Below are 62708 nucleotides of genomic sequence, written 5' to 3'. Positions count from 1 at the left end.
CTAACCATAGTACTTCCCATATTTACTGTTTCCATAAGGGTTCCTCTTTCCAACTTCCTTCTCCTTGATAACACATAGTCAGTTTACAGAGTAAATGGTTCAGCAGTGCTTATCTTAGAACAATTGCTGTTTTTTTTTTTTTTTCTAATTAATGAAGTTCCTGCCATTTTCATGAGCAGAGAAAAATGTGACCTTCTGGCTTGTCTGCACTGAAATAAATGGTAAACTAAATAAATTGTAACATCTAAAAAAAATAGTTTTATACAAGTCAAAAATATTATCTAGACATGAGATAAATACATTTACTCATACCAACAAAACTAATTTTATGCATTCAATCTATACTGTAGAGTAAATATTACTTTAATGATATTATGAACAAATTAAAATAAGTTGGAATATCTAATCACATTTTTAATTAAGTGAATAAATAATTGTGCAAAAAGTTATATATATATATTATATTTCACAGTTAGCTGCCAATAGAAGTTTAGTAATTTAAATAAAATAGAACACATTTTTTGAGAAGGGAACATAACATTTAGACATAAAATGGATTTACTAAAAGCAATCAGCTTACTTAATGACAGTTTTAATAATACACAATGTAATCTTTTATATTAGCATTTTTCAAGACAAGTTTCTAATGCCATAGTGTATTTGTATATTTTAATTTTGCCTGAACCACATAACCAGTCTTAAGTAGCACAGGTATATTTGTAGCAATAGCTAAAATTACATTGTATGGTCAAAATTAACAATTTTTATTTTATGCCAAAAAATCATTAGGATATGAAGTAAAGATAATATATAGATATTATGTAAATTTCCTACTAGAACTTAATTTGGACAGCTTTAAAGGTGATTTACTTAATATTTAGATTTTTTTTTGCAGATTACAGATTTTCAGATAGTTGTATCTCTACCAAATATTGTCCTATCCTAACAAACTGTACATCAACATAATGCCTTTTCAGTTTTCAGATGATGTATCAATATCAATTAAAAAAAAAAATTGACCCTTATGTCTCGTTTTGTGGTCTATTTTTAATTACTGATGCTGACAAACTTTTTTGTATCTCTAAATGTCACCATTAACTGTCTGATTTACTCCTTGTGTGTTTGAAGAATTGATTATATATCTTCAAATTATGTTTTCTACAAATAAATAACAATTCAACTTTTGCAAGGAAACCTAAAAATGTGCTTCATGTGGTAACATCTAAATTCGATCCAATTTTAACATCACCAAATCAACCTGACTACAGTAAATTACACCAACAAAAGTCATTTTAAGTATCAGATCGGGTACAAATAGTTCTTAAAGAAACAACCACACTACATACACTTTTTACAGCACTTCTATAAATAATAGAAACTAAAATAAAAACTAAAAAAAAAAAAATTACACAGACATCAATATCAGTGAAGTGAGTTTAAAGAGATTCAGATGAATCGATGCAAAGTACAACCAGTTAAAATGACTGCACTTACCAGGTGATGAACCATGTAATGAGAAGTCTTCGTTCTTAAATTCAAACCAATTTTAAAGGGCAAACCCGTCCTGTGAAGCCCATCCTGCCCACAAGTCCAAACTTCTCCTCCACTCTCGGGCCTCACGTGACAGTTCACTATCCACGCATCATAAAGTTGTAGAAAAAGAGGGAGGAAGAGAGAAACAGAGGTAGGGAGGGGGCTGCATCCTCCTGCAGACACTCTTATAGGTGGTCCCGGGACGATAAAGGTCTGAAGAACTGCAGCATTGTACTTTAATGCAGAGTGAGAGAGTGAGAGAGACTGAAGAGGGAGATTCTAAGGTCACTGTTAAGCACTTGAAATGCAGAGACTCTCTCGCTCTGTACCTCTCCCGCTCGCTTTCTCCCTCCTCCTGCTGTCCTCCACACCTCTCCTCCTCCTCCTCCACCCCTCCCCTCCATTCCTCTCTGCCTTTCCCTTCTGGCTAAGTTTTGCAACATCATGCTCCCCTCGCTGGCGCAGTCCAAGGGAAGTCCAGCATCTTCACAATCACCGCTTGTTTCTTCATTGACAACCTTTTGCGCGTTCCAGTACTTGACGTGTGACGTCCCGTATGTGACTTCCAGATGAAATCTGTCCATACTAAGCTCACGTTAATGAAATATATTCCTCTCTTTTTCTTTACTATTACGTGGTCAACCTCAATCCAGAAACCTTTATATTTGTGTTTCTTGCTCCAACGTGTCCCAACTCAGTCTTGTTAATGCCTTCCTCCATTCTTCAACTCTGAGTGGGTCTTCCTCTCTCTCTCTCTCGTTCTTACTGGTTCTATACAGTAGATTGCATTATGGGAATTGCTCTCGCTCTCTCTCTTTCTCACTCTGATACTCCACCCTGTACAAGCACACACGCATATGCTGTGATATGGACTCCCAAGGTCACATTGTTCTGAATGTGTGTGTGTGACCACAGGGGGTTGATATCGAGTGCTATCCTATAAATCACAACGGCCCACACAGGACGACATTCTGTCAGTCAGATATCCGTGTGTGTGCGTGTGAGTAAATGTCTCTGTTTGAATCAGATGTCTGTGAAACAGCTGCTGTCTCTTTTTGCTATCACATCTGCATCAAGCGACGGCGCTGTTCATCAGCAAATGTTCCCCACGATCAGGCCTAAAGATCTGATCACAGTCATCAGAAACAAATATTATACTTATCATTTCAAGACAATAATATAAACCAATTGCATATGTGCACTTGACTACTATATAGTGTGTGAAAATTTGTATCAAATATGCAGAAATTCCTGGATAAACTACCATTTCCATTGATTTTTAAAGGGATAGTTCACCCAAAAATGAAAATTCAGTCATAAATTACTCACCCTCTTGTCGTTCCAAACCTGTAAGACCTTCATTCATCTTTGGAACACAAATTAAGATTTTTTTGAAGGAATCTTAGAGCTTTTTTTGACTCTGCATAGACAGCAATGCAACTACCACATTCAAAGCCCAGAAAGGTCGTAAGGACATTGGTAAAATAGTCCAAAGCTGTTATTTTTGTTTTCTTTGCGCACAAAAATGATTCTCGCAGCTTTATAAAATTACAGTTATACCACTAATGTCACATCGGCTTTTTTAAACAATGTGCTTTTTAGGGCCCCATACACAACGAACGCATTTTTTAGGTTTGAAAACACGAGGCACACCACACTGCCTTTTTCTGGTGACTTTTGAAAAAAGAGCAGTGCGTTGCGGTTTATGTTGCTAGGTAACCATCAAATTAGTAGTCCTGTCAGTCTAATCAAAGGATTATAACGCGAGTGCTCTAAATCTTTGGTTTTTGCTGTTAAGTAAACTGTCATATTAGCAAAAACTACAGCTTCGGGTAACCCGCAATAGACACCAAAGTTTCTCCTCTATCACTGCGGACTCCAGACTTTCTAAGCAATGGTAAACTTTCGTCACCACAATGGAAGGCCCACCTCTCCATTAATTTGATTGGACAATGGGAGAAAAACGCGATGACGTCGGGTGCTTCAGGCACTCAGAGCACTCGGGCAAAAACGCGAGGAGCCCGGGGCAATAGAAAACAACTAAAAAAAGACGTCTCTCACTGCAAAAACACGTTCTGTCTGATCGGGGCATAGGGCTGCCCCCTAGTCGACTAACTGTTAGTTGATGAGAAGAGGATTGGTCCACCAACATTTTATTAGTTGCTGATTCACAGGAAAAAAAAAATAAAAAATCTGAAAGTCAAGATCGTCAAGACAGATTGTTAACGGCTGGGCGATGTGGTAAAATAGTACATCAGGCAGGACATCCAAATGCTCACCTATCATTTATCGACCTCAAATGTATCTTTTTTATTTGAAAGATGTATGTAGTAACAACTTTACATGGCAGCTCAATCAAATGTTAACCTGGAAAAATGTGGGCTATTTAAGTGTCTGTGCGGAGTGTGGAAGCTGAAGACTACCGTGCTCACTGCATGACAGATGGAGGCACTGTTGTCACTTGCACTTAAAATACTCCGTCATTTTTGGTCATACAGATAACAGTAATACATCTTAAATCTGTTAAGGCTCTAGATTTATTTGTGTGCACTCAGAATAACAGCGGAACGTTGTGCTTTTGTAAAATAAAGCAAACAGGATGCGCTCTTTGTCGTCTTGGTCTCTGTGAACTTGAGCGCAAAACTTCGAAACTCTGTGTATACTTGCCTCACAGACATGAAAAATATATCTATAGAGAGTGAAATGTCTACTTTTAAATAAACCAATTCAGATATAAAACAAATATTCCCAGATTATGTAATTCGTATGACACATGCATACAGGCACATCCACTACTGCGGAGATGATGAGACAGTGTTGGTGACTTCATCTCTTAAGATGAAAACAAAGAAAGCGCTAGTTTATCAAAAAAATATTTAACCATTAATGAGGTCTCCTTGCTGTTATCATTACTTCTGCCGGTGTGCTGTTTCAAGCTTTTTTTGTGCACTTGAGCGCTTATTAGTCTATGCAGGCAATGGTCAACTAATGCTTATAATGAACAACTACTTGTCGACCAGAAAAATCTTTAGTCGAGGGCAGCCCTAGTCGTTACTACCTTTCTGGGCCTTGAACGTGTCAGTTGAGTAATCAGGGTCAGAAAGCTCTCGGATTGTATCAAAAATATCTCAATTTGTCTTCAGAAGATGAACATAGGTCTTACAGGTTTGGAACAACATGAGGGTGAGTAATTAATGACAGAATTTTCATTTTTGAGTATATTATTCTATTAGAAAACACATTTCAGACTGCTTAAAAGTATGCAACCGATAGACATGAAACTTCAATAGCAATAAATGCATTGCTAAATGAAGTCAAAAACTATTTAAACACCTAGCTTTGGCAGACCATGGATACAGTAATCATTTTTTGCTGTCGTATGCCTTCATTCATTTGATAGATGAGTCATAACTGTTATGTTGTTGTCTAGATAAGCCACATATGCCATAAATGGGCAAAGTGACTGACTAGCCAAGTGTCATAGTCTGTAAAACTCCGACCGCAAGGGTCCTAGACCACTTCCCCATGTAGTAAGCTTTCCCTTTTAACAGCTGCACTGCTGGCTCATTTACCGTTCAATCCAACTGTTACAATTCTGGGGAGACGAGACAAGTAATCAAATAATCCATGGAATAGCACGTTTCAGATTGCTTGGACTCACAGAGCCAGACTTTTTACCACAATAAAGTCTGTTCCACTTTGCAGATGACGTTCTGGACAAGAACCACCAACTTCAATAGGAACATGCAGTGGGATGACAAGTACAGCAATCAATCACAGGTCATTATTGTATAAAAATTCTGTAATGAAATAAGTGCATAATATTTCAGATATAGCTCAAAACAATGCATAATATGCATTTTACTGATACATATCTAGATTCAACCAGCTTTTGCCATGTTTGTGCACATTATAGATGAGAAAGTCAATGAAAGTCACAGTCTGCAGTCTGTAAGTGTATCATCTGAAGCTGAGGCTACAGAATGCTTAACTCAACATTTTCTGGGGTTAGTAATATATCTATAGTATGGTGCTTGTAATATACATCAATTACATTTTGTGTTGAATCTAATTTAATATTATAGGGGCCAGGATATAAACAGTGTCATAGATAGAGTGGAGGTTTTAGCAAACAGCCAGCCATTTGTTTACAAGCCTAAAATGGCCACTACGGAAAACAAAACTGTTTGGATGCATTACTTCTGAGATTAAAACGGCATCACAAATTATGCACATAAAACATTTGATATCCTGAATGAGCTCAGCTGGGATGCTACAGGACTCACAAGTGTCCATTACTTCATTTATCATGCATATTTAGTATTTCAGTCAAGCCAAAGAATGTTTGATCTAGCTTCTCTTCCTGGAACTTTAATCATTGATCCGGTTCTACATTGTAGGGTGGTTTGTGGTTGGTTTTACTCAAGGCCTGGCAAAGCGCCAAATAGAGAAACAGACAAAAAGAGGTAGATATTGATAGGAGGGGGGTGGGTGGGTTTTTAAAATAATTATTTTTCCTAGACAGCAATAAGATTAAATTCAGACTTTTGCTTGTGCACTGCATCTCAGATGTCTTCTCAAATGTTTCTCCATGAGGAAGAAAAAAGATTCAATGGAGGTTTCAACAATGTCTCAAATTATGTCGATTTGCCAAGATACCAAGGATTTGAAAAAGAACTCAAACTTGTCTCAAGACCAAAATTATCTGTGCTATGGCAATCCCTGGCAATTTGCTAGCTCCTTATTATTACTCTATAATGACCATTTGAGTCTATTTGAATTTCTCTGATGGAATTCTAGGAGAAACATTGGAGGCAAACACTCCTGAGAGTTGTCAGAATTAACCTTTTTATTAAAGGGACACCATTTTCCCCCTGGACCCCCCAGTGACACCATTGCTGGCCCAAATTGCTCACTTGTTTAATCAATCACTAATCCCTGTATAATAAATGCTACCTGATGAAAAACGGTGGGAACTTTTTTCACAAGACGCAAGATTGTATTTCGGTACGTTTTCGTCATGAGATCAGGTTGAATAAATGCCACAAAGTGCAATCTCAGAAATAGATATTGTCTACATGCTCGTTTTTCAAAGTCACATAATTGTTTAACATGTAACAGAGACGTTACGTCGAACGTGACTTACTGAAAGCGAACTGAAATATATCACATGATATATAACAGATAACTAAAAAGGAATTCATTACAGGGACATTTTGAACCCCACATTTTAAAAATCGGGGACGATTTTGTCACATTTAGTGCAGATTTTACCCCGAGTTGTGGTTAATGTCTGACCTTGCTCCTGAGGATGTGAAAGAGCAACCTCTGAGCAATAAAATATTTTTGTGGACAGCACACTTAGAACGAAAAAGTAAGCAAGGTAAAATGTCAAATGTAGAATAACAAGAATAGAACTGACTGAACTGAAAAAATCATACAATCATACACCAATACTAAAACAGATAGGGGCAGAGAAGAAAGAATCCCATGCTCACAGACACAGGCTATAACGGGACACACTGAAGGTTTTATGATCTCCACAAATGTGATTAGTCTAAAAGACAACCCCCCCCACAACACACACCCATCCCCACCTCATACACTCTCCCGCCCTCCCTTATTTCTCTCCGTCTTTCTCTCTCTCCCTCTCACTCGTCCCGTGCCTCTGCAGTGGCTCATTCTTTCCTGCGCCGGCTACAGACACACGCCGCCCCCCTCCACCCCTCCTCTGGCCACTCATCCCAGCATGCGGCACCTATTCAGGGGTAAGACCGACAGTCTCTTCCCCAGACTGAAAGTGGAGCTCTGCGCTGCAGCTGCTGCTGAATGAATGCAGCATTTCCTGCGTCTACAACCACGCGGAGTGAGACAGAGTATCAGCGAGACACTGCCGGCAACTGAGAGCCACTAATCTGAAGACCAAGCAACGGATCAGGTGCTGCCTCCGTATTTCTTGTTCTCTCTCTCCCTCCCTTACTGGGACATACTGCAAAGGAGGATCGAGGAAGGGGACGTACTCTGCAAGACTTCCCTAGCTGAAAGTCTTGTCTTTCTGTTCTGATTCTGTGTCGGGTCCCGTGTGGCCCCTCAGACCTACGGTATCCCACCCAAGACATACAGCGGAGGACTCGACCAGGGGACAGACGGTCTGACATGGAGTTGCAAGACAGAAGATCATTCTTGCACAGGTGTGCAAGGTCCGGCGATGTAGTCCACGCCGGTCTGGTCGTCACACTTCTGATTGGTAAGTCTCTTGCAGTCATTCCTGTACTATCCCTACCTTGTCCCCCTCTCTAGCTGTTTACTCCGAAGTCCACCATCCTACGCTTTCCTAGTGGGGCGGCTGCCAAAATGCTGCAGTTTTTGCATGGCTTGCACAACTCGAGAGCACCAAACAAGCCGGGTTAAACTTGTTGCTGTTGGTGGAGGTTGATTTGTTGAAAGATCTCAGATCTCGAGAGGGTATAGCCTAGGAGGACTAGATTCCTTCTCTTACCTCTGGTAAAACGAGAGGGATAGAGGGTAAAAAAAAAAGTAGATTGTCAGTACATTGTACACATCAAGAGGGCATGACCATGTTGGCATCAGACATTTTAAACTGGTCGATATTGATGATGATCATTAGTCCCACTTTTGCAATTCTGGTCTATCAAAGTTCGTATTTAACGTCCATCTTATTAAGTGTCTAAAATACTCTGGTGACTTTGCCTTTTCTTCTCAATTGTCCTTCCAGCCATGTACGTTGTACTCGTAAAATCCGGGCCATAACCAAGTAAAATTTAGGGGGGAACACGGCCAATCAATAACTATTTTTAAATGACCGATTCTTGAACTTCTACACATGGTACCCCATATCTTGAACATTTAGGTTACTTCCATGAAAGAACTTCTCTATATTTACTCTTTTCTACACTGTAAAAGGCATTTGCTTTACCTCAGCTGCAGGATGTTTGTGGGACGTGTGGCTTTCTGCTTTAGAGCGTCTTTATGATGTATTGAGCCGTGCGAGTCTTGAATCACACCGCACAACAGTGTGCTGAGCTCACTGAATTTCGCCACTGAATTACATTAATTCTTTTTGAGCAGGTGGGCCCGATTCTTCCAAGCAAGCCCCCCTCCTCTTTCCCTGTACTGCTTGTGAAGGTGAATTAGAGGCCGTTAAACTAGGTCATTTTCACTCTCTCCTTCGTAGCATGAACTCACACGGTTAATATGCATCCTCTTCAGAGTTCCCAGTGGACTCGGGGAGGTATGATGTATTGTTATATGTTCGTGGCACATCCATCAGGTTACGAAAAGGTGCACCACTTAGGGGCGAATCAACATTATAACGAACGACACAGTTTTGCTAGTGGTTTGATTACAATTTTGCCTGTCGGTGTGCCTGCAAATGATAGCGAGTCAGGTTAATTGCAATGTAAACAACCCTCATTCATATATTATCAGAGTTCATCAGATTGTTCTGCATCCAAAATACTTATGAAACCAAAGAATTGATACTCCGTCAGTCCTGTGAAAGAAGAGGATTTACTCACTTTTCAGGGGGAAACAAATCAGCTTTGAGAATGATTTCGCACTGAGACTTTGGTTGACGAGGGAATACGCAGAGGCCTGGAAGATCTTGAAAGACAGAAAGGTTAAATGCTGTAAATGGCTCTGCAAATGGTCTGGTCCCAAACAATACAGATAATAGTAACAAATGGATACTGATTGTATTCACTAATATTTCTAATTAAATTAAATGTCAACACACTTTGTCCTGTGCAATTTGTAGGAAAACAAACAAGAGGATAAGAATAGGGCTCTATAAATAGTCCAAAAGCACACGTGTAATATCACGGCATGCAAAGCGTGTGAAGAGCAGTTGTGGTATCTCTTCCACCGCCACTAGTCCCTCACACCTCAAAGTGGTTAGGACAAACATGATTAGGAGCTCACGTCTGGAACCTGAAAATGAGCAACATTACTAAATGACAGTATAGGACTCATAGCTGATTATGAGGAAAGTATCTTATAAATTGGTAGGTGCTGTCTGTGTTGCCAACTTTGCAAAAGCTGCTAGATTTAGTGACCTTTCATGCCCCTTTTAGCAACTTTTTCATAAAGCACACAATAAATCTAGCAACTTTCTTGGCAAACCTTAGCTTCTTTTCTTGGAAGAGAATATGATACGAAGGCTGTGCTGTGCATTTAATAAATGTATGAGATAAAAACAAGTCAGGCAATGTTGTGGTTATAAATCAGGATTTTTGCAGTGCATAAACGCAGCTTGGAAATGGCTTGGAAGTAACAGTCATAATGGGTTGCGTTTCAGTCACTATTTGATGCTCATTCCAGAAAGAGAAAAATATGTAAATGAGAACAGCTTTATGGGGAATTTGGATGTATTAAATATACAGTATGTGAGCACAGATGTAAATAGCTGACTCTAGGCAGAATGCAATTATTGTATGAAGATGTCATGAACACGCTTATTAGCACATGACATTATCTAATGTCATTTAGTCACTTTTTTCACACAGACTTTGACTACTTTCCTTTGAAAGTAGTTGGCAACATTGGTTATAGTCAATTCTTGAACTTCATATGCCCACAGTTTTCGTCTAAACATTATCTAAACTTTATTGATTTACTGATTGCAATTCATGAATTAAAATTACAGTTTAAAAATTTAGGTTTAAAAATGTAAAGGTTTAAAACATTTAAAATTTCCTGATAATTTACTCACCCCCATGTCACCCAAGACGTTTATGTCTTTCTTTCTGCAGTTGCAAAGTAATTAAGTTTTTTTTTAGATTAAAACATTCCAGAATTGTTCACCATATGGTGAATTTCAGTGGAGATCAATGTGCTGAAGGTCCAAATTGGTTTCAATGCAGTGGAATAAGGGAATAAGGGTCTTATCTGGCAAAACAATCAGTAACCTTTTAAAAAACAAAACATATATATACTTTTTAACCACAAATGCTCGTCTTGCACTAGCTAGACCTCACGTATTACGTAGTCACGTTGGAAAGATCACGTGTGATGTAGGTGGAAGTACCGACCCAGTGTTTACAAAGCAAACATGCAAAAAAAGTCAAACACACTTTACAAAAAAGGTAAAACAACAATGTCGGACAATGTTGAAGTTGGAGAAGAAAATCAGATGGAGTTTTCCCCCTACAGTACATTTTTAAACCGAAGTACACAGATGAAAAACTAACTGCGTGTGACCGTTCCAACGCGATTACATAACGCGTGAAGTCACCAACGCAAAAATGACCAATCGTTTTGCAAGATAAGACCCTTATTCCACAGCTGGGACTGTGTAGAGCCCTCTGACACTGCACTGAAACTGCAATTTGGACCTTCAACCCATTGATCCCCACTGAAGTCAACCATATGGAGAAAAATCTTGGAATATTTTCATCAAAAAACGTAATTTCTTTGCGACTGAAAAAAGAAAGACATGAACATCTTGGATGACATGGGGGTGAGTAAATTATCAGGGAGTGAACTTATCCTTTAAGAGTCAAGAAATAAAAGGGACAAACTGTAGTTTACTTTTAAATGGCTGTCTATTTTTTTATTATTATTATAAAAAAATGAGAATGATATTACAGCAAGTTTCTGCATCGAGACTGACTCAGCTGCACTTGCGTGACTACAAAAAAGTAGCCCTATGGCCACAAAGTGGACTGACTGACCTTAAAGAGTCTTTGGTTTAATCCAACACTAAGTGCTGAGGCTCGGAAGTATGTTCAAGATGTGCTGATGTCACAGGCTGTTTTGAGCCAGACATGGAGTCCTGTTACATTGAGTAGATATAGTTATACATTGCTCTCTCTTTCTCTCACTCAACTTCTCTTTCTTTCTCCCTCCCTCCCCATTTGTCCTGTTAAGCAGCAATATGAACCTCATACCACTGCACATTAGCGTTTGCGGTATGTATTATGGGTATTGATTATCTCCCAGGGGGTGGAAGGTGAGGAAATTTCTAAGTGCACACTGTTTTTAAATGATTACGTTATATCCAACAAAACTTATATTAATATTAAAATAATATTTCAGGAAAAAAAAAAAAAATAGTAATAAATTAATTAATATTTTCCATTAAGTATCCAGTGATATTTTCAGAAAGGATGTTGGTGCACCTTGTCTTTCATTTTTACTCTATTTCATTTGTTCCTACTGAGAAAACTTAGTTTCATTCATATGTGAGTTTAATTTGTATTATTATTTCAACTTAAATGATTTCATATATTACATTGACTTGATGTTTGTCATCTTATGACTAATTTTAAAATGATTGAATATCTGTCAAGTACCTCACTGCTTCAATAAATTAATAGCACACACATTAAATCAATCTGGCTTTAATTTAAATTATCAATATCAAATGTAAGCAAACATTCATTTTAATTGAACTTTGCATATATATAATTATTATTATTATTATTATTTTTTAAGATATAACACATTTTGACCTTTTAGCACCCCCATAGTAGCACAGCTCACTAAACAAAATGAAAAAAATGAAACAAAATCTGCTCACAACTCACGTTACATTACTTGCTGTCATTCCCTGACACTCCAATGAGGAACTTTAACTTATAGTCAAGGGAATGGTTTGTCAGGGATAAAGATAATGAGATATGATAGCTGGCTGAGAATTGATGGCCTGAATAAGGGAAAGAGAAAGATGCTTATGAGGGGCAGAGTGATGGGAGAAAGGGGGGTTGTTTGCTTTAATTAGTTTTGTTCTCTGGAGTCATACTCAGTGGAAAGCGGGTGTAGATTTAAGGGGAAGATCCAATTATTACCTGAATCAGATCTATGACACAATTGTCATTGTCTTTTAAACTTTCTGTAAAATTTCTAATTTTATAATGCATTATTGTTGTTATTATTATTATTATTATTATTATTATTATTATATTAGAGACAACCAGTCAGAGACTGGAATTAACATTTTTTTTTTTTTTTTTTTTTTTTTTTTTTACAAGATCAGCCCAGACCAGTGACCGGCTTGTCAGTCTGCATATTTTGAGCAAGTCCGTTTTGACGTCACACTTACGTTCACATCCACGCAGTTAAAGTGCTGGCCCTGCCCCCAGACCTGTACATCATCTTGAATTTCATGTAGCTGACTGTTGAAAAAATATGGTGCAGGGCAACAACTCCATACATGCAGTTATGCCCTAAAATTCAAGATATTGGTGCAAAAAAAAAATGCCCCTGTATGTGTTTTTGTCTCATATTTATATCATATGATAAACACACCAGCGCCAAGAGCAATATCACACGAGTGCTCATTTTGTACCGGTATGTTATGAGTTTAAATGTGATTTATACAACAGTTCAGTAAATAAGAAGTTGACATTGTGTTATATTTTAAGCACAATATTATGTTTTTGCTCAGTTTTGCAGAGAACATTTTACCTTTAAAGTCATGGAATTGTTGAGCATCTCTGAGCAGCACAGAGGTGTTTAGTTTCTGAATTAATCAACGTTTTGAACGAATCGTGTGAATCAATGATTCAAAGATCCATTCATAAAGAGAGCCATTTGCTTCTTTCCTGAATAAATCAGATGTTTAAACGAATCATAAAGGAATTTATCGCTATTTGCTTTATGATTTAGTTTCTTATTTAGAGTATCATTTCATTAAAAAAAAAAATAAATAAATAAAATTAAAACAGTAAAGGGATAGTTGACCCAAAAAATTACAATTCTGTCATCATTTACTCACCCTCATGTTGTTTCAAAACTTTCTTTTGTGAAACGTAAAAGAATTTTGAAGACTGTTGGTAACAAAGCTGTTTTGGTTACCAATGACTTTCATTGTATGAACAAATACTGAGGTTTCCCAAATTATCTTCTTTTATGTTCCATAGTTTACGTTAGACCATTATAGCCTAAAAGTTTGTGTAATTAATTTTATGTTAAATCAAATAAAATATTTATTTCTAAAGCTACAATTTGTAATTTCTACTTGATACTTTCTCATTTAACACAAAAACACCTTTAAATAATCTTTTGTGGGTATTTTCAGTCAAATTTATTTTGTGATTAATTTGATTAATTAATCGAAACATCATGTAATTAATTTGATTAAAAATTGTAATCTACTGACAGCCTTAATTTAAATATATATATATATGTAATAGTAGTTCAGTAATCAAGAACTAGACATAATATTGACTGTTTTGCTCAATTTTACGGAAGATCTGTTGTGTTTTCGAGCAAGACAGCGGTGAATGAATTTTTTTACTGAATGAATTCATGTTTTTGAACGAATCGAGTGAGTCAATGATTCAGTGGCCCATTCATAAAGACAGTCACTTGCCACGTTTCTGAATGAATCAGCCTACCAAAAATGCCACTTCAGATGCAGCTTCTGTGTTTCCTGCAGTGGAAAGATGGAGTTTGTTAGTGTTTTCATTTGAATGGTAACAACTCTACAGTTCCTTATTATTCTAAATGAATTAATTGAAATAATTAATTGAAATAAAGAATTTGATGTGAAAGATGACACATTTAATAAGGTTATGGACAAAAATGACCATTTATAAACATAGTGGGAAATGACACCTGTTTTGGTATATATAGCAGCTCAGTTTTAGTTAATTGCTATTCTACCTCTTTCCAGTCACAGAGCACTTTATTGAGTTGTTTAAGTGCATCTGTAACTTAGTCTACATTTAAGGAATTGCAATGTTTAATCATTTCTTTTTTTGTAAATATTAGATCAGGGGTGTCAAAACTCAGCCTTACAGGGCTGCTGTCCTGCAGAGTTTAGCTCCAACTTGCCTCAACACACCTGCCTGGACGTTTCTAGTATGCCTAGTAAGAGCTTGATTAGCTGGATCAGTTGTGTCTAATTGGGGTTGGAGCTGAATTCTGCAGGGCACTGCTCCTCTAGGACTGAGTTTGGGCACCTCTATAGATTTTTGTTTGTAAATATTGTCAGTTACAGTTCTTAGAAAACTGAAAACTGTAATCAGCAAAAATTGTTATCGGCAGGTCACACTTACAAAAAAATAAATAAATACATAGAATCTGAAAAATCGGAATCAGCCAAGGAAAGTGCAATCGGTACATCTCTAGAATTGCTTCTTCTTCTTCTTTCTTATTTTTCGTTCTTTTTTTATCTAATATTTATATTTTACTTTGGCTTTATTTAAATTATTACTAGTGTGACGTGAGGTTACTGAGGTTTAAGGAGATTAATCTCAGAATCAGAAGAACAATCTAGAAGACATCTCATTTGTCAGTTGTCTTTGCTATGGGAATCTACACAACTACACAACAACTAACAGACTTCCCATCCATTTAAAAAAAAAAGACCCCTAAACAACTGGACCATCTGTCGGCAAGTCATCCATCAATAAATATGGAAACCACTTGACAAAGTGGCTTGTGGTAAAATGATCAGAACGACGAGCTCCCCATCTCAGCACAATGCTGCAGTCAGTACATTAAAAGAGAAAAAAGGCTGACGCATTACTGTAAGCCATAGCTCCTCCCTCTTTTCCTGTAGACTGCACTCAGAGTCTCTCAGGGGGAATTAGGGCCAATGGAAAGAAATGGGGTGAATGGAGATAAAGAGAGAGGAAGAAAGGATGGAGTACGAGTGTGGAGGTATGCTAGAAAGAAGAAAGACCAGCAGTAATGGTGATAGTGCCTGCAAGTGTGAGAAAATAAATAAATAAATAAATTAGTCATTTAAGAGAAGATGAATGCAAGACTGCAAAACTTGTATCAGGTACATGTAATTTTACACTATATAGATAGATAGATAGAGAAATAGATAGATAGACTTTTACAGTGCAGAAAAAGCACAACATGAAAGCAGATGGATATTAAGAGAGAGATCAAAGGGCAGTGAAAGGAGTGAGTTAGAAGGAAAGTTGGACAGGAGAGGAAAAGAGGATGTAATGGCTTTGGGGAATGTGGGGTACTTTTAAATGGATGCGGATGGAGGAAAGCCACCGCTCAGGATTCCAGACGGTTTAAAGACCTGCCATGAAAATCTAAATGGTAAAATCACACTGTTTCCCACGTGCTGACCTCACCAGAGGGCAAAAGTGAACTCATGCTGAAATAGTCCCCTCAGCAAGAAAAAGGTTTGAGCTGAGATGATGAATTATTTACTGGCATCCAGCTTTGCAACTAAAGGGAGAGGCTGGTCAGTACATTTCATTGCATTTAAATTTAAATGTATTGGCTTTTAAAATAATTGTTTCATTATTTGGCATTTTATGAAAAGACACTGTGTTTTCTGTAATACCTAGAAACATGTGAGTTTGTATCAACCTTGACTGTCACTGCAGCACATGTTGGTCTCTACGGGACATCTGTTCCACAGTCAAAGATCATCCAGATCTCTCACCTCCTTCTGTCACCCCAAACCCACCCTGTCAGAAGGCAAAAGAGAGAATTAAGTGAATATAATGCTTTGATTATAATATTATTTTCCCTGCACATTCCCATCCGTTTCATTTTCCCCCCTAGGTAAATGTGAACATTCTCTCTTGGGAATTAAGCTTTGTAATGTGCATTTGTAGGTCAAGTTCTGAGGCGAGGAATTGTGGGAACAGAAGCGACCTATAGAGGCAAGGTGAAGTTTAGAGATACTTAAGCATGAAATAAAAGTTTTGGATGTTGTGCTGTAGGTAAAAATACAAAACAACTCACAAACAAGTCACACTAAACGTAATTTACAACAAATATGGTACCATGTGCCAATAAAACATTGAAAGTTAAGCCTAACTATAAACATACTACATGTTTTACTTCATAAAAAAGAAAATTGTCATTTTAAAATGTCCTAATATTCCTGTGTAGGCCTATCCTGTGTTTTATAGCATCAGCATTCCATTTCCACAAATGCAAATAAAAAGAGCAGTATTAACTGACTAAAGCCCATTTACATGTTTTCACTCACCTAAAACAACGAATTGAACAGTAAAATGGTAGTATCTTACCTTTTAGAAAATGACGTTGAAGTTTCCACCCAATGAAAATGTTTTAATTCAGCAGTGAGCACACGATTAGTTGGCATGTGTACAAATGGCTTGACCGCGTTTTATTTGTGATGACAGTTGGCGCGTTTTAGACAACAGAGCTGCCTCCATTAATTCGCACATGTACATAATTTTAATATTTAACTATCTAATGTTTATATATTTTCAAATGTTGTGCTACTTTGCCGAACCTCGACTAATTATTTTTTTAGGGTAAGGGAATGCCGTTTAAATCAATAATATTTTTACGATTCGAATAACGATTCAGGATTCAAAATAAGTAATTTTTCAAGTATGATACAAAAATAAATTATAGAATTGTAGAATTTATAATGGACGCATTAGAAAAATGAACTGACACACTAAAGGCCCGTTCACATCTTGATTACCATAACATACTGTATTAGCCTTCAAACCAACACACAGCAAATTCCCTTACGAAAATTAGCCATGGTTTTACTACAAATAAAACCAAAAAAACATGGTTACTATAGTTAAACCATGATAACCACAAATTAACTATGTTCTTCTTACACCAACCATAGTTTAACCATGTATTTGTGGTAAAACTATGGTTACACAAATGATAATCAGTGCGCCAAAAAAAAAAAAAAAAAAAAAAAAAAAAAGGTTGCTACACTTTTAATATATTAAAACCATGGCTAATTTTCGTAAAGGGTTTTTCTTATTTGGGCATCTTCTGCCACCTTAAATGCTCAAGCTCCTTAAAGTCTGTTGGATTCTGTTCAACTGTCAATGTTTTATCATTCACCAGCTGGAAAAATATCATTCTGAAAGTGATGAAAATCCTCATACAATTAGAACAATTACTAAAAAAATTATATTGTCCTTGGTATAAACGGCCCTTAACTGCACACACATGTGGGGCATGACCTGGAGATGTGAAAAGTCATAAATTAATTTTGAGGATGCAGAATTATTAATCAACTTTAGTACAATGTTTAAATGAATGCATCACAGATCCACCCAGAGTGACCATGAACTCTCTCAATCTGCACTGGTGTTGATAATGCCATCATGGCACATAGAATGGCATGTCACCCACGCCAAATGGTCAGAGTGAATATACAGGGTGCCTCGATCCACTCTATAAATGAAATAGCACCCCAAGGACAGCTGTGGCCAACTGCCAGCAGACAAAGGCAATAAATAACACCGGCCACCGAGAATTTACTGTTTAACAACAGAGAGATAGAGAGGGAGGGAGATGGGGTTCAGGTACGGTATTCCTAAAATGAGGTTGGCTTTTAATTAAATTCCACTGCGACTGAATGAAAACATCGTAGGAATTAATAATTGAGTTGAGGAATTTATCCAAACACAATGGCAGTGAAAATGATGAAATGGAACGGAGACTGGAGACAAAGGTTAGAGTTTAATTAAAACAGCTTGTAGATTAGATGCACCAAGTCTTAAGATGGACACACAAGAAATCTGCTGATTTAGTCATCATTTCTTTCCCTGAGGCTTCTAACGTTGGTATTCTTTGCAAATTATTAGAGTTAAATGTGCAAAGAGTGAAACAGCACAGTTTGGTGTACTTTCCCGGGAACTTGCATTGCATCTTGTGGGGTTTAGCAATAATAACATCTGTTCTCCTTCCTCACCATTGAGTGGGTAGAGTTTTGTTGAGGTGTAAATGCAAGCTGATTCACACTGCTGAAGGTGCGGTATCCACAGCAATGAGAGGTCTTGTTCAGCACTTGTTCCATTATTGCTATTGTTAGATTAATTACCAAAACCACTGGGCTGTTAAGTCATTAACTGTTTTCTATAACAGAGTGATGAAAAGCAATAAAACGATTTGCTGGATTGCAGAGAAACATATATGCTCTTGCATTTCTCTTTTTTCTGCTCTTTCTCAGTGTTTGCAAACACTTTCCTGTAATAGGTGCCTAGCCTGAACTATATTTACTTAATTTCACGTTTTCTGCACTAATAAAAATGATAGGCCTAATAATTTATGTTGTGTTAATTATGTTGGTCTAACAGTAACAGCATACTAACAATGCACAGCAAGATGCTGCAGTCATTTACCATTGTCTGAGGGATTTCCAAAGGTGACATCCAGCCATTTTGCTAGAAATTCATGCAGTATGGAATTCTGTGTGGGTGAAAAATTTCCCCACACAGATTTCAGAACAGGTTCAAGTTGAACATGCAGATTCACCACAATGACTATCAAAAAGCTGCTTGGTTTGAAAATGACTTTGTGCAGTGTCAGTATTGACAATAGCTGCAGTAAAGACAATAGACAATGGTTTTGTTTATCTGCAAAATGTTGCCAGAAATGTGACTGCATCTTAAGACACGTGAACAACATTGCTAGAATCATGCTAGCAACATGCTGAAACATGCAAAATATGTTAGAAAAACATGTTAGCATCATACAAAACATTTTGCCAACGTTTGCCAAAAAGTGATTGCATATTAAGACATGTGAAAAACAAATGTGTTAAAAATAGGGTTGTCAAAAAGTACTGTCTTCTGTACCAGCATTTTCCGCTAGCATTTGAGCGCTGTTGAGCAATTTTTTAAACATCTCTGATTGACCATTGTGTTAACACGTTTGTCATATATGTCTGTGATTACAATTATCATTGCTTCACACTCTTCACCGAGCACTTGCATAGATGCACACAGGAGCATTTGAAAGCCACTTGTAACAGCGGATCCATCAGCGGATCTGCTCATAGATGGATCTGCTAATAGAGGTGTTTAAGAATCCACACAACAACACTCAAATGCTAGCGGTAAATACTGGTATCGTCACATTTTTTACATTTTCAGTACCAACTGGTACCGAAGTCAGTACTTTTGACAACTTTTGACAACCCTAGTTAAAAATGCTAGAAACATGCTAGCAACGTTGTAACATGTTAAACATGTTAACAACATGCAAAACATGCAAAATGTTGCAGAAAATGTGACTGCATTTTAAGACATGTCAACAACATTCCAAAAATGTGCTAAACCATGCAAGAAACATGTTAGCAACATGTTATCAACATGCAAAAGTTCGCCAAAAATGTGATTGAATCTTAAGACATGTGAACAACATGCCACAAAATAAGATAAACATGCTAGAAACATGTTGAAACATGCAAAACATGTTAGGAACATGTTAACAACATGCAAAAAATGCACACTTTTGCCAAAAAATGTGACTGCATTATAAAACAATAATGTGCTAAAACATGTTAGCAACATGATTAAACATGCGACACGTTAGCAACATTCAAAAGTTTGCCAAAATTGATTGATCGCATCTTAAGACATGTGAACAACATACCACAACATAAGATAAACATGCTAGAAACATATTGAAACATGCAGAACATGTTTGCAACATGCAAAATATTAAAAAAATAGCCAAAAATGTGACTGCATTTAAAGACGTCAACAGCATTCCAAAAATGTGCTAAAACATGCTAAATTTCACCAAAAATGTGATTGCATCTTAAGACATGTGAACAACATGCCACAAAATAAGATAAAACTTTCTAGAAATATGTTGAAACATACAAAACATGTTAGAAACATGTTAGCAACATGCATAACATGCAGAATTTTGCAGAAAATGTGACTGCATCTTAAGACATCAACAACATTCCAAAAATGTTCTAAGGCATACAAAAAACATGTTAGCAACATGTTGAAACATGCAAAACATGTTAGAAACATGTTTGCAAAATGCAGCATATGCAAACTTTGTACCTTAAGACACGCAAACAACATGCCAAAAATGTGCTAAAACATGCTAGAAACACATTGAAACATGCAGAACATGTTCGTAGCATGCAAAACATTAAACAATTTAGCCAAAAATGTGACTGCATCTTAAGACGTCAACAACATTCCAAAAAATTTGCTAAGGCATACAAAAAACATGTTAGCAACATTTTGAAACATGTTTGCAAAATGCAACATATGCAAATATTCACCAAAAATGTGACTGAGTCTTAAGACATCAATATGCCACAAAATGAGATAAAACATACTAGAAACATGTTAGAAACATGTTAGCAACATGCACAATTTTGCCAAAAAAAAAAAATGTGCCTGCATCTTAAAACATGCAAACAACATTCCAAAAATGTGCTAAAGAAATGCAAAAAACTTGTTGGCAACATGTTGAAACATGCAAACTATGTACACATGCAAAATATGCACAATATCCAAAACAACATGCCAAAAATATGTTCAAAATACTACAAACATGTTGAAACATGCAGAACATGTTTGCAACATGAAAAACATGTAAAATTTTGCCAAAATGTGACTGGATTTTAAAACATGTGAACAACAAAATGTGTTAAAATGCTGGAAACATGCTAGCAACATGTTAAAACATGCTAGCAACTAAAATCTAGAATTCTAGAAACATTTTATAAACACGCTAATAATGTAATAAAACATACTATAAACATTTTAGCAATGTGTTAAATATGCTAACAATGCCTATTATATTACCAAAATGCCAAAACATGATATGTACTGTTAAAACATGTTGGAAACATGATAGCACAACATGGTATAAACATGCTGTTGTAAAATGTGCTGGAATTTTTTTTTTTTTTTAATTGCTTTTCTGGTCTTTGTGATTGTATATTCTGTCTGTACTGACTGTATCTGACTGTAAAACCAAACAAACATCAATTTGTAATCAAACATTATCTAGTTTAATAGAATTACACTTTATTGTTAACATTTCAGTTGTAATAAATCTACTTGTATGAATCTGACTATATTCATATGAATGACTAATATGAATAGCAATTAATAAAGAAAAAATAATAACATAAAATAAAAATAGTTAGCTACAGAACACCAGCCGTACTCATGCTGCTTTTCATCATCTAAAAATACAATAACCCCTGATAGCACAAATACATAACAGAGACATCTATTTGATGTCTGCATTTACATTTGCAAGACATATTTTTAGAGTGTTTGCTCATCTGAAATGCGTCTATAGGACATTTCTTATCAGATGTCTAATAGACATCTATTGGATGTCTTTAAGATGGTTATGATTTAGAATGTATATAAAACTGACATCTTACAGACGTCTATCAGATGTTTGTACACAGCAGATGTTTTCCAGACCACGTGATCTTTAACAGACATCTTGCAGATGAACATGTACTATCTGGGACCCTTTTAAAGGAGATTAGAACATAAAGTTGACCAAAGGTCAGGAAATGACCACAAAAACTGAAAGAAAACGTCTTTAAATAGGAGAGAAAAGGAGAGGAGAATGATCATGTCAGTTGTCTATCTGACAGCGTCTTTTGTGCATCACTTATGTGTGCAGGATGTGTGGATGTCAGTGTGATGACAGGTTTAGAAATTAACTCTCTGAGCTTTAGAGTGGCCTCATCGATGAATAAGTGCACCATAATGGTCTTCCATCTATGAAAGAAGCTACAGGGATCAATAGCCAGAATGCAGCAGATATCAGGCAGGCATACTGTATGACCTTGGTGAAGAGGCTGTTATCTTCCCTGCCTGAACCCTGGTTTTTAACAACCAGTGTCATCTATAGTGCTGTTCAAGGCTATTTGATCTTAACCCGCCACCTTAAGATTGACTGTGTCTCAAAATTTCTGTACATAATTACAAAAGATTTCAGAAACGTTTAAGAGAAATTCTAGCATGCTGCATCACAGAAAACTGATGAAATTTCAAGTCAGCTACACTTACGAAAACTAAGAACATCACAGAACATCTTGCTGTATGATCACATGATCAGATACACTGTGAAATGAAATACTGTGATGGATGCATTTATAAATAGTCCTTCCCGCAGTGGCTCACATGCTGCAAATGCCTAAGCTGGGGTCAGAAAACAACTCTGAATGTCTTAGTGAATGGCTCTTTTTGTCATATTTTGGGAATGTGAACCCAGTTTGTGAACTGTCATGCTTCATGTTGGCACATTAGCACATTCAGATACAAATAGCATATGGCAAGCTGATTTAACTTTAATATTTAAAATATATTAGTATCCTTTTGCATGCCACTAGTACTTATTTTGCCAAAAATATGACTGTACCTTAAGACAACATGCCAAAAATCTGCTACAACATGCTATAAACCATGTTGAAACATGTTTGCAATATTTTGACTGCATTCTAAGACGTGCATATAACATTCCAAAAATGTTAAAAATGCTAGAAACATGCTAGTAACATGGTGAAACATGCTAGCAATGTGTTAATGAACACGTTAGCAAAAATGCTATGAACGTTATCAAACATCTTGAAACTATATGATCTAGAATTCTAGAAACATTTTATAAACATGCTAATAATGTAATAAAACATACTATAAACACATAGCAATAGCAATGTGTTAAAATATGCTAACAATGCCTAGCTATTATTGTATTATCAAAATGCCAAAACATGATATGTACTGTTAAAACATGTTGGAAACATTTTTTTTATTCTGTCTATCTGACTATAAAACCAAACAAACATCAATTTGTAGTCAAACATTATCTAGTTTCATACCATTACACTTTATTGTTAACATTTCAGTTATAATAAATCTACTTGTGTGAATATGACTGTGATGGATGCATTTATAAGTAGTCCTTCCCGCAATGGTTCTCATGCTGAAAATGCCAGAGCTGGGGTCAGATAACAACTCTGCATGTCATAATGAATGGCTCTTTTTGTCATATTCTACTACTACGATATGAATTAATTATTAGTATTATTATTTTATTCATGGTTAATGGTTCTCATGTTTCTTTGATGTCATAGTTAATTCATTAGTATTGTAAATATAATTCACCACTAGGTGTCAGTAGATGAATTTGCTATATTAGAGACACCGGTCCCTTAAGAAATGGGGCCGAAAACAGTTAATGTACAAGTAGTTTCAGCAATAATAAGCCCATCACTGGTTTATTTTAAGGAATTATCGTCTCCAAAAGGCAGAGTCTCCTGTGTTAAGGGGTACTGTGGTTGTTACTAGTAGCTCTGTTTAAAAAGTACTAGTAGCTAATCAATAAGTACTAGTATCTAATGAATATACTAGTATCTATTTCACAGGTATGACTATTTAATGAATCTACTATCTATTAAATTAAAAAACTAGTATGTCATGAATAAATACTAGCATCTAATTAATAAGTGCTAGCATATATTTAAAATGTATGAATATTTAATGAATAAGTACTAGTATCTAATATTAAGTACTGTATCTAAAAAAAATAAATGTGTTACTGGTAACAATGGAATAAATTGAAATAAGGACTAGTATCAATTTAGTAGCTGATGTATAAGTACTAGTTCTTAATAATAAGTATTAATATGTGATGAATAAGCATGAGTATCTAATGATAATACTAGTCTGAAAGTACTAGTGTCCATTTAATAGGAAGCCTACTAGTATCTAATGAATAAATACTAGTAAATTAATAAATACTAATATATAATGTTAAGTACTGTATCTAATAATAGGTTCTAGTGTCAAATGTATAACTACTAGTATTTAAAAATATGTACTAGTCACAGTTGGAATACATACTAGTCAAAACTGAAGAGTTGATATCTGAGTGACCAATTCCCATAGATATCAATGGCAAAAAAATATAAATGTGTTATGAGTAACAATAGAATAGTGACTAGTTACTACTGAAATAAGTACTAGTATCTGTTTAATAGTTACTGGTATCTAATGAATAAGTACTAGTTTCTAAAAATAAGTACTAGTATCTAGAAGTACTTTTGACCATTTAATAGGTAGCCTAGTATCTAATGGAAAAAGTACTAGTATCTTATAAGAACTAGTATTTAATGAATAAGTGCTTTTAACTTTTAAAACTGTACTAGTACTTAAAGAATAAGCACTAGTATCTAACGCATAAGTACTAGCACCTAATGGAATAGCTACTAGTATCTAAAAAATAAGTACTAGTAGCATGACAATAGATGATCTACGAGCTTGTTTTAAACATTAATTGTAAAAGGGGCTTGCCATAAATACTCTTGTGTCTGTCATAAATCATCACTTTTCTCGCTTTATGTCTCCAGGAATCTCATTTTGGTTTTTCAGTGTCTGCAAAATAGACTGGTCACACACTCCAGTCCAGTTTTAGAATGTTTATGTCAGTTATTTTGTAAATACAACATAGCAAATAGCATTGTAAAAACAAAATAGCTGTTGATAAGACAATGAGCAATGCAACAAGTTCAAAGCAAACAATGACTGCCTGCTCTCTCTATCTTTATCAGTCTCGTGAGATTTAAACTCATTTGTAGCCGTGTTTACTATAAGCATTACAAAGAACTGAATCTGAAAAAAACAAACAAAAAAACAATAGTATTAAAAATGATTGTATAACAAATGTAATAATATAATATAAAAAATTAAACAATAATAATAATAATAATAATAATAATAATACAATTATATAAAATAAATATAAATGAGAGTCTCACAGAGGCTGCATTTATTTGCTCAGAAATACAGTAAAAAACAGCAATATTTTGAAATATTATTATGATGCAAAACAGCTGTTTATATTTTATTATATTGTGAAATGTAATTTGTTCCTGTGATGGACTCTACTGTAAAATATTTTGTGGAAACTGTGATACTTTTTTTTTTATTATTATTTGATGAATAGAAGAAAAAAAAAACATTACACAGGATATTTGAGTATTGCTTCCTCACTGTATTGTGAATACTGAGTATTTGGAAATTATACAGTTGACAAACTGCTTTATAATACATAGTAGTGATATGAACTTTTTGGATTTTGTACGCACACACACACACACAAATATCCAGAAGTGTATTATAAACCATACAGATGTCTTTCAGTCACTGTTTATTGTTCTTGTTAGGATAAAAAGTATTTGCAGTCTTGATAATTGGTGCTCATCTCTTCCATTTCTCGCAGGAGTATGGTACGCTCAGGCATTGGAGGTGAATACAGGGAAGGTGCATTTTGTAGAAGTGATGAATGGAAGTTCAGTGCTCTTACCCTGCACTTACACCAGCTGCATCGGCATTAAAAACCTTTACTTCAACTGGCAGTTCAAGGACAATGGGACATTGGTTAAGGTGAGACATTTAACCGTTTCTCAAGCACACTTATTTTCATGGAAAAAAAGGGTGTGGATTAATTGTCCATATACTGTCCTTTCCCTCAGCTCTGTGAGGCCATCATCCCAGCAGAAGGAGTAGAACCTAATGTGAAAATCTATCATGAGCGGGTAGAGTTTGTTGGCTCCAGCAAACAGAACAACATTTCCATCTTACTGCATAACGTCACCTTCGAGGACCAGGGAGAGTACATCTGCTTCGCCCGCAACCCCAAGGAGAAGGAACGCAACCATAGCGCAATTTTTACTCTTTATGTGGTGGACGAATGTGAGTCTCCATTCTCCAGGCCTCAAGTTTTGTAAACAATAGTGTGTTTCTTCCCATTATGGTTGCGTGTTATATCCACTCAGATCATCTCAACCTGTTATTGTCTTCACAGTGAAAGAGGTGGACAACACACTGACCATCATCATTGTGTCCGTGCTCGGCGGGGTCATAGGTCTGATCATTCTCATTATGGTGGTGAAAGCTGTAGTCCTCGCCGTTCTAAACAAGGTTCAGGAGAAGAAGTAAGTCAATTTTATCTTGGGCAAAACTCTACAGTAATCAGATTTCTCAAATTTGTTCATGGCTAGACAAAAACCGAATATATCTGTTTTAACCTGCCCTTTTTAGACTAATCATATTTAAGTATAGATGATATACTCTGACTGTTAGAAACATGACAGTTTGATGGATGGATGGATGGATAGATAGATAGATAGATAGACAGACAGACAAACTGACTGATAAAGGACGGACAGACAGATAGATACATAGATAGATAAACAGACAGACAGATTGATGGATGGATGGATGGACGGACAGACAGATAGACAGTTAGACAGACAGACAGACGGACAAACTGATTGATATCGGATGGACAGACCGATAGATACATAGATAAACAGAGACAAATTGATAGACAGCAGACGGACGGATAGATAGATAGATAGATAGATAGATAGATAGATAGATAGATAGATAGATAGATAGATAGATAGACGGACGGACGGACGGACAGACAGACAGAGATAGATAGATTGACAGTGGCGGATGGACGGACGGATAGATAGATAGATAGATAGATAGATAGATAGATTGACAGAGACATATAGATAAATAGATGGATGGACAGACAGAAAGACAGATAGATAGACAGCGGCGGATGGATGGATAGTTAAGTACAGATGATATACTTGGACTGTTTGACAGTGACATGACAGTTTGATAGATAAACCGATTGATAATGGACAGGTGGACAGATCGATACATAGACAGACAGACAGGTAGATAGATAGTCAGACAGACAAATAGATAGATAGACAGACAGACAGTCAGATAGATAAATAGATGGATAGACAGACAGACATAGATAGATAGATAGATAGATAGATAGATAGATAGATAGATAGATAGATAGATAGATAGATAGACAGTGGCGGATGGACAGATGGATGGATAGTTAAGTATAGATGATATACTTGGACTGTTAGAAACATGACCGTTTGATAGATAAACCAATTGATAATGGACAGGTGGACAGATCGATACATAAACAGACAGACAGGTAGATAGATAGTCAGACAGACAGATAGATATATAGATAGACAGACAGTCAGATAGATAAACAGATGGATGGACAGACAGACATAGATAGATAGATAGATAGATAGATAGATAGATAGATAGATAGATAGATAGACAGCGGCAGATGGACAGATGGATGGATAGTTAAGTATAGATGATATACTTGGACTGTTAGAAACATGACCGTTTTAAAGGTAGATAGATAAACCAATTGATAGCGGACAGACGGATAGATCGATACATAGATAGACAGACAGACTGGTAGACAGATAGATAGATAGATAGATAGGCAGCTAGACAGACAGATTGATAGACAGACAGACAGACAGACAGACAGATAGATAGATAGATAGATAGATAGATAGATAGATAGATAGATAGATAGATAGATAGATAGATAGACTAGGTGCGACCGGACACTACAGACTGACTGACCGACACAACCAACAGACAGATAGATAGCACATTTTCGTTTATAATGGGCAGTGGTTTGCAACGCCAGAGAGAAATATGCAGAGTCATCCTCTGTTCTGATCTCTGTAAACTGTGGCATGTGTGCTGCACACTAACAGAAGTCACCCACTAGGGTCCAATGCTTGTCTGGTGACTTTGACATGGTGACTGTTATAAAAACCCCAGTGGGACCAGAGCAAATGTCAATAAATATCATTCTGTCATTTGAGTAAATGTCAATAACAAGGCATTCTGGGTAATGGTGATAGGGGTCATCCCTCCCAGGACAAATTTCCCTATATCCTCTGTCCAAATCATCGTAACATAAGCTACATTAGACACAAGAATGTATATTATATTAATATACATATATATTTTTTTTTTCTTTTTTCCTCTTTCTTATAGTAAAGAGTGCCTTGTGAGCTCTTCAGGGAATGACAATACAGAAAACGGCCTACCGGGATCCAAAGCAGACAGCAAACCGACACCAAAGGCATGAAAAGAGCATGTGTGTGTACATATTTGCGCATATGTATACATGCATACGTAATCATAACAGAATGAAAGAAAGTCATAACAATGGACAGTTTTATTCTCTTTATCTCATGAGAAAAAATGCTACATATAAATATGTGGAAATATATATTTTAGATTGTGCTTGAGGAAAAATACAAAGTGCTGCAGGCTGGATCAAAAACCCCATTTCTGGACTGAAACGGCATAAAAAAAAAATTGCAAAGCAGATGATGGAAGATGCTTTGGTGTGCTTGCATTCTGTTCTTGTCTGTGAGACACAGCACACACACACTGCCTTCTTCACGAACTGCCATATTCTTTCAATGCTTGACAGCACAAGACCCACATAACAATATGTTTGCGATAAACTTCCAGTGCAACTTTATACATCTTCACACTGCATTCCAAATGATCCTGAGGTGGAATCTCTCACAAGCTGACAAGTCAGTAACAAAACAAAAGACTAAACAATTTACACATAAAAACCACGGGTGCCTCTTCAAATTGGAATATGTTTACCACCAATTCAAGCAGCTAACCGAGTCTGATTACTAACCACTCCCACTAATTTTACAAGTGATTTTGAGGTCATAAAGAGCAGGATGCGAGTGCACCCGAAGGCCAGAAACACACTCTACGTAATAGCGCCCCTTGTGGCAATGCTGATAATCCAACGCATACTTCTAACACATTTTGTGTGTGAAAATAAGGTTGTGTAGAGTATTTTTCATGCCTAAAAGCGTTGTTTAAAAGGAAAAAAAACAAATCAGAGATGCAGATAAGGGGTGTATATCCAGCTTCCAGCCCAGCACGATTTATTCTACTTATTTCTTTTTCAGTTTTTATTCTGCTTTAGATAAAACACAGGTGCCTGTAAACGCTTCAAGCTCCACATGCTTCCTGGGAGCCTTCAAATGCTATATAATTAAATTAATTAAACAACGCTCACATGAAAAAAAAGCAAAAAAAGACGAAAAAAAAATCCCTAGAAAATAAACACATTAAAATATAAAGACAATCCCCAGAAACCAACTCCCTGTAGAAAATGAATGATCTCCTGATGCTGCTTTCGACAAAAATAACCAATAACTTTTCTTAATGCATGTGAACGATTTTATACAGTACATCTAGTGTACTATGTATCCATTTCTCCGAATCGTGTTTTCCTGTCTTTTCGCACATGACTGATCGATCTGTGCTTGTCGTAAACAATGTCACCCTTGCTATCTTGTACGTATCTGAAATACAGGCATGAAGGGCCACTGTAGTTGACTGGTAAAGCTTATCATAACATCCAAACTTCACAGGACACGAAACCGTCATTGTTGCTAACTGCTTATATTGACATTTGGCATCCGAACTAGCAAGCTAGCAACTTAAGTGCGCTCAGCTGCACCAATCCTCACAGATGCTATGCTAATACTGTTCATATCATCGTACAAAGACACAAGACTTCTGTGACAAAATACAAAGAATAGTAATACCTCACAATGCCTCTCAAGGGCAAATTACAGCTCACATGTAACTAGTGTTAGCATAAACCTTCCATAAAGATCAGATTATCTTGATGCTAATTCAAGTAAACACACAAATGGTAGAAAATACTTGTAGGATTGTTTGTTAGACGTTCTGGAGCTGCAAGGCGAACTCTGTTTATCCAAAAAAGCCAACTTTTCCAAATTTCCCAATGGTTATTTAAAATTCAAGTGCCAAAACAGAACTGCTAGTGGAAAGGTGGATGATTTACTGTTGCTGCCATCTTGTTCCGTTTGTCTTCCTTCTTTCCTTTTGTATTGGAAACCTCATAAATGCATAATGCTTGTTCATATCCATATCTGGTTTACGTATCGACGAATTCATAACATGCGATGAATGTCACTTTGCGATTACGCCGCAAAAAAAATGCAATGAAACCCTCACTAGTCTTCCGCCATAACCCAAAGATGAATGTACGCAGTGGTTGTAGTTATGGCAGAGTTCAGAGGGGTCGTTTCTGGGCACTTTATTCATAAAGATATACGTAAAAGTGCATTGAATGCTCATTGTATACTGTATTTAGGCAAGATTTGAATATGTAGTTGAATAGCTTCAGTGCCAATATTAAGAATAGAGGAACAGGAATCATTTGAATGGCTAGATCTCTTATATGTGCACATATTAGCAGTCTTCCAAATCACTTGACTCTCTTTTTTAGAAATCAGGGGCTTCGGCAATCTCAACTGTTTGGGATGCTTTTGACAGAGCGGTATGAAATCCTAGCTTGAAATTCAAGTGTTTGTTAAAGTTTTCAGTTAATTCCTTTAAACTGCGTCCATACGTGTGTGTTAAAATCAGCCGTGCTTTGGAGAAAGGGTTTGGTGCCGCTCTGTCTGTCAGATGCACTGTACAGTAATGTGGTCAGCGTTGAGTGTCCTAACTGTTGTCGAGCTGTTCACACGGCCTCTTTGGTTCATTTACGGCGGAATGTTTTAACATGTTGCTTCTTACAGCTTGTTGCCTTTTGTCATTTGCAGCTAGTGTGTTTATGATTAAACGATCACATAAACAAGGAGATTACGTAGATCAGCAATACTGTAAAAAAAAAAAAAAGAAAGGAAAATGTAAAAAAAAAAAAAAAAAAAAAAAAGTATACATGAGTGCCTAGGCTCTCGAAAATGGACTGTTGTATGCAAATGGGCAACTTGAACTTTTATTACAGCTTCTTTTTTTTTATTTAGCTATTTTTAGCTATTATGCTGTTAAGCTAATTCCTGCTTTGCATATGTATTTTTTTTCCTAAATATTTTGCTTTTTGAATCAGATGTTTAATGAAAATGAAATAGTGTGGTGGTTCTCAACTGGTTTTGCTTAAATTTCGTAATATTTCCATGAATTGGAAACTCGAAATATAGCATTTAAAGGGATAGTTCATGCAAAAAATATAAATTCTGTAATTGATTACTCACCCTCATGTCGTTCCAAACTTGTAAGACCTTCGTTCATCTTCAGATCAAAAATTAAGATATTTTTGATTAAATTTGAGAGCTTTTTGACCCTGCGTAGACAGCCACGCAACTAACACGTCCAAGGCCCCGAAAGGTAGTAAGGACATGATGAATAAAGTCGTAATTTTTGTTTTCTTTGCACATAAAAAGTTTTCTCGTAACTTCTTAAAATTACGGTTGTACCACTGATGTCAAATGGACTATTTTAACCATGTCCTTACCAGTGTTGTAAGTTACTTTTAAAAGTAATGCATTACAGTATTGCGTTATTGATGCATTGTTACTTTTGCAATATATATTGCTTATTTGTTTTGTTTAGTTTTGTTTTTTAATAATAAAAAAATCCCAAAAGTTATATTTTTGGCAACTGTAAAGGCCCTAAAATTGAAACGAATAAGCAGACTGAAGGAAGAGTCTCTGGAAGACTTAAGGTCCTTGAACACTGAGTCCAAATTTTTGTACGTGTTTGTTTTTGATTCGTCAAAATTGGTCACACATAGAACATCAAGGTGTCAAAACACCTCTTAAAATGCTTGCTACAGATGCAAAAAATTAGAAAATTGAACCCGATCTGATTTTTTTTTTTTTTTTTATGATGGAAGAAAGTTTTATGTAAACGTGATTGATACAGCATGAGATCTTATTTTTTAACGTGAAAATTTCGGACGAGAATTTCAGACTAAAATCCCTCCAGTTTCTCACAGCATGAAACAGGATCTCAGTGAATAAAAGGGGAAACAAAGTAACTGCCGTTACTCATTTGAAAAACTAACATATTTCCTTGTATGAAAGTAATGCATTACTTTACTAGTTACTTGAAAAAGTAATCTGATTACATAACTTGCATTACCTGTAATGCGTTTCTCCCAACACTGATCCTTACTACCTTTCTGGGCCTTGAATGTTGTAGTTGTGTTGCTTTTCTACGTCAGAAAGCATTTGCAATTCATCAAAAATATCTTAATTTGTGTTCAGAAGATGAACAAAGGTCTTATGGGTTTGGAACGACATGAGGGTGAGCAATTAACAGAATTGTCATTTTTGAGTGAACTATTCTTTTAACTGACTAGCTTCTAGCATATAGAAATGCTGACATGCCATAGCATTCATTGCATGATTATATGGCTATTTTGATATAATAATGCAGTTAGCAGCATTTTTCATTCCGTCCATGTTTTTTTTGTCATGCAGCCAGTTGAGAACCACTGGTATAGTGCGTAGCTGTATAAAGACATTGATATCTTGTTCTGATTGCTTATGTCTGCTGGAACTGTTGGCTCTGGGCTCAGTTAGTAATGTCTGGGCAGACAAGCGGCTGCGCTGAAACCAGACTGCATAGCTGCAGTGTTGCAGTGCAAAACCGCATCCTAAGAGTGCAGCACTGAGCCATGAATCTGCACACGTCAGGCTGTGTTTCTCTCTGGACCTGAAGGGTTATAGCAGGGAAAACTGAAGGGATATGTCTGATTTCTATCATAAAAAAGCTAGATCATCTAAACAGGCCAACATGTTACGTACTTATTACATTCTTTACACTGGAAGGCTGTATAAATTCAACCTACTTCGATGCATGTTACATACTTACAACTACTAATTTAAGGTAAATATCTACAGCTGCATTTTCAGGCAGGCTGCTTGATCTTGGTAGAAAGAAAATATGAGATATGACATAAAATGTGCTTTATATGCACATTTTTTCCTCTCTCTCTCTTTTTTTTTTTTTTTTTTTTTTTTTTTTTTTTTTTTTTTTTTTTTTTTTTGCAGTGAGAATTTGTACTTACACAGGATGTCCGAAACCACTTGCACTCTTTTAAAAATTCTTGTACTATGTTCATTTGAGAGTTCGGCTCTCTCTGATCTGATGATCTGATCCCATTCAGGAACAGATTGACCTTTTGTAAAGTAATGGATTTCAAAACAACTGGATTTCACTGCCTGGGTGACTCACTCTCACTGCCAAGCCAAGAGAGTGTGAGGACTGCTATGTGCTCCAACACATTCCAAGACGCTCTGTCTCCCTCTAGTGGATTTTAAGACTTCCAAGATTTTTAAATAATCAAGGATTCCAGTCACACTGGCTATGTTTGAAATGGCAAATTAGTATACTGGCTACTGCATACGACACAGTATATGTTGAATACTGTCTGCGTTTTTAAAATAGTATGCAGAACAGTATGCATTTATGCGTCACTGTTGTAACATGACGTAATTACGGCTTACATTTAATTCAGTAAATGGAATCCATTTTTTTTTCATTTTTATTAATCTAATTTTGTGTAAAAATCCCACTGGTAATGCAAAGTCATGTAGGGTGCATTGCATTGTGGGATACAGATTCTACGCCATGTGTACAGTGGTATTTAAGTATTACTTATGTACTATTATAGTATTTAATACAATTTTGAATTATTTTTAACAGCATTTTACTTTCAGTTTTCATCAGTGTTACCAGGTCTGCAGTTTACAGCAGAATTGGGCTACTTTTACACTGTTGCCACAGGTAAAAGCGATCTCAAAGTGACCTTTAACAAAGGGAAAAACACATTTTGGCTAGTTTTGATTCTGCAGAATTTACAGCGGAATTTGGCTACTTTTACACTGTTGCCGCAGGTTAAAGCAATCTCAAAGCGACCTTTAACAAAGGGAAAAACACATTTTGGCTAGTTTTGATTGGGGTCAAATAGGGTGGTTTTGTTTTGTAGACCTGGCAACCCTGTTAATATATACTGGGTGCATTGCATTGTGGGATACCACATTCTACGCCATGTGCGCTGCAGTATACATTGGTATTTTAGTATTACTTATGTACAATTCTTGTATTTAGTACAATTTTGAGTTAGCTTTTATCCGCATTTTACGTTCCGTTTTCATCAGTGTTGCCAAGTCTGCAGTAATACAGCGGAATTTTAGTATTACTTTGTACAATTCTTGTATTTATTACAATTTTGAATCAGCTTTTATCTGCATTTTACGTTCAGTTTTCATCAGTGTTGCCAAGTCTATATATATATTAAATATAAATTATATATCAATTATATAAATTAAAGCTTTATTTTATTTCAATTTAGGTAATTTTTGTCTTTCAGCTTTAACTAGTTTCAGTTACATTTCTATTTTTTTTTTTTTTTGCTAATATTTACTCTTTATTTTATTTCAGCTTTATTTCAATTACCTAAAACATTTTAATAGTAATAAAAAAGTTCATTTTTAACAATATCAACACATGCTATATATCGAACATGTAAGCAAATGTAGTAGGAATTCCATAAATGTTGAAAATCACAATAGTACTACTAGTATGCTAGCATGCTAATCCAAACCTAGCCATTGTACCTATATAAGGACAAATGTAGAGTTTTAAAGTTTATATTTTACTGGCACAAAGCGTTCTTTGTGCACTACATAGTCTAGACAAATTTAAGAGATTTTATTCGTATACGTACACCAAGACAACAGCCTAAATATACAACTATCAAAGCTACTTAATCACAAGCCCTGCTGTACCACCCATCAGTCCACCCAGGAGAACGCTCCTTTCATTTAAACTCCCTCTTCAGTACGTTTATAAAGGAAATAATAGGCAAAAAGTTCTGAATGGAAAGCATTTGAATACTTGTTTTGTGATTATTCGCTCTGACTGAGCACTTTAAATGCTTACAGACACACTTCATGTACTCTGTAAAAAAAAAAAAAAAAAAAAAAAAAAGAACATTTAAAACATGTATGTACAGCTTTTGTCTCTGAACTTCCCTTTGTACCAACATCTGTCATATTCCCTTATCATAACTATGCACCTCAGTAGATTTCTCTGGATTGTAAAGAATAAACTAATAAACTAATGAATATATCACTATCCGAAATAAAGGTTTGCAAAAAACATTACTAGTTGTGGTTGTGGAGTCATTGAAAAAACTTGTTTACCACACTTCACTTTATTATAATGAACTGAACATGACAAACACAAACCTGTACAATATTTACAAAGAAATATCATTTACTTTCAGAAGTAGGATGGTAAAATGGGCGACTGTCAACAAAGCCCTATTTACATGAATCCACCCTATACGTCAAAAACCAACATTCATAAGTTAAACAAGTTGAAAGGCATTCATAAGAAAATAAGCTGAATGACGTATTTTAGCTTTGTGTGCAGTTTAAATATCTTTTCTGAACAAATATCAAAAGCCTAATGAGTCTAAATGTGACTCATTTAGAATTAAATACTAACCCACAAAGGGAAATATGTGACATTCACATACACACGCGTCAGTTAAATACAGGTTTCTTTTGAGCACTTAATCCCAGTCTGTATAAAAAGAGTTGGCCTCTTTAAGTGACGCCATAACTTGTCATTCCATGTTTAATATTATATGTCCATTAAGATTTGTTAAGCTTTTTAAAGGTACTATTTTAGTAGTATTTTGGCAGAGTAAGTCAAAACTGTAACATGGCACCCCATATCAGACAACAGTACAAGTACAGAGATATTAAAAAGAGAAAAACAGCACCCTCTTGTGGCTGTTGTCTCAAAGTGCATTTGACGTCACTTTGATTTAAAGGGACAGTTCATCAAGAAATATATTATAAATATATATATATATATATATATATATATATATATATTTTTTTTTTTTTTTTTTTTTTTCTTTCACCCTTGTGAAATTATGATGCTCCTTTATTTAGTTGAAAACAAAGGAAGAAATGTCTTCTCCATATTTTAAAATCAAATGGCAAGATTTCAACTTTAAATTAAAGTGAGTTCCAGAAAGCTACATTATGTCTTAAGAAGACTTGAGAACTTTTTTTGAGTTATATTTTTTTGTCTATTTTGATACCTGGTTGACCCTGTAACTCTTAAAAATAAAGGTTCTTCATTTGGCATCTATGATTCCATAAAACTTTTAACACCATGGAATCTTTCCTTTATTCAAGGTTCTTTAGAGATCTGCTCTAGAGATTATTAAAATGTTTGCTGAAAAGTTCTTTAGGGAGCCATAAATAATTCTTCTATGGCGTTGTTTTTGGAACCTTTTTTTTAAGAGTTCTGTTCCCAATCTGTTTTGTTCTTTGGAAGAGAGCAGCTTGAACAGACCTCGAAACGTCTTCTATCATTTTCCACAGAAGAAAGAAGTTATACTGATTTGGAGCAATGAGGGTGAGTGAATGATGACAGAATTGTCATTTTTAGGGCGAACTGTTCCTTTAAGATTGCATTGATACGTCCCAAATAAGTGGTAGATCCACAAAATACAACATATGTGTTCTCATTATATACATACATGATATATTTCAGTGTGCAAAAATCTCATGGCACCTTTCTCATGGCACCTTTTAGACCCTGAGCATGCAGACCAAAAAGTCCCACAGTGGTTACTCCACAAATCTGTGTATAAATTCATGTTTTCTTTTTGAGGACTGTAGATCTCTGTGAATCTGTGCTGTGGGTTTGCTGTTTCTCTCCATCCCAGACTCACTGGTACTCCTAAAGATGACAAACAAGCATGAGTATTCCATTTAATTACATTTAGCAGGTGTACACAGACAAATGCTGCAGCCGAATATACCTACTTCCATACTAAACATTACACGAAAAGAGCAGTATGTCCGAATTCATAGAATTAAAAAAATGATTTGTCAGATGTAGTATATTCATATATTTATATTTATACTACCCATTGTTATGGAAGCCAGTTTCTACCACAGAATAATAATAATAATAATAATAATAAATAAATAATCTTTGATATAAACATAAAATTGTGACATATAAACCCAGAATTATTACTTTTTTCTTGCAATTCCGAGGTTATATCTCATAATTCTGCTCTGCCACAGAATAAAAAAATAAAAAAGATAATTACAGCATTTAATCTCACTATTCTTATTCACAATTCTGAGATATAAATCCAAAACTATGACTTTTTTCTTGCAATTCTGAGTTTATATCTCAAATCTGAGAAGAAAGTCACAACTGCAAGATATAAACTCGGAATTGTGAGATATAAACCCAGAAATGTGACTTTTTTCTTTGCAATTTTGAATTCATATCTCACTTCTGAGAAAAAAAAAAAAAAAAAGATATAAATTTAGAATTATGACAAATAGACTCACAATTCTGAGAAAAAAGTCACAACTGTGAGATATAAACCCAGAATTATGACTTTATTCTCACAATTCAAAGGAAAAAGTCTGAATTGTAAGATATAAACTCAATATTGCAAGAAAAAAAAAGTTCATAAACACAACTGTGGGATATAAACCAGGGTTGGGGTCAATTCAGGAATGAACTCAACAATTCCAATTCAAAGAAGGAAATGGAATTGGAATTGGAATTCAACAACAATTACAGGAAACAGAGTTGGAATTGAATTGGAATTACAGGAAGTGGAATTCAATTCAGGGAAATTCCACTGAATTCCGTTTACTGCTGTTTCTGAGCATTTATTTGTGATTGCATTTAGAGACATACATTTGAACTTTATTTATGATGCTTTACAAATACCAAGTAATGTATGAAACAGAGTTGATCAAATGCAAGTAAATAAAAATTAGAACTGTACAAGTTTCTGGATGTACTATACATTCAATATACGATTACCACATAATATATGTCTCAACTCAAAAAAAAAAAGAGTCATGTTCATTCATGTATTTCATTCACTTTTTATTGCATCGAATTATCATAATGTCCTGAAATTTGGCATCGCTAAGATTGCATCTCTCAGGCCTAAATATCTCAAGTGGAATGTAGTGGAATTTATTTGATTTCAATTCTGTTTCCTGACATTCCAATTCAATTCCGAATTCCATTTCCTGTCAGCTGCATGCAATTCCAATTCCATTCCAGGAAGTGAATTGGAATTTACCATTCATTCTCAATTCAATTCATGAATGGCCCCAACCCTGATAGAGAACCCAAAATTATTACTTTTTTTCCCAGCGATTCAGAGAAAAAAGTCTGAATTGCAAGATATAAACTCAATATTGTGTGATATAAACCCCAAATTTGGAGGAAAGTCACAACTGTGGAACATAAACTTACGTTTGTGAGATATAAACCTAGAATTATGACTTTTTCTTGCAATTCTGAATTTATATCATGCAATTCAGACTTTTTCTCATAATTCTGAGAAAAAAAGTCTGAATCAGAAGGTATAAACTCACTATTGTGAGATATAAACTCACAGTTCAGAGAAAAAAGTCACCTTTGTGAGATATGAACTTAGATTTGTGAAATATTAACCCAGAATTATGACCTTTTTTTTTGCAATTTGGAGAAAAAAGTCTGAATTACAAGATATTAACTCGCCATTCTGAGAAAAAAAAAGTCACAACTGTGAGATATAAACATAAAATTGTGAGATATAAACCCAGAATTATGATTTTTTTTCTTGAATCGACAACAACAAAATAAAAAGGCGATTGCGACTTATCTCACAATTCTGACTTTTTATCTCACAGTTGTGAGTTTATATCTCACAATACTGACTTTTTTTTACAGAAATGTGCAATTCTGAGTTCATATCTCATATGTGTCATATCACAATTGTGGGAAAAAAGTGGTCAGAATTGTGATGTAAAATCCGAATTGCGCTCGGAATTGCAAGAAAGAGGTGAAAATATCTCTCACAATTTTGACATTTTTCTAAGAATTGTAAGTTTATATCTCTCAATTTTGAGCTTGTATCTTACAATTTGAAAGTCAAAATTGTGAAATAATTATTCTGTGTCAGAAACAAGCTTCCGCACATATTCAAACTATACAGAACATGCCTTTTAGCGGTCGTAAAACAGGATTTGAATATGTGATTTTGGAACAATATGCTCATACCTTCATGACTGAATGGACCCAGTCAAGCATCTGGTCCATATTGGTGTAAACACCGGGACGACCTTCTCTGGCACAACCCACACCCCAACTCACAACACCCACCAACATCCAGCGGTTAAATGAATATACCAAAGGACCGCCGCTATCACCCTTTAGAGAGAGAAAAATACAAAAGGTTATTCTAAGAACACTGCACTTGTTTAAACTAACAGTACACAGAAAACCATTAAACATACTTGGCACGCGTCCACTCCTCCGGTCAGATAACCTGCGCAGATCATCCTGGGAGTGACAGAAGAGCCGTACACTGCGGGACTTGAGCACTGGTCTCTGTCTATCAGAGGGATCTGAGCCTTCTGTAACTTTGGAGACAAGTTTCCTGCAGGAAAACACCCAGATAATAGTAAGGTTTGAGGTATTAATAGATTTTGAATAGAAGGTTTTTAATAGAAACTAAATTTGAATAATAAGGATTCTGTTAAAGAGCGGGAAACTAAAAAAAGCCACGAACCTTTTTCTGTCAGATGACCCCAGCCGGTCACAACTACGTTGTCTCCATTTTTAAGTCCAAGATCTTGAGGCGGAAGACATGCTGGTCTACGGGATTCTGAAAGTGATTAAAATGAAAATAATAATGACATTAGTACCATTTTTCAAAAGAAAACACACAAAACTGACCTTGAAGGATTGAACGGATGCACTGATGTAAAAAAAAAAAAAAAAAAAAAAAATAGCATTTTGTCTAAATAATTATATTTTATCTCAGTTTATCTCAAAATTATAATATTAATTAACCATTTAGCACATACAAAAACTATGTAATTAATTAAAATATTTTATATTACTTAACTCTTTCAATATATGTTAATAATTTATGAAATTATAATTACAAAATGTATGCATCATGTGTTAAAATATAGAATTCCATATAAATAATTTAGACATATTATTAGCTCTACTAGAGCTAATAATAAAATAATATTCAACAAACCTGTAATTAGTTTTAGTAATAAACAATTGTTATTTCATACTCATGATATTTAAAAATATAATAAATAAACAACATTGTTATGAAATTTTAATATTGATATTGATTAATATTGTTTTTTCATAATTATTATATATTTTATTCATAATTATAGTATTGCTGCTGTGTTAAGTTTAAAAGAAAGTAACTCAAAATTTCCGGGTTTTGACTCGGATCATATTTAGTCATCTTGAATTTCTGATGTCAAACAGTGCGTGTTGTGTGTGTATTTGTATCTGATGTACCTCCCACAGTGATGGGAGACTGGAGTCGAATCATGGCAATGTCATAATCGTTGCGTCCTGAGATGTAATCTCTATTGACGATGATCTTGTCCACAGAAGAAGCTCCAGCAGAGCCCAGATACGTGTTTCCAGAGACCACCTTCCATCTGCTCAGAGTCTTCTTACCCTCCCTGAAGAATAAAAGAGCAATGTGACTTTAAAAAACATTACTCGTTTAAGTAATGTTTACACCCTGTATTAGTTCTATTTACAAAGCTTCACTTTATGTGCGTCAGGTAAGACAATTCAGTACTGAGTTCTTCTGTTTTTACATCGTGAATGATGAATGACGTACTGCGGTTTTCAAACCGGGTGAACTTGTTGGGGTTATGAAAGATTTTGTTTATGAACAAATCTTTGATGTTAATAATAAAAACATTTTTCCTTCCATGACTCATGTTTCCTAGATGTATCAGTTCCTTGTGACCGTTGCAGGCTTCAACACAGCACATCATTGCTTGTGTTAACTAAATGAATGTAGGCTATACAAACTACACAGACATATGTTGATGAACCAGACTTTGATTGAATTTAGGGATACTTATTGTTGACCGTTTAACCGTTAACCGAAAGTAAGAATTTTGAATGATTAGTACTATCATTTAAATGGTTTAAAAGGTTTTAAAAGTATATGTATTCTATCCACCTTATAGAGCAGGCACGGAAATTCATAAATTGGGTCTCTCTTCTTCGTCCAGCTATTTTTGCTGTACAAAACAGCTTGTTTTGCTGCTGAAAATTGCAAATTTGTGCGTCTTACCATATTATTTGAACATATTATCTTGGTTATGAACAGACTGGTTTGTAGTGCAAAGAGTTTTACAATTTACTGCACATTGTAATTCTTCTCCTTATCTCCCTATATCTCCTCGTTATCTCCCTAGTGGCTAATGAACCAGAAGTCTCACCCATAGGCTTACTTCCACGTTGAAGAATGAGGTGTATACATATTTGTTAACTCACGAGGGAGTGTCGACATGTGCAACCACACGTGCCTACAAGCATATTAAGTGAAATGAGCATCCCTAATGGAATTGCTAGGAGCTCATGAGATGCAAGTGCAAAATATAGCAAAATATATGATATTATATATTATATATATACATACATATATATATATATATATATATATATATATATATGCCATATATATTTATGACACTGCAAAAACAGATTTTGAAATATTAGAATAACTAGTTTAGACCTTAATTCACAACAAATGAATTAAGGTCTAAACTAGTTATTCTAATATGTATTATTGTTTAGTTTATTCATAAGTAATATTAAATAAACCTGTTTGTTTCATTACAAGTGGTTAATAATAATAAAAATAATAATAAATAATCTCTTAAATCTTAATATTCTTTTTATTTAGTTATCTATTATTCAGTTAGTTCATTAGTTAGTAGTTTGTTATTATTGTTTATTAATGTAACAACAATAATAATAACTAGATATGTACATTTTCTGAAGAAAATCTGAGTGGTGCTTGCTGCGGCAAAACTTGGCACTGTGCAGTTACTGTAAGTTTTTTTTTTTTTTTTTAAACAATTAGATGGGGTTTTAAGCATGTTTGAACTTTTAGCTAATCACTATTAGCATGTAGCTATTCACTGCTAGAATGTGTACCATGTTGGAAATCCTGTTTGCTAACATGAGTCAAAAGAGCAAAGTCCCATGTCTATACAATGTTCTGATGCAGAGATATAATTATTGTTAAATGGTTGCTAGGGTAGTCTGTTTTCTTGTTAGGAAGTGGATTTGAGGCTGCCAATGAAGCTATTTGCCAGTATAAATGACATAAATCAAATCCTGTGCCTCTGTGACATTCAGATCTGAAGATATGCCACTTTAGGGAAAGTTGCTAGGCTGTGGCTAGGAAGTGTCAATGGTGATTTATGATAGCTGTTGCCCTGAGTCAGACGGGCCCATACTCTTGTATTTATGACATTTTGATCCACAGATATCCATCTGGTCCTTTTATAATGGCAGTCCATTGGATTAGTTGCTAGGGTGCTCTAAATGGTTGCTAGGGCATGGCTTTACAGCTTCATGATGATCCTGAGTCTCATTGGTTGCCTGAGCAAAATGTCTCAATGACATTGTGATGCAGAGTTATGCTCAAGAGACAATGAGCCTATTTTCAAAAAAAAGTGGAGTGTTCCTTTAAACATGAATTTGCTTTGTAAAAGTGATTTACACACATACCCATTGAAGCAGTGGGCCGCCGTCACGACCCAGTTTGGAGACACCAGTGACCCTCCACACGTGTGCTGGCCGATGTTCTGCAGACTGACCTGCCACGGCCAATTCTCAATGATTGCATCCTGTCCACCCACAATCCGGTCCTGGTTTCTGGACAACCCACACTCCGCTACAAAATAAAACAGCAGGTAAGATTTTAAAACCTATATCAACATAAAACACACACAAAATGTGTCTCTCATCATAATAAAAGAATATATGATATAAAACGTGTATGTTCTGTATAAAATAAAATTGGATAATACAAATATAAGAGACCCTGAACCACAAAACCAGTCATAAGTAGCACGGGTACATTTGTAGCAATTATTATGCCAAAAATTATTAGAATATTAAGTAAAGATCATGCTCCATAAAAATACTTTGTAAATTTCCTACCTTAAATATATCAAACTTAATTTTTGATTTTTGATTGATTTAATTTAATTTAATTTTATTTTATTTCAAATAGTTTTATCTCAGCCAAATATTGTCCTATGCTAACAAACCATACATCAATAGAAAGCTTATTCATGAAACTTTTTTATTCAACTTTCAAAAATTCATCCTTATGACTGGTTTTGTGACCCAGGGTCACATATGTCATAATATATGTCGTTCCTTTACACAAAAACACTGAAGGGATAGTTTAACCAAACATGAAACTACTTGTGCACAGTTCTCGTCTTGTTTCAACATGTTTTGTCATGTTAAATTGCCCTGGTCCAGATGACTTACTGTGTCAGTGAACACACCTCTGTGTTATTTGACGGTGTATTGCTAGTTTTGTGCTTGTTGTAATGATCAGTTTGTTTTATTAATGACTAATGCCCTAATTGGCTGTTGGATTAGGACTTCATAGTTACCTGAGCAAGTCAACGTGATGACGGATCCCTGGCTGCATACCTTACTGAGAAACAGAGAGAAAACATGAGAGACTGTGAGAATGCTTACAACCAAAATTAATAATGGCTTCAGCAACTCATTCATACTTAACATGTGACAGCTAGAAAAAAGCTAAGTAATTAAAAAACCACTCCCACTTTATATCAGGTAGCCTTAACTATACAATGTACTTACATTTAAATGAATTAAGTACAATGCACTTATTGTGTACATACATGTTTTTTACATTATACCTATATTTTAAATCCCTGCATGTAATTACATCTGTAATTAGTTATATTTATACTTACACTGTTGACCCACCCCTTACACCCATCCTTAAACCTACCCATACCACTAAACCTGTCCCTAACCTTACCCATATCCTACCTCAATAGCAGCAAAAGTGTTTTGCAATACAATATGAACACAATAAGTACTTTTTCTGAAATGTTTTGCTTCTGTGGCCACTGTATGTACATAAGTGCAGTGTATAAACAAACTTACAGGTCTGATACGGTGGACAGGAAGGTCTGGGTTTTAGACGAGCCCACCATACAGAAAGACATCTTCAGATCGGACGGCAAAACACCCACTTGAATTGTGCCGAAAGTGGGTTTACTGAAAACAGAAAAACACAAATACATTGAGATAAGAATATAAATTGTATTCTTACATTTATTTCTCAGTCTGAAATGTTCACAGAAGGAATGAATAAAAAAAAAAAAAAACTTACAAAATTAAAAATATACATATATGTTTTATTTTAGCTAGTTGCCAAGTCAAGTAAAATAGGGTGATTAATCACATACAAAGTTTGAGTTTACCTAATATATGTGTGTGTACTGTGTGTCATTATTATGTATATATTAATACAAACACATTCATGTATATAATTAAGAAATATTTACAAGTATATGTATTTATTATAATTTTTATAGAATTTATAATATATAAATAAATATATTTTGTACGTAAATAACATATTTTTCTTAAATATATACAGTAATTTGTGTGTATTTATATATGAACATAATAATTACACACAGTACACAAACTAAAGCTAAAGGTAAAAGTAAAGCTGAATGAATGAATACTAAATAAAATAAAATAAAATAAAATATATTTTTGGGCTAACACTCACACTGAGTAGCCCAACTGCTGGCACGCAGTCTCAGCATGTTGTTGGGTGAAACTGTCTCCACATACACTTTTCCATTTATTCTCATCAGGGCTGAATATCTGCAGCACATTACGTGTTGTCATCAACCGTACTATGGAGACAGACAGAAAAACATTTTTCAAACTGACATCCAGGAAATATCAGACAGAAAAAGGGTGAGGCTGGGGGATTTGTCATGTTTATTCTGAAACAGGACACACAGGTTCTGTCAGTGCTGACTGCACACATGTGGGCGTGTGAGTGTTTGTGTTTGTGTTTGTGTTTGTGTGTCTTACGGGGGAAGGTGGAGTTGGCTCCAAACTTCATGACACAGGCTGTCTCGTCCTCGGCTCCGCTGCAGTCCTCTTTCCCATCACAGGCCTTCTCCAGTGGAATGAACTTCACCGACTTGGAGCAAAAGTAATACTTGGTTTCGAGTAACTGCTTGACTGTGTCATGAAGAAGAGGAGCAAAAACAGCACTTGTTATGAAAGCAATTAGCAATGAGGTTAAATGAATCAGTCTGTTTATGTCTCTTGAGTCACAACAGTCAAAAGAGTGACTAAATAACTGTTGCCGATGAGAAGATTAGACTTGTCGACTTGTGACTCATTTTCATTGCAAAAAATGAATATGTGAAAGGTTATAAACAGGAAATAGTAGGTCAGTTTACCTGAACCACATTAAAAACAAACATTAAACAAGGCCTGTGTCCCAGGTGAACTGTGTTCTCAGGATTTATTATTATTGTTGTTGTTGTTGTTATTGTTATTATTATTATTATTATTATTATTATTATTATTATTATTATTTATTAGTATTATTTTAATGAGGTCAGGGTAAGTTGTAAACATTTTAAATGTTTTAAATATATTTATTATAACTTCACATGTAAATCTTATAAATTCATAGCATGCATTCATTGCCATTTTTGCATGGTTTAAATGCTATAAATGTATCCAATCAATGTATTGCAGTTTTAATGTTTTTAATGCTATAAATGTATGTATTAATTAAAATTTTCACAAATATTTAAAAAAATTAGTTATATAGTGCATTAATTACTATAAATATTATATATTTACATGTTGACATCTATAAATGTTGTGTATTGATTGCAGTTTTAAAATGTTTTTAGTGTTATTCATGTTTTTATTTTTTATTTTTTTTTGCTATGTATTACAGTTTTCACGTTTAAAAGTGTATACATTTATACAGTGCATTAATTGCTGTATCACATGTTTTAAGTGTTATAAATTAATACAGTTTATATGAAGAATTCATTACTATTTTCATGCATGGATTGTTATAAATGTATGTGACGTATAACAGTTTTTACACTTTAAATATTACGAATTTACACAAAGTATTAATTGAAATTTTCACAAATATTTAAAATATTATTTGTTTTAATATTAAATATTATTAGGCCTGTCAAACTGATCAATCGTGATTAATCACAACCAAAATAAAAGTTTATGTTTACATAATATTTGTTTGTGTACTGTATATATTTATATGTATATACAGTATACATACACACATACATGCACAGCATATATTTAATTTATTTGGTTGCGATTAATTACCATTAATCACATTTAATCACAACCAAAATAAAAGTTTACGTTTACATAATATTTGTTTGCGCAAATGTATTTATATGCATATACAGCATAAATACACACATACATATATTTATTTGGCTGCGATTAATTGTGATTAATTACAATTAATTGTGATTATATGTGATTAATCACAACCAAACTAAAAGTTTAGGTTTACATAATATGTGTTAGTGTACTGTATATATTTATATGTATATACAGCATAAATACACACATACATGTATATATTTAACTTATTTGGTTGCAATTAATTGCGATTAATTTCGATTAATCACAACCAAAATAAAAGTTTGCTTACATAATATTTGTTTGTGCACTCTATATATTTATAGTATGTATATACAGTATAAATACACACATACATGTATATATTTAATTTATTTTGTTGCAATTACTTGCGATTAATCACGATTAATCACAACCAAAATAAAAGTATGCTTACATAATATTTGTTTGTGTACTGTATATATTTATATGTATGTACAGCATAAACACACACATACATGTATATATTTTATTTGGTTGCGACTGATTGCAATTAATTGTGATTAATCACGATTAATCAATTTGACAGCCCTAATTAGAATGTTATACATTTATGCAATTAATTATTTTGAGCTTTTATGTTTTCAGTGTCATGAACTGTACGCTGTACGCTTTAAGTCTATCATTCAGTAATTGTGCATGATAGCTTTTATATTTTTGCTGTCACATAAATTTTGCATAAGTGTTTTACTGTTTAAACTGTGATAAATACGCCATTTAATGACAGATTTCAATATGACTACTTGCACTGTACAGTTTGACGACACTAAGTGCTTGCTCAGTGGACAGTGGACAGACACGTCCAATAACTTTAAAGTAGCCTAGTCTTTATATTATGTTTTTGACTTTCAGACAAAAACCTGCCATAAGAAACAAGCCAACTAGCCTTGGCCTCCACTATTATCTTAATCATGTGTTCAAATAAAATCCAGACGGAATTAAAAATTCCCTGGAACTTACTGAAGAAAGCAGCCACAGCCACAATGGCCAGTACGACCACCACCATCAGGACCGAAATGATGATCTTTTTCCTATTTGGACTTTTCTCCTTCGGAGTCGTTGGAGCCGTCATTGGTTTTCTGTGTTTACCACGCTGGGCCACTGGAGAAAGATTATATAAATGAAGTTGAAATGAAGTGCAGTGTGGTTTCAGTGTGGTTACTTGAACCAACAGAAGGTAATTACTGGACTGATATATTAGACCAGCTAGCCCAGATACTGTACCTTGTTGTTGTGGTGGTGGGTTTAAGGGTCTGGTGTTCTCTTCAGGAACCTTAGCCTTGGTCTGAGAACAAGAATGAGGAAGAGAGAAGAGGAAAGAGAAAGTGAGACGTTATTGTGTTATGTCTTTCACACATTCATAACCCTGAAGCTTTATGACTCAACTGCAGTTTTCTGTATCGCTTTCAATGTGTCACAAGGGATTTTTTTCCCCAAGTTGTTCTTAAAAATCTCACACACTTCCTTGTAAACCATCCTACTCAGCTAAAACACGTAGGCCGCAGTTTATGGCCTGCAGAAAGTAACAAACAACAACTGTATTTATTACGCTCTGATGTTAAAGCTGCAGACCACAGGAAGATACCGGGACTTTGATAGATAATTTACTTCTTGCTGGTGATATTATATGGATTCAATATATACTCTTGGTTATATAATCCAATGGGCTTTCACATCTCTTTCAATTTTACTCCTGTTGATCTGGGATGGTTATTTCAGTCACTGATGTGGAAAATTACATTAGTGCTATTGTTGTTATGCTTGAAGACAAATACTCTCATGACAACTCATGCACATTTCTCGTGTATTTATGCAAATCTAATTTTGATTGTATTGGATAAGCCAAGGCTGTAGTTTTAACACTTTTGCTTATCATGTCAAATTAATTTCGAGAACTTGTATATAAATGATCATGAACGGGGCATCTGTATCCCAATTTGTATTCCATAGTATGTTTTAAAAACATCTTTAAACTGTTAAGTCTCCTTAAATACTTTTTTTGTTTACTTTATTTAGGTCAAATAAACCTGAAATGTTACATCTGAGAAAGTGAGGTGAAACTTAAAACCTGGTTACTAATCAAAACAGTGACTAACACTTCGTATCAGTGTAACGGATCTTCCAGACAGCTCGAAACAACCCACAAAATAACAGCCAAAACAAACAGTTCCTAAAAACGCATCCAGTCTCGACAAGAACATGAGAACGTGAATATTTTATTGTTGTCAGAGAAGATAGTAACACACAGTCTTAATGAATAAAGCCTTATTTGAATAAAGAAAAACGTGTCTAAATACACTTTATATTCATGTGTTGTATGTTTATTCCCTCAAAGCTGCCATTTAAATGTATTAATGGAAATCACTGCTTGTATATCTTGAATTATCCATATATTGATGTCTTGTACTATATGCAACAGCATAGATTATTGTTGAAATTTACAATATGCTTTGAGACAAAATAGTTTATGGGGAATATGTGAACAATTTTATCCAAATTTGTGATAAGTGGGAAAAACATTCTCAAGTTTAAGTTTTTAAAGTATTTTACATGTATTTTCATTAGCGCTGTCAAACGATTAATCGCGATTAACCTGTGATTTTTTTTTGATCAATAAAAGGTTAAAAAGATTTTGTAATAATAAATCAGCATATTAGAATGATTTCTGAAGGATCATGTGACACTTAAGACTGGAGTAACAGCGTATGAAAATTCAGCATGGCATCACAGGAATAAATAATATCTTAAAGTCTATTAAAATAAAAACCAGTATTTTATATTGTAATAACATTTTGCAATATTAACGTGTTTTTTTATGTATTTTCAATCAAATAATTGCTGCCTTGATGAGCATAAGACACTTAAAAAACACATTGCAAGTCTCACTGATCCCAAATGATTTAAAATGATTTTTAAAATTTTCTTAGGAAGTTCCAAGAATTGTACAAAATTACAGTCAAAGAACAAATGAGTAAGAGTTTCCTTTTCATCGTTATGGAAAGTACAAACTTCTTGAATTTTAGCACCTTTGGCAACCGCAACATGTTGATATAATAGATTTATATGCCAAATCTCAAATTGGGTGTTCGAATTCCCTTGTTAAATTTTATTTAGAAAGAAAACATCTTCAGAGTGCTTTTTTCAAAAAGACATTTTACCATTTTGATGGCGATTTGGAGGTAATAACATGATTAATAGAAACCGGATGATTCAAATGATCCGAATTCCAAATCTTAAAAGCAGCCTATAACTTATGGCACTTATGACTTTTTAACAAGCCTCTAAATAATGTCACTCAGAGCCTGATTAGCCACAGATCAATTTCACTAATGAGCTGTATGAACTGAGGTCAAGAATGGGGTGTGATAGCTTCTGAATTTTTTAGTGATTGTATCTGTGCAAGTCTACAAGAATTACGATCGACTTCTTTCGTGATGGAAGTTGAACTGACACAAAGCATTTAACATAATGCAGCGTCCACAGTGTTTTCAATGCAGACTTGGTTTTGGGGTGTGTCCGTCTTTCTGCTTCCTAATTTAAAAACCAGAATGAGATGACACACCCTAAACATACAGTTGTCTTTTAAAATCAAATGAGGTCAAATCAAAGGAGAAGCATTTCCATACAATATACTCAGCACACTGCTTTGTCATAGATAATTTTGTTAAATTATTACCAGATAAAAGAGACAAAAATAAATCAGTAATTCTAAAAAAAAGTGAAACATATACAATAAAATTTGTAATTATATAATTAAATTATATTTATTACAATTATATAATTATTTGTTATAATTAATATTATTATATTACAATTACAGTACAAATTAAAATGTATATATAGATGTATTTTTAGCAGCACTGTTGTATATTCATATTTGCATCTGCATAATATCTTACAATCCCAGGATTTATTTATGTATTTATTTATTTATTTTAGCAATGTTCGCATTTACTAGTGTTGCAGTGTTGTGTTGCAAAATGTATTTGTTTTTATTTTTTCTTGAATCATGTTTCTTATCTTGTTGATACTGTATCTGTGCGTGCAAAACTCATAGTTCATTTATCTCACAAAGATAATGGCACAAAAATAGTATTTAAATCCACCCTTAATTGGTTATAAAATTATATTATTGAAGCACTTTAACACACTTAACATTCGCCATAGGTCAAAGATCCCAGCCAAAGGGTGCAGTACTCATCATAATTAAACTACTTGCAACATTATCCCACATTGCAGTGCAATATGGTCATATTTTAATAGTAATTTGTTGTATTAGCACAGAAAAGGACCTACTCTGCATTGGTTTCACAGTAAAAATCAGAACACAGCATTGTATTATAAGAAATTATTGTGAAATTGTGTAAAATATTGGTGATATTTTACATTGCAAATAACATTCATATTGAAAGGTTGACATTGGGCTTGAATCCCCCTTTCAACAAATACCGAAACCATTGAAAGCTCTTTGAGAGACAGAGACTGAAAGTGCAACTTCATGTAAATGAGTTGTTATCACACAGTGAGAACTGGTCAAAGAGAAACCAGGATACAAATGGTAAGGACAGTATTGAAAAATGTTTTGAAGAGTTCACTAAATGTTAAACCAGCCAGCACAGGAGAAAAGGGAAGTACTGTAGAACCTTGTAAAACAAGATCGTATCTGTTTTGGAAGAGTTACAGTTGACTAGAAACTATGAAATTACAGCAGACAGTTGCACAAAAGCACAATGCTAAGCAAGAAAATGATGGATAGCTTAAATGTTTAAATGCCCTTTGTCATTGTCTGCTCGTTCCAGTTTATCTGCATGTATACTCGTACTGTTTTCTACAGCTTGGTCTGGTATTGCTTTGTGAAACAGATCTACACCAGTCATTACTGACTCCATGCCAAGTGTTGTTACTGTATATTCAAGTAAAATAATCAACTTTCAGCAGGCCCCTTGAGGAGACCAGAAGAACACTATACCCCACAGGCCCATAAGAGATTTCTCAGGTGAGAAGTATCAAAGCCAACTCATGCCAAAGCAGATTAGTTACACATGCCAACCCAACAGCTTCTTTCAAACTGCAGCCAAGCGTTTGTTATTAAAGTCTCAGCTTTTGCAGTTAAAACTACAGGCATACTATTCTCACATGCACCAGGAACCTATTCAAATGACTGAAATGCAAAGCAGGAATCCACATTCACAAATGATAGCCTATGTCAGGGGTGCTCAACCCTGGTCCTGGAGATTGACTTTCCTGCAGAGTTCAGCTCCAACCCTGACCAAATACACCTGAACCAGCTAATTAGGATCTCAAGGAGCGCTTGCTAATTACAGACAGGTGTGTTTGATTAGGGTTGGAACTGAACTCTGCAGGAAAGTCGATCTCCAGGAACAGGGTTGGGCACCCCTGGCCTATGTGATTATTCCTGCACCACACATTTTACTGCTAATTCAAAAGATGCAACCAAGCCTCTTTTACCAATGCATAAATATCTTTATTTTTAAATACACTTTATTTTAAGGTCCAATTTTTATAATTAGCTAGCTATTAACGACTCCTAATTTGCTGCATATTAATAGTAAGGTAGCTTTTAAGTTGTTAAATCTAAATCATGGCCGTGCAGAATAAGGCATTAAAGGAGAAATCCACTTCCAAAACAAAGATTCTCATAGAATCTACTCACCCCATTGTCATCCATGTCTTCCTTTCTTCAGTCGTAAAGAAATTATGTTTTTTTGAGGAAAACATTTCAGCATTTTTCTCCATATAATGAACTGATATGGTTCCCGATTTTGAACTTACAAAATGCAGTTTAATTGCGGCTTCAAACGATCCCAAATGCGGTTGTAAACGATCCCAGCCGATTGGTTATTTTCAAAACAATCATACAATTTATATACTTTTTAATGTCAAACGCTCGTCTTGTCTCACTCTGCTTAAACTGTTTTTGTTCCGGGTCATGACAGTTAGGGTATGTCGAAAAACTCCCATCTCATGTTCTCCCTCAACTTTAAAATCATACTATATCCCTATTTTACCTTTTTTTGTTAAGGGTGTTTGATCTTCTTTGCATGATTACTTTGGTCAGTACTTCTGCAGCGATGTGGGATGACTTTGAAATGATTTTTGAAGTTGAGGGAGAAAATACGATTGGAGTTTTTCAACATACCCTAACTGTCTTGAGCCAGAATACACTGAGTTCAGGGAGAGCAAGACAAGACGAGCGTTTGAGAATAAAAAAGTATTTAAATTGTATTTTATTAATAAAAATAACCGATCGTTTCGCTAGACGAGACCCTGCTTCCTTGGCTGGGATCGTTTACAACCGCATTGGGATCGTTTGAAGCCGCATTTAAACTGCATTTTGGAAGTTCAAAATCGGGGCACAATATCAGTCCATGATATAAAAAAATGCTGAAATGTTTTCCTCAAAAAACATAATTTCTTTACGACTGAAGAAAGACAGACACGAACATCTTGGATGACAATGGAGTGAGTACATTATATGTGAATCTTTGTTTTGGAAGTGGACTTCTCCTTTAATATGTGCATTATAAGTACTAATAAACAACCAATATGCTAGCAATATGCATTTACGTTAATAGTGATCCTTTAAAATAAAGTGTAAATTCAAAGAAGTTAATATCAAGTAACTTACATTTTAGAGACAACCGCTCACTTTGTCTATTGTTCGTCCGCCAATGAAAAATGTCCCAAACGCAACCACATCCGAACCCTAACGCACATTAGAAGCGTTTTGTGCCTGAATGACCCTACGTTTTTGAATAAATACTGTAGGTTGAGTAAATTATTCAATGACTCATTCACAGTCACTTGCTTCGTTCGACAGTGATTCATTTTTTTAGTAATTTTTTAAGTGAATGATTCAATGACTCAGTCGTAAGACTTTCACGTGTTCTTTTCTTTCAATGAACTGACTAAATGAAAAATGACAAGAGCCTAACAATGGAACCTGCAGAAAGAGTCACAGAAAAATCCCTATCATTAACACACAGACGGGTAGTCTGCATATTACAGTATCCTATTGTATCATATTACAATCCTATTGTAAAACAGTATGTGATAAAAGTTCTGTCTGAATTCATAAAACACTACATGAAAAGTCCTACTATTTATGGCGAGATTCCAGAGTGCACACATGTACACCTGACTATCCCATAAGGCCACAGGTGAAAAATTGTGGTTAAGCCATGTCAGTATAGGTTATCACATGATAATGATAACATGACGGATGTACCACGTCAAGTCCAGTGCTGTTGGACTTGTAATGATTCAAGGAACAACTAACTATTGTATAAATATATAACGTTAGGCTATTTATTTTTATAATAAGTCTGTTTTTCAAATGAGTTTGGCATGACATAAAGGTGAGTACATGATGAGAGAATTATCAGCATTAAAGCAAATCTGTGCAAGTTTATAGCAAATCTACAAAAGTCGCACAATTCTCGACAGAACCATGCCATTTTAAAGATAAATAAAAATAAATTATCTTTAAAATACTCACCATCAACCCAGCGATCTCTTTGCACCTATTAAAGCTCTATGCTAACAGGTGCATAGTAAAACTTTCTTCTTCGAGTTAGAATGAGTAAGTTCACACTCACCCTCATGTTTTTACCGCTGTTGTCGACTTGTTCCTGCAATCTGCCGGTCGTACAGACCACAGCAGGCTGGGCAGTAGAGACCTTAGAAGCCACTTCTATGCCAGACGAAGACACCTCTTTCTGCAGTCCTCTTTTTTCTTTGTGCACTGGACTTCTTTTTTCTTTTTCTGTAACTTCTTGCTAGTCTTGTCTTTCACTTAACAGTTACTGCCACCTGATCTGCCCCAATGCTATTTCAAACTCGCTTCGCTGCTTGCTGTCTTTTAAAAAGAAATGTCTACCTATCCAGCCTCTGTCTTGTGCAGATTTGTTTGGAGTTTTCCTGCCTCCGATCAAAACCCTTACCTATGTAAGAGGACACCGCCGCCCATCTCACCTAGATAACGTCGCTCCTCCCTGCAGCATTTACTTCCTCGTTGGGATCTAACCAAATGTAGTTTAGTGTGTGGTTCAACGGGATTGAGTTAATCACAGTTTTTGAATTACTTTCAATTTCCCGGATCTTCTTTCAAACAGGTTTTTGGTGGCTATGACTCCTAGTTTATGCAAATGCATGTGGTATTTTAATTAGGACAGCTCATGAAATCAGTTATTAATTTAGATCAGGAATCTCTGGGTTTTTCAGAATGAAATAACTGACCATATCATTCATGCTGTTGTATCATTACTCATATACTTAATTTAATTGTGACCTCTTTATTTAAAAAGAGGATTATACAAAGTTACATTAAGAAATTAATTTTTATTCATGTCAGTGATTTGAAAAACACTACCTGTCTGATTAGAATATGACTGTGAAAGAGTTTTTGCATTTTATTTGAGATGATTTACATCATTTAACTTTGCTCACTTCACTATACTTAAGTTTACTTTACTTGACCTCAGTTCACTCATTCATTCACTTCACTCACTTCACTTCCAAAGATGCTTTCATCAGAGTGCAGTTTATGTCTATAAAACTATATTCACATTTGATTCAGTTTAATTTAGTTTGGTTTGTTTGGGGTTCATTTCACTTTACTTTACTTCTGAGGTGAAAAAAAAAAAAAAAAAAAAAAAAAAAAAAAAAAAAAAAACACTACCTCTCAGTGTAAAGTTTAGGACTGTGAAAGCATTTTCACATTTGATTCAGTTTAATTTGATTCTCTTTGGTTTGTTTGGGGTTCATTTAACTACTCCTGAAGTAGAGAAAAAAAAAAAAAACACCTATCAGAGTGAAGATTAGGACTCTGAAACCATTTTCACATTTGATTTAGTTTGATTTGATTCAGTTTAGTTTGGTTTGTTTGGGATTAATTTCACTTCACTTCACTTTACTCCTTAGGTGAAAAAACACTACCTGTCAGAGTAAAGTGTCAACCATTTTCACATGTGATTCTGTTTAATTTGATTTAATTTAAAGATTTAAAGTTTATGACTGTGAAACCATTTTCACATTTGTTTCAGTTTGATTAGATTCTGTTTAGTTTGGTTTGTTTGGGGTTCCTTTCACTTTACTCCTGAAGTAGAAAAAAAAAAAAAAAGATTAAGACTCTAAAACCATTTTCACATTTGATTTAGTTTGATTTGATTCAATTTAGTTTGGTTTGTTTGGGATTAATTTCACTTCACTTCACTCCTTAGATGAAAAAAAAAAAACACTACCTCTGAGTGTAAAGTTTAGGACTGTGAAAGCATTTTCACATTTGATTCAATTTGATTTGATTCTGTTTAGTTTGATTTGTTTGGGGTTCATTTAACTACTCCTGAAGTAGAGAAAAGAGAGAGAGAGAGAGAGAGAGAGAGAGAAAACATTACCTCTCAGTAAAGATTATGACTGTGAAACCATTTACACATTTAATTCAGTTTGATTTGATTTAGTGTAGTTTGGTTTGTTTGGGATTAATTTCACTTCACTTTACTCCTTAGGTGAAAAAAACACTACCTGTCAGAATAAAGTGTCATCAGTTTTCACATTTGATTCTGTTTAATTTGATTTAATTTAGTTTGGTTTGTTTGGGGTGCATTTCACTTTACTTTACTCCTGTGGTGAACAAAAAAAACTACCTCTCAGAGTGAAGATTAGGACTCTGAAACCATTTTCACATTTGGTTTACTTCACTTTACTCCTTCGATGAAAAAAACACTGCCTGTCAGATTAAAGTTTATGACTGTTAAACCATTTTCACATTTAATTCAGTTCAGTTTGATTTGTTTGATAACCCTAACCCTAACACTACCTGTCAGAGTAAAGTTTACAAATGTGAAACCATTTTCACATTTGATTCAATAATTAGTTTTGATTTTAAATCATAAATGACCATAATTGATCATAAATGCTACCTGACAGAGTAGTTTATAACTGTGAATCCAGATTCACACTTAATTTAATTCAATTGCATACAATTCATCATTTCTTCACAGACGAAATGTAATGTTATCTTGTTAGGTCTGATGTAAGCTGCCCAAACTAGAACAGTCTTACACTTTTTCCTTTTAGGAGTAAAGTTACTCAACATGACTAAAGACTTCCTCATATATATATTTTACCTCATAATGCCAGAAACCCAATATTGAGAAACTCATCATGAATTAAACACCAGAGTCTATGAATAGATTCTCTCACCTCATTTTCTGAACTCACTGCTCAAATCAGTAAATGTTGCTATAGTTCAAAGGTAAACAAACAGTAAAGCCTTTATATAATCAAATGAAACGGATCAATGATCAGTTGACCCTGGTGCTCTGTTATCACACTCTAAACACTGAGTGAGATGTAGAGAAAAAAGTTCTCTGTGAAAGTTTTCGGTGGGAAAGTGATCATGTTTCTGGGTCAGTTCAGTGTGACCTCTCTTTGATGAGTATGACCCCATGACACTAACATCTCAGTCTTGCATTAGGAAACTATGTGTAATGGATTCCAATCACAAGGCCTTTGTTTGAAACACACTGACTAGCCATGACCAGAGCTGTTTACCTTGCTAAACATGTTGTTGAGACTGTCATCGTGACAAAGCAAGTTGCTTAGCCACCATTATGATGTAGAGATACTAAAGTGCCACGTGACTCAGTGATTCACTTTGTTTTTGTACTTCAAATTATTTTAAAACTGAGCAAGAATGTGAAAAACAAAGCCAGTGAGAACACAAATAAGAATGTGGCTTAGCTGCTTAAATATGAAAAATGGGACCTAAAACATAGCTTTAATTGCAAAGCTGATGTCATACAACAGTGCTGGTTAAAGGTTAAAACACTGAGTGAAGTAAATAAAACACTATACTGTATATTGGATATTTAGCAAATCAACTTGATTGAGAGGAATAAATCATATTCATATCCTGATAAACTTAAACTTCCTGTTACTTTAAGTCCACGTAAAGCGGAAACATTCTACTCACATCCTGCCTGATACATAAACGCACACTTACTAAACAGTCTACAGTAAATGTTGTAACTTAATTAGCTTTAATTATTATGATGCTGCTATTAATCATAACCCATACTGTAGAACAATTACAAGTCTAGTTCCTTTAAACATCTTACAACTTAGGCAATATCTGCTGTTTTACATATCAAATTTGCTTTCATTTTGGAAAGGTTTATGTCTTGCATACTGTAACATTACATAAAATATATTATAAATGAATAATAATAAAACAATAAATGGAAAAACTAAACAAGACCTTACTGTTTTTAAAATAAAGTCCTGATCTGTATTCCAAAAGGTCTGATAATCTGATGTTGATGAAGACTGGATGGATATGTTACACTCCACGTCCTCTGTGTTCATGGAAATGAGTCTTCATGAGGCAAACCTGTAAAAGAAATATACATTTCAGAATCAAGCCTCTTTATAACCAACCCCTGCTTCTGTCTTTCCTTTTTCCCACCGATGTCATTGTCTATATATCCTTCTCATCTTTTTGGTGCAGTATATCTTACATTCTGTGGAATGACACAGAAGGAAGTGCCGTTTTTTTTTTTTTTTGTTTTTTTTTGTTTTTATCCTGAAATCTCATATGCAGGAAAATGGGCTCAGATTACCACATTACCTGAATGTTACACAAAATAGGTTTAGAAGGAAGTATTTGTCTATAGATGTGTTAGTTCATTACAGGAAAACCAAAGAAAAAAATGGATCTGACTCCATACTTACCTACTTACATACACAATTATATAGAGGACACATCTGAGTGTTGGAGTAATTGTTTCAATGAAACGATAGGTTATAAGGCACTTCATAAGTTGTCACAGAGAATCCACTATTATTTAGCATGTGCATTAAATGCTATATTATATTATATTATATTATATTATATTATATTATATTATATTATATTATATTATTATATTATATTATATTGTAAGCAACTGTCATCACAGTATAAAATAATTTAATTTAATTTAATATTCCATGTCTATTTTTAATGTATTATTTTTAAACAACTTTTATTAGAAGGATAACAATCAGCAGGTCATTGTTAAATTTATATTATATTATATTATATTATATTATATTATATTATATTATATTATATTATATTATATTATATTATATTATATTACATTATATTTTATATTATATTATAATTATGTGAAAGTTTCTTATGACTCTCATTATTTTCACAATATACAGTTATTTTTTACATCATTTATAAAATTAATAGGAATTTAATGTTTAATATCTATTTTAATTATTTATTCTTTTTTAATTATTCTCTTTTCTGAGTAACTGTCATCACATTATAAAATTAATTTTGTAACTTTAAATATTTAATGTCTATTTTTTATTATTTTTAAATAACATTGCAAATTGGAAGGATAGCAATCAGCAGGTAATTGTTATATTATATTATATTATATTATATTATAGTATAGTATAGTATAGTATATTATTATGTGAAAGTTTCATTTGTCTCATGTCAATACAGTGTATACTTTTTTCACAATATATTTTTTTTGCATAATGTATTAAATTAATAGGACTTTAATGTTTAATATCTATTTGAATTAATTATTCTTTATTAATTGTTTCTTTTTTGTAAGTAACTGTCTTCACATTATAAAATTATTTTTAACTGTTAAATATTTCATATATTTTTTTTATAATTTTTAAATAACTTCGTTATTTAAATTGTAAAATGTTATATTATATTATATTATATTATATTATATTATATTATAAAAAAAAGATAATGAGTAAGTGAATGAATGAATGCCTATCCTGTTTCATATATATACTTGTTTTTTTTTTTTTTTTTTTGTTTTTTTTTTGTTTGTTTGTTTTGTTTTGTTTTGTTTTTTGTGGATATTTCAAATGTAAATTTATTTGCATTTGGCTTGTGCACTGTTTGCACAAAGGCAGATGTTTGCATGCCTCCCACTGAAGCACTGTATCAAAGCCCTCATTTTAGGCAAGAACCGCGAATGTGTTATTTTAGTATATTTCGGGCCTGTAACCCAGCGAGCACACGTGACAGGTTGTGGTTTTTGACTTGATCTTCGTGTACTAAACATTCTGAGAATTCACAGTGAGCACTGTGTTTATCTGCCTTTCTGCTCTTCTTCTGAACTCTGCACCTGCTTGTGTTGCAGGGCAGCAGCTCTGTTTTCACCAGTTCCACACAGTTTTAAAATAAACAGAAACAGGTGCAAAAGGGGAAATCCCCACATGGCAGCACTCATTTCCTCTTGAATGGAGAGCTAATACTTCATTGATCCTCCAACTCATATTACATTTGACCTGCTGTTTTACTCAGTACAAACATTACATTAGTTTATGCGGTCTGTTTATGTGGTTAAAATATTCTCACTCAAGGGCAAGAGGAAGGGTGGTTTGAAATTTTAATGAGACCTTAACACTGTGCCTACACAGGATGCGAAAGTTGTCGCGTTGCGCTGCAAGAGTTTCAGGCTGTTCAAGGCTGTCCAAACTGGACGTGACAAGCAAACACTGCTAATTATTTTAACATTTTGTCAGTACGTCATAAATGGAACAAGGCATAAGTTGTTGGGAATTTGTCATGTCATGCCACATCCAGTGTGGACAGCATCACTGATTATAATGGGTTCTACAGTATTTTGCAGTGTTGCGCTGTGCCACTTTCGTCTAGTGTAGACATATGTGTCAGCATGTGCAATATCTGTCAAATAAAAGAGAAAAATACCATCAGTTAACTTACATTACTGCAAATGTTTTGAGGCTGATTACGCTAATGAATAACTTTTTTTGTCAGTGCATTATCATTTGTGTGTGTGTGTACCTGATATTTATCATGTTATGGGGACCAAAAGTCCATTTTTAGGTCCCCATGAGGAAACAGGCTTATAAATCATGCAGAATGAGTTTTTTTTTTTTTTTTTCAGAAAGTAAAAGTGTGCAGTCTCCTGTGAGGGCTAAGTTTAGGTGTAGGGTAGGTGTGGGGCGATTGAGAATATACGGTTTATACAGTATAAAAACCATTATGCCTATGGAATGTCCCCATAAAACATGGAAACACAACATGTCATTATGGGGACCAAATGTCCCCACAAGGATAGTAATACCAGTAAATTTTGACATTGTAGGGAAATTTTTTAGGTTCCCATGAGGAAACAGGCTTATAAATCATGCCGAATTAGTTTTTTTTTTTTTTTTTTTTTTTTTTTTCCCCAGAAAGTAAAAGTGTGCACAGTCTCCTGTGAGGGCTAGGGTTAGGTGTAGGGTAGGTGTGGGGCGATAAAATATACGGTTTGTACAGTATAAAAACCATTACACCTATGGAATGTACACATAAAACATGGAAACACAACGTGTGTGTGTGTGTGTACTTGGTATTTATCACGTTATGGGGACCAAATGTCCCCACAAGGATAGTAATACCAGTAAATTTTGACCATGTGGGGAAATTTTTTAGATCCCCATAAGGAAACAGGCTTATAAATCATGCCGAATGAGTTTTTTTTTTTTTTTTTCTTTTTCTTTTTTTTCCAGAAAGTAAAAGTGTGCACAGTCTCCTGTGAGGGCTAGGTTTAGGTGTAAGGTAGGTGTAGGGTGATAGAAAATACAGTTTGTACAATATAAAAACCATTATGCTTATGGAATGTGTGTGCATGCGTGTGTGTGTGTGTGTGTTACTTTCTTTGTTTGTAAGTAATTAGCAAGATTTTAAAATGTACACAATGTTCAATAGGGAGCCAGTGCAAAGTTGACAGAACCGGGCCAATATGGTCACACTTGCTGGTTCTAGTAAGAACTCTAGCTGCTGCATTTTGGACCAGACGGAGTTTAGCACAGCATCCACCCAAGCATTACTGTCATCTAACCTTGAGGTCATGAACACATGAATTAACATTTCTGCATTTGACACTGAGAGATTGAGGTCGTAATTTAGATACATTTTTAAGATGGAAAAATTTGATTTTACAAATATTAGAATTATGGTTTTCAAAGGAAATATTGCTATCAAATAGCACACCTACGTTTTTGACAGAGCAGCCATTAAGTGTTCAGCCACAATATTCTAGGTTATTACATGTAGAGGTTTTCGGTCCGATAATGGACACAGAATTTAGCAGTAGGAAATTACTAGTCATCCAGTTTTTATGTATCAGCTTTGGAGTTTATTAGTTTTGCAAATTGTGTCGCAAAGAAATATGGAACTGAGTATCATCAGCATAACAGTAAAAGCTAACACTATGTTTCCTGATGATATCTCCCAAGGGTAACATGTAAAGTGTAAAAAGCAGCAGTCCTAGTACTGAGCCTTGTGGTACTCCATACTGTACTTGAGTCACTGAGTTGCACTTAAAAAGTGAATCAGTCAGATATGTGAATGAATCATTCACACTGGTTTCATGAATTAAATCAATGATTCACTGTAAATGAATCAGACATCACCACATCACGTAAAAAGGTGCCACAGAGACCTAATTTTAGCTTCACAAAAAGCTACTTTACTGCTTTAATTCCATTAGTTTTGTGAATTGGTATGTTTCATCAGCCTGCGAAGAAATATAGAGCTGAGTATGATCAGCATAACAGTGAAAGCTATCGCCGTGTTTCCTGATGATATCTCTCAAGGGTAACATGTAAAGCTTGAAAAGCAACAGTCCTAGTACTGAGCCTTGAGGTACTCCATACTGTACTTAAGTCACTGAGTTGCACTAAAAAGTGGATCAGTCAGATATGTGGTGGATCAGTCAGATATGTGAATAAATATTCATACTGGTTTCATGAATTGAATCAATGATTCACTTTAAATGAATCAGACATCACTACATCATGTAAAAAGGTGCCACAGAGACCTAATTTTAGCTTCACAAAAAGCTACTTTACTGCTTCGGTATATGGCCCAGTTTTTTGAGTGACTTTTGTCATTTAAAGCTTGACATGCATTTTCATTATATTGAAGAACGTGACCAGGACTTTCATCAAAAGTTGGGTTCCATGTTAAAAAAAAAAAAAAAATTGACAGAGCTGTCATCAAGTGTTAGACAGTGTTCTAGGTTTTTATGTGCAGAGGTTATTGGTCTGATTTTACATAATGTAGCAGTAGGAAATTAGAAATCATCCATTTTTGGTATGTTTCGTTAGCCTGTGAAAAAATGTAGAGCTGAGTATCATCAGCAAAACAATGAAAGATAACATCATGTAATATGTAAAGCTTGAAAAGCAACGGTCTTAGAACTGAGCCTTGTGGTACTCCATACTGTACTTGAGTCACTGAGTTGCACTTAAGAAGTGGATCAGTCAGATATGTGAATGAATCATTCAGACTGGTTTAATGAACTGAATCAATATTAATTG

The 62708-nt window shown here is 34.6% G+C and overlaps 2 protein-coding genes across 4 annotated transcripts; one reads left to right on the top strand and one right to left on the bottom strand.

The window, feature by feature from the left end:
- The first annotated feature begins 7200 nt into the window (after positions 1-7200).
- On the top strand, positions 7201-35095 carry scn4ba (sodium channel, voltage-gated, type IV, beta a). Its single transcript, XM_051130084.1, has 5 exons — positions 7201-7780; positions 25489-25652; positions 25742-25961; positions 26074-26203; positions 28122-35095. Exons 1-5 carry the CDS (start codon positions 7690-7692, stop codon positions 28213-28215), a joined length of 699 nt encoding a protein of 232 aa, XP_050986041.1. The 5' UTR covers positions 7201-7689; the 3' UTR covers positions 28216-35095.
- A 744-nt stretch (positions 35096-35839) lies between these two features.
- tmprss4a (transmembrane serine protease 4a) lies at positions 35840-57857 on the bottom strand. Of its 3 annotated transcripts, XM_051130077.1 has the most exons (14): positions 57811-57857; positions 57609-57735; positions 47547-47607; positions 47283-47423; positions 44946-45098; positions 44632-44761; positions 43995-44108; positions 43469-43512; positions 42567-42732; positions 40320-40489; positions 39559-39654; positions 39284-39426; positions 39048-39197; positions 35840-36698 (listed from the first exon to the last, which is right to left on the bottom strand). In XM_051130077.1, the coding sequence occupies exons 2-14, from the start codon at positions 57708-57710 to the stop codon at positions 36687-36689; spliced, it is 1482 nt and encodes a 493-aa protein (XP_050986034.1). In that variant the 5' UTR covers positions 57711-57735; positions 57811-57857; the 3' UTR covers positions 35840-36686. The 3 variants fall into 3 exon arrangements, with proteins under 3 accessions (XP_050986034.1, XP_050986033.1, XP_050986035.1); XM_051130076.1 differs by having other exon boundaries at positions 57609-57852; XM_051130078.1 differs by lacking the exons at positions 57609-57735; positions 57811-57857 and adding an exon at positions 53942-54874 and having other exon boundaries at positions 35841-36698.
- Between the last annotated feature and the right edge of the window lie 4851 nt (positions 57858-62708).

Source organism: Labeo rohita, chromosome 15 (assembly GCF_022985175.1).
Source record: "Labeo rohita strain BAU-BD-2019 chromosome 15, IGBB_LRoh.1.0, whole genome shotgun sequence".
Lineage (NCBI taxonomy): Eukaryota > Metazoa > Chordata > Actinopteri > Cypriniformes > Cyprinidae > Labeo > Labeo rohita.
This window is presented reverse-complemented; position numbering and strand designations above follow the sequence as displayed.

Coding starts and splice junctions, on each gene's coding strand:
- scn4ba (XM_051130084.1), top strand. CDS start 7,690: ATGGAGTTGCAAGACAGAAGATCATTCTTGCACAGGTGTGCAAGGTCC. Junction 7,781..25,488: donor GGTCGTCACACTTCTGATTG/GTAAGTCTCTTG, acceptor CATTTCTCGCAG/GAGTATGGTACGCTCAGGCA. Junction 25,653..25,741: donor ACAATGGGACATTGGTTAAG/GTGAGACATTTA, acceptor CCTTTCCCTCAG/CTCTGTGAGGCCATCATCCC.
- tmprss4a (XM_051130077.1), bottom strand. CDS start 57,710: ATGAACACAGAGGACGTGGAGTGTAACATATCCATCCAGTCTTCATCA. Junction 40,490..42,566: donor GCGGCCCACTGCTTCAATGG/GTATGTGTGTAA, acceptor TTTATTCTTCAG/GGAGGGTAAGAAGACTCTGA. Junction 39,655..40,319: donor GTCTCCCATCACTGTGGGAG/GTACATCAGATA, acceptor AATCACTTTCAG/AATCCCGTAGACCAGCATGT.